This window comes from Aythya marila (genome assembly GCF_965140915.1).
Source record: "Aythya marila genome assembly, chromosome: 2".
Taxonomy (NCBI): domain Eukaryota; kingdom Metazoa; phylum Chordata; class Aves; order Anseriformes; family Anatidae; genus Aythya; species Aythya marila.
This window is the reverse complement of record NC_139043.1, coordinates 129,780,601-129,852,689: the sequence shown is the minus strand read 5'-3', so window position 1 is coordinate 129,852,689 and position 72,089 is coordinate 129,780,601. Positions and strand designations below refer to the sequence as shown.

Genomic DNA, 72,089 nt, shown 5'->3' with positions numbered 1-72,089 from the left:
GAATTTTGGTTCCAACTCAGGCAGCCCGTGGACATGGGTATGGCAAATTTCATAGGTCACTCAGCAGTCACTGCTGCAGCTAGGACCTGATCAGCCTATCTACTCTATTACCATTATTGCCATTTACTGACAAACATTGTCAACAGCCTTAATTTATCCTGTTCAGTTCTTACACCAACAGATTTCTTTCCCTGTCCCAGTCCGGGGGCAAAATCTTTTTCCTGTATACAGCTGCATCATAAATACCATCTTATTAAAATACGATTACCAACTTATTTCAGAGAGTATTGCACTTAAATGGGAGTCTTTGTATTCGTACATTGCAAATGAGATATTTTATGTGATTTAGAAATTCAAAAAGGAGGTTGAAACATGATGTTTCATGTTTTCAGATACCTGTGAAATAAAAAACCTTAGAAGTCTCAAAGTTCTACTAAAGTATTTATGAGATGCTGTCCTTCTAAAAGCTTATTTATATGTTATCCTCTCCTTTCACTTACTGAGGAGTTTTCTTTCTTTGTTGGTACAAAGTCTAAGTCTTGTTGGTACAAAATCAGGCTTCTCTAAATTTCCACAAGGTGAAGAAACTGCTTTTCAGTTTCACAGTGGGCCTGGATGGATTCATTTCTCAAATTCACCAGTTTGCGTTTGTAGGAATAGAGCTAGAAAAAGTTACTGCACCATTATGGCAGATGCCATAAAAAGGCGCATGCCTATATCTAGGTGCATGCCTATATATTTATGCCAACATATATTGTAGCAAGTGCTTCCAGAACCTTTACTCTGGTCTCAAGAGTCCACCTGCATGGATTCAAACAAGTACCCAAGTCCCAGCATGGTCAGTTTTGCAATAGTACTGTCTCACATCAGCTATCTGCTGTTCTCAACATCTCACAACTCTAAACAGAGCTGTCCTGGAAGTGCACCAACATTTCAACGGAGAAGTCATATTCGGTTGCCAGAATCCTAAACAGTGCAAGTAGGGGGATGGCTCAGTGGCATGGAGTTGCAAAGAGGTCATGCAACGGCACCTGAAGAACAAGCAAAGGAGAACTTAATACAGAAGCAACCACAGAAACATTATCTCCCATTAGCTTAATTTATAGATCCAAGTTAATTAGACCTCATTAAATTATAACCACCATCAAAATATAATCACCCTCTCAGTTACTATGCACTGTGAAATGCATTGCATTCTGGCTGTAGCAGATGTAGCCATTATGGAACAGCCTCTCTGTGTTTAGGCAAGTCCTATACTTTCCTCCTTATTTATCCTTTGGATACATGAATGTTTGAACAGAGAGCTAAATCCAGGAGATCTTCCTTTTGATCCCCATGCACTGAACAGAGAATATACAATGAGATCATTACTGTATTAAACAGGAAGCCGCTCAGTTCGTAAGTAGTTCATCACGAGTGTTCTTTGAAGAACTGGCCATAAGCATAAGAACCAGGATTAGGAATGATATAACTCCTGCTGTAGCCACTAAATCACACTATTTAGCAGATCTACTGTAGGCTTCCTAGCAAAGCTCTTGCAAAGCATTTCATTTCTGACCTCAGACGTTCCTTGGCTTTAGTTCACTGGTTCAGAGCCTATCTTGAACGGCATTTGACAAACACATAATTTTGTACCCTCTAGCCTCATTAATATAGCTTCGCATTTCTGTATATATTCATAGCCAGTAAAAGAGGTGGATTATGAAGTTCTCAGGACATCATGATTTAAAAAATACTCCTGTGTCAAATACTCAAGGAAAGATATTTATTTGACCTTGGACAAACATCAGAGACAAGCTTTTTTGGCCAGCTGGTTTTTTTCACAGAGTCAATACAGGTGGGAGCTATTTAGTGTATGCTTAGTATATACATTATTGACACAAAAAGCAAAGGGTGCCATATTAAAAGGAGGGAAAACTATACATTTTTAACAGGAATTTAGTCATCTGCAATTTGGAATCTGTTGACTTTTATAGGGTCATTCGAACAACTGGATACTTGCTGTTTATCTTGCACATTAATGCATGCTTGTATTATTGGGCTTCAGACTATGAAGGACTTGGCAGCACTAGATGGGTGTATGATGGCCAAGGAAACATGTAAGTCCTTTTCTCTCACAATTAGTTTTCATTGATTTTGCTCCTCCCTTCATCCCTCTCCCTTTCCCATGACTTTGTTTGCAGGTTATGCCCTTACTTTACAAGTGCATAGCTGTTAGCTTGGATAGCTAATTTTTAGAACCATGACTGTTGATTAGCAGCTTTCATTACTAGCACATATTTGGGGAGGCAGGTGCAGTGAATAATTGTTTTAGTACTTTTAGCTTTTATAGGCGTATGAGTCAGTACTAAGCACTAACTTAATTAAACATTTAGAAAGCAACAAAGATCATAAATTAAACTCACTGATTACTTATGCACATGGGAACTGTTAGAAGGATGACAGAACAATACCTCAAAGGAATCAGAGGCACCAATCTTTTTCTGCCACACAGCACTGTCATTAAAATGCAACATTTTATTCCCACTTAGCACCGTTGTGATTGGTCTAAAAAAAATCTACTGACTTTCTCTGATCTTTGGAAAAGGACTTGCTTAACCAGGTGCCAAGGGGTGTCCCCAATAGGAAGGAGTGGATATTGGCACACTTCTCACAAACTCCTTATGACAGAAAAAGTCTAGATGCCATCATTAAGATGAGGGAGAGGAAGCAACAGAAAAGCAGTATTCTGGGTGTAGTTATATAAAAACATATCTAGTATGATCAGATGTATGAAAGAATTTACATTTTTTCAAAGACCACAAAATAGTTAAAGCCCAGAAGCATAATTTGTTCATTAATTGTGTTATTTGCAAAACTGCGTATAATATACTGCTGCTAACATAAAACACCCTTTAAACAACTTTTCACGCTTCTCTTTTAATAGTTTGGAGATGTGCTCTTCTTTTTTGTAATTTTGTCAGACTTCAGAAGTTTGATGTGAAAACACTGTTTTGAAGGGTAAGAAAATAACCTTTAGAGTAAAACACACTTCGTATAAAGTAGCATTGATTTTTAATAGCTAAGGTTCTCTCTCAAAAAAATAAAATAAAATAACATGGCTGAAGTTTTCACACACCACTAAAATACGCAGCTGGAATATTATACCCAGACATGCAAGCAGGCTCATGGAGCTCAGTGGGACCACTTATGTAAGAAAATTGTACACAGGTATTTATTCACAGGATCAAGTATTCTAGAAATCTGTCAAGAAAAATGCATAATGAATTTCTTTTATAGCAATTTCAGTTAATGTTATTCTTGGGAATACTTGTCTTGTAATTAAAAAACAAGTTAACTAAGACTAAGCACCTGAAGGCTCTGAGAATAAAGAGCAGGAAAAAAATATATATATATATTGAAAAGCCTTCCTGTTTTTCACAGGCAAAATTCAAAATTATTTTACTTTGCATTTATGCAAAAAATTGGTAGAAATTATTTTCTGGCTTGACCACAGACAATACAGTTGTGCCCAGAGGCAATGGTCATGTTTTTTAATGTTTTGTGGTACCTTTTCTGTGAAGAAGCAAAAACATTTTGAAAACGATGTCACACTAGTATCAAATGGGATTTATGGCAGAATTTATTATTAATAGTAATAATAAACTGATAACTTAAGTCATTACACTGAGATGTTGAAATAAAACACGCATAAGAATATATTCATGTATGCTTCTTTAATCCGTTAATCTACCTCATCTGACATTAGTATGCAATTATTCTTTTGCTTCTACCTAATTTATACTATATAAGATCCCAGGTACATGGAAACTCAAGATGTATCCCAAGTTGAGCTGCATCTCATAAAGTATAACCTGTTATCCTTCTAACAGTAAATGGCTTTTGTATAGGATAGTCATCAAATCAAAGACTAAGGCAAGACATACCTATTTGTCAAATATTTGGAAATTTTTGACAGAGTCATAGTATGAACAACAGTTATTATTGGAGATGCAGTTTGAAATTAAACATGTCAGAAAATACACTTCAAGGTATATATTTTTCTTTGTTCTTGGTTGTTCCTGTTTTCCAATCTGAGAAAAATATATCAGAATAAGTGACCAGAACTGAAGCATATATTATGGTAGAGCAATAATTTCCTTTCACACAGCAGTCAGAGGGGCAGATATTTGAAGTAAAATATTCCATTGTTCTCATCTAGAATGGGAATGTGTTCAGAAAGAAGATAAAACAAACATGGCTTCTTAACTAATTAAAAAAAGTCAGACAGCATTTTGACATATGAAACAAAACTGTAGCAGTCTCCGATTACACTGACTCAAAGCAAGTGAACTGGCATTGATTTAGTGGCATTAAGGTTTTATGTAGAATCCCTGCTGTGTCCATAAAATATTGCTAGTGATGTCCAAACCAAGTTCTTAAAAATGTCAACACTTTAGGATCATGTTTTTCCCTTTCCCAGGCTAAAAAGAACACACAGACGAGAGTTTCCCTCATCGGTTTGATTATACGTATTCCTGAGCAAGAATACAAACTAGTGAGGTCCAATTTATAACAGCTGTAGCACAGCATTAAAACCACAAGTAAAATTATCAAAGCAGCAATTCTTCCAAACTTCTGCTAGATGTATTCTTTTCCAGTCTGTGTCCAGACTCCAAAATGTTAGCTCCAGTCCAAATAAAAAAAAAAAAAAAGAGAGAGAGATATTTTGCATGGCAGCCTACAATGAAAGCCTTCAACCCGAGCTACAAAGGGCAGTCAGGTTTACCCACACTGCAACACACCCGAATTATCCACCCAAGGTGTTCCCAGCATTAAAACTGCTCTTGATGAACTTCCCATAATTATGTAGATAGACTTCAGTCCCTCCTAATGCAGGAGGGTAGCATCACAGATGCAAAACCATAGCGCAGAGCTTATGTGACCAGAGCAGCAGGATATTGAGAAGGTCTCTTAATTCTAGCTAAGTGAACAATTTGAACCATATGTGTTTATTTTCAGTCTAGTTTAACTACGTAAGTAAGAGGTTGGTTTAATTCCTTGAGAAAATGGACAAATCCTCTAGAAAGTGATTAAAGGCAGGAACCTAGTGTCATGGTTTTGAATCGTCCCCTGGAAGTATCCACCTCACTGCCTATAAGGGAAAGTAAGCCTAAGGAGCTAAAATTCTCATGCAGCCCCCCAGTTCAACAATAAAGTTGGGCAAAAAAATTGTTCCACTTATCTCATGGTATATCTTTCCTGCTGTTTGCAAGCCGTCTACAGGTAGGCTGAAAAATTCTCTAGCATATTTACTAATCAAAACATCCATTTGTATCCTAATGAATTTTCTCTATGGCTTGCTGCCTTCCTGCTCTGGGTACAGACGTAGTGGATATTTGGAAATCCCAGAAAATGATCACTGTATGTGTCTAGAACAATTCAATTTCATTGGTTTACAACGACCAATATGCAGTAAGAATGGCATATCTTTAAAGATGTTGCATATGTGCATATCACCTATATGCTGTACTTCCAAATAGGTCTGATGTGTCACACCCACAGAGCTTGCTACAGAGGCAGTTTTGTGCCTCCAAACAAACTGAATACACAGTTGTGGTGGTCTCACCATGATGGGCAGCTGAACTCCACAGCCACTCTCATGCTCCTCCTTCTCAAAGGGAAATGGGGAGAAAATACAATGGAAAGGGCACAAGGGAGGGATGAGATAAGGACAGGGAGATCACTCACCAGTTATCATCATGGGAAAAACAGACAGCATAATGTTATTTATTACCTCCTGTTCCTCTTCCTTACTCTCTCCCCCTGCTCGATGTAGGGTCCCTCCCATGGACGCCAGCCTTCCTGAACTGATCCTGCATGGTTTTCCCACAGGCAGCAGCTCTTCAAGAACTGCTCCCACATGGCTCCGTACCATGGGGTCCATCCCCCCAGAGCAAACTGCTCCAGCACGGGGTCTGTACCACAGGCAGCAGCTCCCCACAGACCCCGTGCTCCTGCGTGGGCTCCTCTCCACGGGCTGCAGCTCCGGCCCAGGGCCTGCTCCTGTGGGGGCTCTCCATGGGCTGCAGCCTCCTCCAGGCCACATCCACCTGCTCCACCAGGGGTCCTCCATGGGCTGCAGCCATGTGGGATCTGCTCCATGTGGGCTGCAGGGGGACAGCCTGCTCCACCAGGGGCCTCTCCACAGGCCACAGGGGAACTTCTGCTCCGTGCCTGGAGCACCTTCTGCCCTCCTTCTGCACTTCTTGGGGTCTGCAGGGCTGGTTCTTATTTCGTGCTCTCCCAGCTGCTGTTGTGCAGCACATTTTTTCCCCCCCCTTCTTAAATCTGCTCTCACATAGGTGCAAACAACATTGCTTAGTGGCTCAGCTCTGGCCAGCAGCAGGTCCAGGAGCTGGCTGGAGCTGGCTCTGATCTGACATGGGGCAGCTGCTGACCTCTGCTCACAGAGCCCACCCCTGCAGACCCCCACTACCAAAACCTTGCCATGTGAACGCAGCAGCCCAACCCATACATATGTCAGACCTAATGCTTTGAGACTTGCTACTTGTAGCCTTATTTTTGATATAAATCATTGTCATTTACACCTTACTCTCTGAGCACATCACACCCACAGTCATTTGATGAATAAGTCATTCAAGAAGGAAAGGTACCAAGGAGGACATCATTAGAATGCCTGTTTATAAAAGCCTCTTCTTTATTCCACTTCAAACCTGTGCTGGTTGTAATCAGAGATTAAAAATGTGACAGCCCTGAAATACAGCTTCACTGGGCTGTGTGAATACCGCCTTAAAATCTGACAGCCATATGCACAAAGATTTGATTTAATTGTATTAACCAAAACCATGTAGGAACTTCAGCATATTCTGAAGTGGACTTTTATAAAAATATATTTTTATTGTCATAACATTACAAGGTGTCTTATATGTTTTTGTTTGTTTGTTTGTTTGTTTGTTTCTGAATGTTTTCATACATAGGACTTATTTCAGGGAAAAATCTAATAGTCTGATTGCCTGAAGGATACACTTACAGTCTATGCTCTGCAGAGTGAAAATCTCTTTCTTGTCTCATGTTGTTTGCTCCAACAGTAATTTTATAGCAGGCTAGTAAGCCATATGGTAAGCACTGATGTTTTCCAGACACTCTAGCTAGTAGGAAGCAGAGCTGCTAATGCCATTGAAACTGTAGTCTGTTTTTTTCTGGCTTTCCATAAACAAAATTTACAATCTCATTTCTTAGGAAAAACATTCCCTTATATTTCAACACTGTAACGTTTATGTCAGATTAAAACAAAACTAATAAAGTAAAGTAAAAAGAGAAAATATAAAATCTGTGCCTAAGAGACAGTGAATATCATTGTGACTTTATCTGTAGAAAATTTCCTCTGAAGTAAAATTAAAAAAAAAAAAAAAAAAAAAAAAAAAAAAAAAAACCACTGTATTAACTACATCTTCAGAAAGGGATGGGCAGTTCTGAAAACAAACAAACAAACAAAAAAACACCTCAGGAGTGTATGTATTCTTCAAAGAAACATGTTAAGGATCCCTAAAGTCCTTTCAGGAATTGCTTTCATGCTTCACAGATTCTCTCCCAGAATGGAGATTATATCATGGTGGATTTAACAGTCTTGGCAACTGAGGTCATTGGGAGTGAGGGAGTTTGTTAATTTGTTTCATTTGCTACAGTAATTAAGCACAGAAGTACTGCTAATTTCTTTACATTTTCATAGTCATGAATTCTACATGTTTCAAGCTCTACAGCATTCACACATAACAAATGAATACAATATCAATATGCTTCGTATGACAAATCTTCTTAGACAAGCTAGAGACATCACTTTATGTTTAAATCTGCAATTCCTCCAACAGGTATGTGAGGCTTGTTCTTGCTTTTTCTTTGAGCTACAGAACTCTTGAGTGAAAGCTGCCACTTATGCATACTTTGCTGCAAGTGTGAATAGGTGATGGTGGGTTTTTTTTGAACCTGAGTGAAAATATTGTATTGGTGTAATCCAACTGTTCATTTTGCATCCCTAACAAGGAAAAATGACAGGATGACACATATGCAATTAATTTTTGATTTAAGGACTCTGAATGAAAACTGGCAGTTCTGGCTGTTTAAAACCAGAAAACCAGGGTAAAAGTGATCATCGCTACTGCGTTTCATTAATTTGAAAGCAAGAGAAATGTGACTTTGTAGTGAAAACCAAAAATTGATTGCATGGGAAATCCTGACATTTTAGGTGAAAAGATTTGGAAACACTGTCAAGTTATTTAAAATGGAACATTCTTCACTGGAAGTGGTTGATATTGTCAGTTCACTTTCTTATATTTGAACAAAACTGACCTTCTCATAGTATTGTTACACAAACCATTTATTAATAGGAGTGGAGTTCATATCTTAATAATTAAAAAAAAAAAAAAAAAAAAGATTTAATTTAAAGTGGGGGCCACCAAACTAAAATGTACTCCTGAAGTTTGCAGGCCAATCAGGTTGGCCTCAAATTCAGTGCAGGCATGAGAAGATATATGCTAGACTGTCTATTTCAAAGAAACATCTCCAAAAGCATTTCTTCCGGTTTTGTTGCTGGGGGTTTTGTTGCTTTTTTAAATTTTATTTTATTTCAAACTCAATAAAATTCAAAAAATAGAATGAATCCTCATTGCTTTAGAAGCTATGGTCATTGTTGATATGAAATCTCACTGTACAATTAAGGAAAACTTACTTCTAATTATTAGAGAAGCTGAAATCTGATTGTATAGAGACTTATAAAGTCAAATTCTAATGATTAGGTGTCCTTTAGAAATATTCCTGGACCATTTATTTGTTAGCTCAGAAAAGAAAGAAACAATAGCACATTCATGGCAATGATTAGAACTAATTAATTGCAGCTGCACTTAATGGGGTACGCTGCATTACTAATGGTTTTCGAATGAAATTTTAAAAAGAATATTAGAGATGCCAAGGCACTTTACATACATAAGTATAGAGTTAGTATGGCTATCCTCACAAAATAAAAAAGAATTCTGTACAGGTCCCTTGTTGTTTTTATAAACTCGTGTTATCAACTAGTGGAAATACAGTGATTGAATGGAATGGATTCAGTCATGCACAGGGCTGTACAAAAAGGACTGTACAAATAGAAAAAAAAGCCTTTGGCCAAAGAGCTCACACTTAAACATGGGAAGAGAGAGACAGCAAATGGATACAGGGAAGGAGGCAATGTAAGCCATATGTTGCAATAGTCTTAGTGACTGACTATTGCTAACTGCTATATTCGCCCTCCAGACCAGGAGAGTTCTGAGAAAAGCCTGAAGGGTGTTCACATGGACAGCTCTTCCCAGGCATGGGGGAAAGTAGTGAAGGCAAGAAAGTGTTTGTTAAGGTGATAAAAAGTGTAGTCAATGACATAAGTAGCTCCAGTCAATAGCAAAAATTCTGTCTGTATCCACAGGTACCTGAGGTGTTACTACTGGGCAGTTCGTACATTAATCACCATCGGTGGCCTTCCAGAACCACAAACCCTGTTTGAGATAGTTTTTCAACTGCTGAATTTTTTCTTGGGTGTCTTTGTCTTCTCCAGCTTAATTGGTCAGGTACATCAAGAAATCAGTAACTACGTATATTCAATGTACTGTAATGTAGCAATGATATATTCAATTTTATTCTGTTTAGTTCCAGGAAAAAGTTTACCTATAACATGGATGTCCCTCTTTTTCACTGTCATCCACTCTTCTGACTGCTGCATGCATTTAATCAGTTCCTGGTTTTGTAAGCCTTTCACACACAAGTTGATTTAAAGCCAAGTCTGTGCATGACACAGATTATTCTTAAATCTATGTACAATTCCCTTTTTCTTCATCACAGCCAAGGAGGCAGTTCCTTAACATTCACACTCTACTGTTAAATCTGATATGAAAGTTACAATTGCAAGTATAATTATATTAATATGTACAAATTATCAAATAAATCATACTTAATATTACTGAGAATACAAATCGCAAGCTTTCTGTCAAACCAGAATTGAGATATCTTCCATAAGTTACAAAATATTTGTTGATTTGAAAATTGACTATTTTCTATTTCTCTTGATTTTCATATGGCAAGAGGGAAAAAAAAAAAAAAAAAAGCCTACAGCAAAGCAAATCAGTTATACTTCCAAACAAATGGAACCCAGCATGGACTATTTCCAGCTTGTAGCTTGTTAACTATTAAATTTGGGCTTTAGGTCCACAGGTTTTAAAATACCTTGCCTACAGAAAAATAGAATGATTCTTATGTCAGGCTGTGTCTTGCATTGGATTCCTTTAGAAGTGATTCCAGGGCTTTTGATTTGTACATGTCTGTTACTGGGAGAATTAATATGAAAAAAATAAAGATATTGGTGATTTTTTCTTTATGAGTTCAGAATGTGAAAAAAAGTTCAGCCAAAGTTAAAAAAATATATACGCCTCTCACAATTTAGAAGTGTGAGATACCCAATTATCATAGAACATTCTTTCCTATCAAATTTCAAATTCATCCACAAACAAGTATTACCAAAAATAAAACCAAAAATTACCAAAAACTGATTATTCATATAAAAGCTCTCTTCCCCAAATAGATCTGAGATTATCTTTTGGAACTAGAGTAGTCAATTGTGGAATCAAAACTTATTAATACACGAGCAGCTTCATTACATATTGTTATAATTCCTGTTTACAAAAATATTTTAAACTTACTGAGTTATTCCCAATTTAGCATAGCTGCCTAAAAATTGTTATTCCTCCAATCAATTGCCTTTCTGTAATAAGAAATAGAATTTACCTCAGTAGCATACTAATCCTTGGCCACTGCAGTGTGAAGCTGTTCTACTAAAAACAAATTACATTTGTGTTGAAATTTTAAATGATGTTCCTGCACTAAAGTCTTCAAGGTCAACTTTCAGCCCAAAGTGGATTTTTAGGACTGATCTAGCTTCAATTTAAACAGTGTCAGGATCTTAGCTCTATTGGTGCCAGCTGATGTTATTACAGAAATTTAGCCTGGTTTGCTTCATTTCTGACTTGCATAGCACAGCAAATGCACAGTAGCTTTATTATAGATGTTTACAAAAGCATTATCTGTATTTTTCATGCAACTACAGAAATAAAAGACAGAAGAGCAAGCTGAAAAACACAAATGATTCCTTTAAAAATAAAAAATATAGACTGTTTCTTACACAGTTAAGTTTTATCTTTAATGTTTCTGAAAAAGCAGATGAAGGAACTATTCAAAACATGGAGTCGAATGCATAATTAATCAGCAATTTTGTAAACAAAAGTTTTATCCTTTTTTTTTTTTTATTAATGTCATTGACAAGATACTCAAATCATGACTATTTTTGCTGAAATGTGTAGTAATATCAACTGATGTTTGCAGATGAGAGATGTAATCGGAGCAGCTACAGCAGGACAGAACTACTACCGATCCTGTATGGACAACACTGTCTCCTATATGAACACTTACTCCATTCCAAAAGTGGTTCAAAATCGTGTTCGAACCTGGTATGAATACACATGGGACTCTCAGGGAATGCTGGGTAAGGCTTTCCAATTCCAGTTACACAGAAGCTCAAAAAGAGAATGTTCTGTACAGATATAGCTATAAGGTGAAATGCACATTTCTTCTTTTCTGAATTTCATAGGAGAGAGCAAGAGGAGAGTATTCCATTTCCGTTAGAAAAGCAAAAAACCCCAAAGCAATACAACGCTTCACAATTTCTATTAATTTATGTAAAGTTCTGGTTATATCTTTAGACAAGATATGCAACTTAAAAGACAATTTCTTCTGGTTAGCATATTAGCATCTTCCTCATTTGAACTAATAAATGCTAGAATTACTCCACTAAGTTGTTTTTCTATGCAATGCTCATTTTTATAGACTTTCTTTCATTATTCCTTTATAGTTTCCAACTAATCAGGTTTTCTTTTTTTTTTTTTTTTTTAATTTCTGTTACAGATGAATCAGAATTACTGGAGCAGATGCCAACCAAAATGCAATTAGCCATTGCAATTGATGTGAACTTTGCAATTGTCAATAAAGTTGACTTATTCAAAGCAAGTACCTTTACAGAAGAATGCAGCAATGATGTGTGGTATTTGTGAGACAGAAACCTTTTTTTTGTGCATCTTGCCACACTTAAGAACGTATTTGTTAATATTCAAGGCAAAATAAGTCTAAGAAATATCTAAGTCAGTGGGGACAAGTCAGGACAAAGACAAGTACCTGCCTTTTTTGTGTTAAATCAGAGATTAAAAAAAAAAAAAAAAAGTGAATGAGATTAAGAAACAGTCCTGTTATACCGACATATTAAAGCTGATGGTCAGACTGTCAGATTCTAGAGTATAACTAATCTCTAGAGCCAAATTTAGAAGAATGTAATTTTTAGTACAGATCACCTTGCTGTCTACGGCCTAGCACTGCCTGAGAGATCACGGTTACTATTTGTTCTGGGAACACAGCTTTGATGTAGTGAATGTTATTTTTAGTAGCTTTTTGTTCAAAGGAGCTTTCTTATCATTATCATGGTAGGTTTCAAGAGAGATTATTTAAATGTGGTATTTAAGATTGGACATTTTACATCAAAAATGGGGAGACATTGCATTTTTAGAAGTAGTCGTGAAATACATTGAGCTTAACCATTTTTTAGGACAGTTGCAAGAAATCAGGGTGTCTGTGTTTAAACATTACATAGTTCCAATGTTTCTGCAACATTTGCTGAAGACTTGGAATTCATAGATTCATAAAAAGAATTTGACCTGCTTTTTTTCCCCTGGGTCAGTATAAAAATCACCTAAAAGACATATAAAACACAGGAAAAAAGCACTGAATGTTGTAGATGTACAGAAGCTCACTCCATTAAAAAAAAAAATATTAAAAAATTGCTCAACCCAAAGAGAATATTATAAGTATCTGAAATGACATTTCCTTCAATAATTTCTCTCTTTTAAAAGCTGTCCCTTACTATGTTTTCATTTTTCATTCCACTTATGAACCCCTGGATCACTCTTGTATTAACTTGCTGCCCAGTGTAAGCACTAATAATCACTTGTGTTACTAAATCAATACAGAACAATTCTACTTAATTTTAACAGGGCTGTGATACTCAGATGATATATGACATGCTGCTAAGGTTGAAATCCATTGTGTATTTACCTGGTGACTTTGTCTGCAAAAAGGTGAGCATTTCTGTCTCTTTCAAACAATAAATATAATACATATTTTAGAAAAAAAAAGAAAAAAGAAAAAAGAAAAAAGAAAAAGAGTTCAGACATAGGTCAATAGTATTCTTTAAATAAAATTAATCCTGAGTGAATTAGATAGCGTAAAAATAATTAAGGTATTCTATGTAATAACAACAAATTTGCTCTCATGTTTCAACACAGAACAAGACAATATGGGTTTTATTACTTATATTAGCCAACAAAATTATAATAGTATGGGAAAGTATTTAATGTAAATATGGCTTATCTAGGTACACATCATGAAGTTTGAATATTTAAAATGGAGCAAGCTTAATTTTTTATACACATATACATACAAACTTACCCTACAGATCTCAATCCATGATGCTTTGCATATGTTTCATTTGTGTATTCAGAAATACTGAAGTAGAATTACTCAGGAATTTAAATAACCCATATTGCTCCTTACAGCAGGATCTGATCTTGCTTTGCCTTCACTCTGAGCCTGGAACCATCTCCAGACTTAAGCTCAATGCTGACACACTGTCCCTTAGCTATGAAGTGTCTTCTCTTTGCGTTTTAGCTCAAACTTGGTCTTAACAGCAGCACAAGTCTATTTTCAAAGGTTTGTTACCATACTCATAGGCTCTACTGGATGTAATTAAAGCATGGGGGTAAAGTAGCAGTGCTGTTAGTGTTCTTTTAAATAACCCACACTTCACAGCACAGACCATCAGAACTCCTTAACTTAGCTTTAGCCGCTCTGGTCTAGTTCTGGTCACAAAGGTCCTGCTCCCTCAAGGAGCTGAGGAAGGTGGAAGGTGTGGGAGGTGTCCCTGCCCGTGCAGGGGAGTTGAATTAGATGATCTTTCAGGTCCCTTCCAACCCAAACCATTCGGTGATTCCATGATTCTATGCTGTGAACCTCTTTCTGAATGCTGAGTTAGTTCCACCAGTTCCACAATGCAGGAAGTTAAACATTTGTGAATGCACTGAAGGATCAGGTGTGTCCCTTGAAAGACCAATCCCAGAATTACTGATTGCTAGGCAGGGTGGGAGAGTTATTTGCTTGCACAATGCACAGCATTAGAGGATCTTGGAATGTGGCTGGGACTCTACCACAGCAGGTATGACAGTAATGACAGTAACAGGTTCTAGGTCTTGATCCTGCAGTCAGATAAAAACAGTTCTAAACAAGGATGGGTTACAAAAAATGGGAGTATCATTTTATTCCAGCCAGATTTAGAGCACAGAGGACACTCATTTATATAAATCTACAATGTGGCCAACAACCATGGTAGTCCCACTAACACTGTATTTTTTAGCAAGGAATAAAACCCTGTTGGAACCTGAGAACTGGGAGTACCTCCTACCTGGGTGTGCCTCATCATACCTTACCAAAGAGGCTCCAGCATGCAGGTTTTGAAAACCAGATTAAGGGAAAGGAAGTACAAACCCTAAATTTTGAATCCTAGCTTTGTTGCTGCTGCATTTTTGCTTTTAAAATGAAATGGTTGTTTTTCTTCAGTTAGTCCAACAGCACAAATGGAAAAATATTTATTTTCCCATTACTGAGATGTTGTGAGGACAGTTATTATCATGTTTGTGAAGTCCCTTCTATTATTCCAGTTTGCCTGCTTTTCATCCTATATACTGATATCATGCCTTTTAATCTCATGAGATCTTGTGGAGGATAAATAAGTGAACTAATAATCTCAAGCTATCCAGCGATTACATAAAAGTAGACAAAGTTTTGAGTGATTTTTTATTCTTATTTTCTTTGTAAATTAGATAAGTGAAGATTAGAATTAATGGAGTGAAAACTGAAACTTTTTAAACCATGGAGCACAGGGGTTTTCACACTTCTGCTATTGAATGTTCTGCTGAATTACTTTAGTTTCTACCTGGATAGTTGATGGAAATGACTGATATAATCTTGTTTATTATCTAGTCTTCATTTTTCAAGCTGGCCTGGATAGTCTTAATTCTACTCAAATATTAACTCACATCACAATTAGATCTGCCAAAGTCAGTCCTTGCACGTGTGTTCAGTGCTAGAAAAAGTGGGACAAAAATTAGTTTCTCTATAATAATGGCAAAACAGTGTATAAGAACAATGAAATTTATTTAAATGGAAGTTTTTCAGATTATTCTATGTTAAAAAATTAGATTGTTATATGTTTCTGTGTCCAGGGAGAGATTGGCAGAGAGATGTACATCATCAAACAAGGTGAAGTTCAAGTCCTTGGAGGTCCTGATGGTACAAAAGTCCTGGTTACACTAAGAGCAGGAGCTGTATTTGGGGAGATCAGGTAGGTCCATCACTATTTTTAACACTTCCCTTAGAACTGGTCAAATAATCAATGTTTTATAATAAATAATTAACTGGTTAAATAATTAATTTAACTTCTCTTGTAAGCATTGGGAGGCTGGAAAGTTGGGTAAGATCAGCCAAGAAGACAGTGAGCATAGAGATATAGGTAAGTGAAGGAAAAACTAAGTAAATGAAAACTTGGAGACTAATCTGGCAAGATCTGAGCCTTCTAAACAACAAATAATGTATAATCAGTGTTTTGGGAAATGTTCATAGGGATTTACAGATGGACTTCTCCTTCAGCATTTAAAAGATTTAATGCATCTTCCTGTTGCAAGGTCTGCAATAGGGCAGGACTAAATGTATTTTATTGTCTGTATAGTGCGACTAAGTGTACTTACAGAGCAGATAGTAAAAATGATAATTTCCAACAAAGGAGATAAAAAATCTGAAATCGCAAACCAGAGTGGTTCTTGAGGCGCTAAAGTAGGGATTAAGTTGCCAAAAGTCATCATCTGCATTTTAAAACATATTTGTTTAAGAGCATGCATAAGAGAAAAAGGCTGACAGATCAGGTTTTGGGGTCTAAGTTTCGCCATAAAAGAAAATTTTTCTCAGATGGCTACAAATGTTTTTTATATTCTCCACATAGCTGCTATGTGGAGAGTTGCAATCCATTAACTCTTATGTGTCTTGTTCACCAATTAACCAACCAAGTGCTAGATTTTAGGCATTGCATCCCCTGCTGAGGTTGGCTTGAAGAAAAGTAATAAAATGCATGTGCTCCTGCATGTGATAAACTGGATTCTTGATTTCTTCCAGCTGCCTTCCTGTTATTGTTAATCCTCTTGCTGGTAGCTTCAATCTGTCTTTTGAGAAGTGGCAATTAGCTCTATGCTAGGTTTACATTTATCTTCTACTGCGTCTCCCTTTGTGGCAGTGGAAACATTCCCATTTATTCAGTGATGGGTGTAGAGGACTGGCTGAGACCTGCACCTGAAAAACACCTGATATATCCCACAGATACAGGCGTTTCTCATTGAGTGGGAAAGTGAGATTGTATCAGCTCTTCACATGAAGGTTATTTTAAAGGTATTTCTCTGTGTGGCAATACAATACCAAAACAAAGCCTCAAAACAAACTGCTGGAAAGACCGAGAACACACTGATTTTCAGGAAGGGCTAGATACTGAAAAGATAAAGGAAAAAAGCTGCAGCAGCCCAGATATGTAACTCTCACCTAGTTTTTCAATTATTTATTAGTTTTGCATTTGGAGCAAGGACTTTTTTTTTTTTTTAAACTGAAAAATGTTAGTCATTGGTTTGAAAACAAGGAAAGGATTTTCAACGTTTTGATCTAATAAAAGTGAGTACTCATTTCCATATGAGAACTACACAGCTGCCTTTAAAGATGCATTTCCTGATATATTTTACTTTTCATGTAATTGCCAGCAAAACCCTCAGCAATGCGCTAACCCTACACTCCTGGTCTTGTTTTATTCATTATTGACCTACTGCGTTGGTGGAGACAGCACACCGGTACAGACACAGCTACTTTGCATATAAATGACAGGCAGTGGATAAACTCAAGGAGAAAATATATAGGAACTGGCAGACATCTCCAAAATTGGAAAGCAAAGACATGAAGCACTAAGTATATCACCAGAGATTTATCCGTTTCCTTGCGGTGATGTGTTAGAAAATAATGAGTTTGTAGAGCACCCCTCTTTGTAAGTTTTGTCAAGGTCTTCTGAGTATTGTATAGCCAAAGAAAACGGAAGAAAAAAAAAGTATTTAATAGATGAGGTATTGCTTCATTTAGCACAACCACACTATGAATGCTGAGGGGAATACTTGTTTAGCACATGGTATTGGACCGTCACGGCTTTCCTTCTGATGTTTGGATCAAGATTTGTTTAGAGAATTGTGTCAGCTTCATAAGATACTTGCAATTTAACCTTACTGTTCAAAATGCATATAAAGCGTGCTTATAAAGCCTCCTTGGTCAAAGGAGTTGAAGAAAACAAAGAATGTTCATTCATTTCAAAAAAAAAAAAAAAAAAATCCTGAATTATACTAGGAGGTCAATCGAATGCAAGACTAATGTTCAAGCCAGTCCTTTGCCAATTCCATCCTCCAAAATTGTTACAGAAACAGATTAAGTAATAGGAGCTACCTTCCAATTAACATCTTACCCTCATTACTACTTTCCTGTATAGATAATATCAGTTTGGGGAAACAAAATAATCTCAGAAACAGAGGCAAACATTTTTTTTTTGCCTTGCTGACTTAATGAGAGCCTGTCTGTACAGGCAATTGAGAGAGAGAAATTCAAGACAGGGAAACTATAACACAACACTTCATTAGCCCAGACAAGTTTACACTTTAAGCCAGATGTCCTCATTCATTCATTTAATGTTATTTCACTAGAACAATTTCCTATCAGAAAATGGTAATTCTGGAAAAACTAAAGCATTTTTGACAGGAAGAGCTCTAAATGTTTGGTCTCATCTTTAGCGTTTCAGTGGTTTTTGTAACTTAAATTTTTAAAATAAAAGTCAAAGCTAAAAAGAATATTTAGCTTTGTGAAAGTTTAAATTTTCTGCTTTGGCCCAGCAGCAGCTGCTGCTTTTCAGTGAGCTCTGCCATTTGGTGTTTGACATTTTTCTCAGAAGCCAGATCCAGACCCTTTCCTAACTTACCAGTTCTTTCCATATGCAGGCTGAGGAGCCATCACCCTGCAATGGTGATATGCACACCATTCCCTGGATCAATTTGCTCATTTCAATGAATGGCAGCTTGCTATTGAGATCAGCTATAAAAGAGGAGTAGATAAGCTGAGTCATCACTTTGACAACTTCATAACTCTAAATTAAATTTGCTATCATAAGAATTCAGAAGTTATCTCATACAAGTATAAAAGCATTTCAGGCTAACTGCAGTAAAAAATGCAAGGTAAAAATGCAATTTTCTTTATTATTATAGATATTATAGCATCAAGAGCCATTGTAAGGCAAATGCCAGTTATCTTTAAAGATTTACCCTATCAAATAACTCTTAGCACACTAGCCACAAAAGGTTGAGTCATGAAGCCCATAATGCTGCCTTTAGTCAAAGATGATTCTGTTTGAGCCTCCCCTGTAAAATTCACCTCGCATCATCACCATAATGAAAAAGCCGATCTCTTTAGTCCTAGTCTGCCTCAATAAAATGAGGTTGTTGTTAGGAAAGCCTGAAAATGATTGTTCAATGACTTGTTGAGATGCAATTCATCAGAACTCAAAAGCTGTTTGCAATTTTCTTCAGCTGCTTTTCTTATTGTGCAAATACTTTTTTTCCTACAAAATAGTACAGAATTGTTTAAAAAGACAATATACTGCATTTTCAGCTTGACTTCATATATTGATTGTTATCTTGGATCAAAGAAAAACTGTGAATATGTATGTAAAAATAGCCTTGTACACACAGTTACAAATAAAGAATCACAAGACCTCTGCATAATCTAGTATTTATAAATGCTACATACATATCCTCTATACTTAGAAACTATTAATATATCCCAATTAATATCGAGGATAAAGTATTAGTTCACCCTTGATAGGGTCCCAATTAGCCTTTAATAATGACCTTTAAATTTAGATATTATTATTCTTCATAAATAGTAACTCACAGGGAAACATTTAAGGGACAAATTTCTAGGGTGAATCTCCTCAAATATTGATAAAGCAATTTTAGTATTGAGAGCAAAATGCAGCTTCCCTTGCTTATCACCACAGCTGAGAAATGAATTCTTTTAATCTGAGAAATGAATTATTTTAATTTTGTAACACCTTACTTTCAAAACAAAATAGCCGCCTTTTTCAGGCAGACACATCTGTAACTGTCAGCCTGAAAGACCTTCCTAATCCTTTTCAACATCCAACATCCAAACTTGCCAACATCCAAATGTGAGATGTGATATGTGGGACAAAACAGAGACCAACAGAAGTTATTCACTCAGGAAAATTATAATTCTTAGAGTCATTTATTGTAAATAATGCTTTGAGTAGTAATGGACTTGTTCTGCTCTCCTTATGGTGTTAAATCACTTCCAGCAATAAAAATGAGGAAATGCCAAGTTCGCACACAGACTAAAACAAATTCAGTCCTTGCAGTAGTGTCTCCTGGGTGTCTACCCAGCAAGACTTTTCTCAGTCCTTAGGACCAGCACAATACCAACCAGAAGTGACAACTTGCCTTCTTGCAGCATCAGCCAGAACAGTTGGGTACATAAGTGAGCTTTGCAGTGGAGAGCCACCAGCAAAGATATTCCTGACTAGGGCAAGTAATGAAGTAACTGACAATATTTATTTTCATTGCAGCCTATTAGCTGCAGGCGGAGGAAATCGAAGGACTGCCAACGTAGTGGCTCATGGCTTTGCCAACCTTTTCATTCTAGACAAGAAAACACTCAACGAAATCCTGGTACACTATCCTGACTCAGAAAAACTTCTGATGAAGAAAGCAAAGTATGTCCTAATAACAGTTTCTAAATCACATTGTTTAGCTGCAGAACAGACAGTTGTGGCTCTAGATGCATTTGCATTTCTTGGAAGAACAACAAATATATGCATGTTTGTACTTAGGGGTCAGATTTGTCTGGTAATACTTAACAGAAGTCATAGTCTTGGCAGGTAATCCAAGAGTTATGGGAACATGGTAAATAGAATAAAGTCTTGAACACAGCTGAATTCTCCCTTGTACTTAAGGTAACAAAATAGGAGATAACAGATGAACATCAGGACTCCTTAGGTAGCCAAGGCAAACAGATTGCAAGACAGATGCCAGTTAAGCCGTAGGTTTTCAAGGGTACAACTGAAGATCTGCAATTAATTCTAAAGAGATATGCTTCAATGCACCCACAGTCATATGCCTTTCCAAAGTCTCAAAGAGCAGTTAGAAATGGATTTAACGTAAGGCCTGAAAAGATGAAAGATAATCACACAGATTTGAAAGGTGTGCATTTTGTGCAAATGGATTCTGAAATGGGATTTTGAACAGAAACTGCTTCTCATCTTGCTTTGGCTGTAGCTTGCTAGGATCAGTTTATCCTAGCTTTGACAGGGCAAAATGTGGTCATATTTTGTCATAAGACTATAGAAGTGAGTACCTTGTATCAGGTTGAAGTGCATAAATCAGTTTGTCTTTACCAGTAGACTTCAGCACTCGTATTGTTCTTAGCTGTTGCCTTGCATTGGCATCAAAGTTTGGAAGAACGATCCCAGACTTAAAATTCCACCAGAGAATGCTAGCATAGGCATGACATTTTGCTCATGAAAGTGCTAGCAAATGATTGCATTCAGCTTGTTTCAGCAACTCTGGTTATCAAATGACAGCACCTTGCGAATCATTACATCCCTGAGGAACACGGGACCTAATGCAGAATGGGCCATCTGAAAAGCATAAGTGTCAAATCTGCAGGAAATTTCCCCAAATGGTCTGTTGAACTCTTGTCCATGGCACTCCCAGCTCATAAGGTAGAACAAGAATAAAAGGAAACCTGAATCTGAACATTTATATTGGACAGTATAAAAAGTTTACTAGCCAAAAACATTGAACAGTTTAAATTCTATCTAAGTCAAGCAGGATGTGCCAGCCAGTCACTGGGGACAGCCTGTGACAGTAATGAATGTTGAAAAAAGCAAAAGTCTCTCGACAGCTCTGGAATCCAGATTTACTGAAGACCAGCAGCATACATACTTGGCTTCCAGACTCAGTGATGGACCCCTGAATAGTACGATGTGATGCCCATGGCACCAAACAATGCAGACACACAGATCTTGCTCACCTGTTTTCACATCTGGAATCTTCAGAGAGGCCAGTTGTCAAAACCAACACTAGAAGGTAGAAAGGCAGAACAAATCCACTGACTGATGGTCACCAGCAATCACCTTTCTGACTTCCATCATCTTTCTAAATAATGGTACAAGCATCAAAACTTATTTCTGATTCTCTGTCCTACACTACTTTCTCCTGCTTTCTTGCCCACCCTAACCTAATCTGTGAGAGATGTGCCACACTGAAAGGCTGGTTAACTATTACTTACACAAGCATCAGCTAAACTCCAAATAGAGAAATAAATGCTCTTGATTTGCATCTAGAAGGTCAGGTAGGAGACTTCCACCCCCCTCAACTATTTCTCACCTTACTAAGCTCTCATCTGCTTTGTGACACCTTAATTTGAGCCTGCACTAGTTTAGACTACAGCAAATAGAAAAAGAACTCCAAATTAGAATAGCAGCCTGCAGTTTACTAAGTGATGCCAAAGCCAGTAAAACCCTTACCCTTATCAGTTTTGCTCTTGCCACTGCATCTGGGATTAAAAAAAAAAAAAAAAAAGAGGCTAGAAAAGGTGTCAGGTTTTCATCCATGAATGTGGCATTTTGGTTTTGCAGGAACTTTTCTAGGTTTCACTGCAGTGCTGTGTGTTCTCATTCTTTCCTGTCTCCAGGGTGCTGCTGAAGGAGAAGGGGAAACCTGCTCCTGGACCACCAGTGCAACAGCCACGGGGCTTGGCTGGTCTGTTTGGGCAGAAACAGGAAACTCCAAAATTGTTTAAAGCGATGCTTGGAGGTAAAGGAAAAGCAGGTCTTGCCAAGCTGCTGCAGCTGAAGAGAGAACGAGACATTCAGGTAACACCACAGAAAACAGAATAGATTCTTTTAGGTGCTGAAGAGAGAAATGTGAAATATTCTGGGAGGGCTTGGGCAAACAGAATAAATAAAAATATAGTTTTACTGCAATCAACAGCAGAAATTCCCAGTAGCTGAGATATAATCATGGTACTTAATCTCTGTAAACGCTGATTCTAAAATTTGGCTCAAATCTTCCTGGATCTGGACTCTATGCAGAATAGAGAAAAACAAAAGCAAAGCAAAGAAAGCAAACAAAGATCCTCTAGGAAAGTAAGGATAAAATAGACCTTACAAAGACACTAAAAGCATCCGATCTTCTAATCTTATGTAAAGAACAGTAAATGTAGGCATATCCTAACACAGTAATCTGCTCCAGCTGACTCAAGCACACAGCAAACTTTCCAATTCAAAGTCAGAACTTTGCTTATAACAAATACTGAGGACAAAATTTCAAGTTAAGACCACACAGCTAAATCTGATTAAATATGTAATATAGTACACTTATGAGAAAATTTGTTTCAGTTGATTAAAAGTAATTCCCACATTATACTCTCTTCTGAGAAACATTCCTATTAGTAAGAACCTGCTCAGTTCTAAATTCTTGCCCAGAGGTGGCAGAATCTTTTTCTGGCTTTTATGGTTGAGCTGGATATCTTTATACTTTCCTTCTTATAAGTGAAATGAAGAACTTGCTTAAATTAATTATAACAATACCATGATTGAAGCAGAAAATTCACTAAATTTAATGTGTATTTATGAACTTTAAAGCAAATAGGCTTGGACAAGGAATTGGGGCACTGGGGAATATGTTGAGATTTACATAACACATTTTCTTTCTATACTAGTATAAGTACATAAAGCAAGGTAAAATTTGAGGAAAGGTGGTGTGCCCCGGAATGTGCCTGTTTCGTCCTGCAGTATTCATGAGAAGCAGATACTATCAGTACCCACAAGCTTTTCCTGGGTTTTATTGTTGACATTCTGATCTTGAAATAGCATTTTCCACAAAATTTTTGGTTGCTGAATGCAGGCTTACATACATTGCATGCCATTAATTACAACATCCCTGCTGTGCCTTACCACTGCATATACAGAACTACTTCCCATTTTTTTTCTGCAGCACTAGAAAACATTTGATTTCTTGATTCTAGGAAAATGAAGCTGAAACAGAGAAACCTGAAGAAGAAGAGAAGAAACCCGAACCAGAGAAGAAACCTGAACAAGAGAAGAAACCCCCTGAGCCTGCAGCCTCATCTGCACCCCCTGCACAAAAGGAAGAGCCGAATGCAGATGCTAAGCCTAAACCACCCGCAGTTATGCACAGAGGAACCACTAATGAGTCTCTGATCATTAGTATGTCTCCATCACCTACAGCAGGAGAAGGAGAGATCCTTAAAGTTGAAGCTAAAGAGAAGAAAAGGAAATAGATGGTGCTTTGGGCTGTGTTTTTGCTGAATTCGGAGGGCTAGTGTGACTTGGCTTTTGGGTACAAAATATAAAAGTAGAGGCTACTCAAGAAAGAACCTATCCCAGCTCCTCTTCTTCCTTCTGTCCTCTCCTGAGGCAACTGGGCAGATTTGCATACCTACCTCTGAACCTTGAGCCTGAAGAGAGAACTCCTGCTGTAATAGGAATTAGAGATCCAACTGGGTTTCAGTACAGCTTGTTTCTTGGTTGATCCATGCTCTCCATTCTCTCTTATTCTGTCTTGTTCCTGCTTCTCCTTTTCCCTCTCCTGTTTATTCTTTCTTTCTTATTGTTTTTCATGGTTGCCAGTTTGTTCTTAATTTTCATGTCTGTTCTTTTCTATTTTCTTTTCTGGTTTCCCATAGTTGTCCTTTTTCTTGTTACTGCACTACTGTTGCTGAGGTTACTTATGTTTCTGTCAATCTTTCTCTCTCCTCCCCTTATACTTCTGATCAGTGACATGCTTTTGTGATCAGTATGGCTGAGTGCAGAAAGCTATGACGTTGCATGTTCAGATGCCATTAAAAATTGTTTAGAAAAAAAAAAAAGTAAAATAAAAAATATTCACAACATACACAATGGGGAAGCAGATCACATAAATACTGCCAACTTGTGAAAGCAAAAGCATTTGTTCTAGCTGTCTTTATCGATTCTGGTGAATAAAAATAGAGAAGATATTTTCCCTTAAGAGTGACCTTTAACTTTTGGTTGCTGATTTACACATTTCATCTTCTCAAGGGATTGGGCATTAATCTCTCTCTCTAAAAAGCAAGCAGTTGCTACAGGCATACTTTAGAAAAATGTCCTACTTGGACATTTCAATGGCCACTTCAGAAACAAAGGTATTTTACAAAAAGCAGGATTTACGTTTCTGGCTCTGGCTCTTTTTCTCCAACCAACAGGTTGGCTGCTCCAGTTTTTCACTTCCATCAGAGCCTGATGATACCAAGCAAACTACATGCCTTACAGGGGCTGAGCTTCATCATACCTATGAACTAAAGTAAATCCTTTATCCAGTGCAGCACTTGAGAGGGCTACAGCTTTTTTTTTTTTTTTTTTTTTTTAACAAGGAGCTGCCACAGTCAATCTTCTGCATCAGCTCAACACACAGTGGGATGCAGTATTAAATAAAAACCCAATACACACAAATACCTTAAAAACAAAACACAGTTCCTCAGCTGACCAGCCAGTCAAGATATAAGAAAAATATCATGCCAAAATGAGGCCTTTTGAACCCTTTGCAGGCTATATACGTTCCTGTAGGCTACACGTTCTGTTAGGCCTGCCCTATAATGCCTTTGAACTTCTCCAATCATAGGCAAATCTGGCAGCCCAACCAGAATCTGCAGGAGCTTTGCCCGGGTGACTCGATGACTTGTTCCATATGCTGCATATTCCAAACATTCTGTGACACAGCTGATAGCCACATATCTCTCAAAAAGAAAGTTCCATCATTAACAGTGAGGTCAAAGGCTCACTGCCATATGGGAAGAACCATCCTTATTTGTGTATCACTTTCTATTTGATACGTAAGAAAAAAAAATGCATCTTACCTCTTTCTGCTGCATGACATCATAAATGTCATCAAAATCGTTTGTCTATTGCACATCCAGGAGTATCTCTGTACAATATCAAAGTTAGAAATACTGCTAAACTACTCCACAACTAAGGCCTTCTGTGAATAGTCAAAGATCTACAAATTCATTACAATACATGGTTCTTCTTACATCACTTTTTGAAGGACAGTTTTCAAAACATTATGGAAGGGGGGGAAAGCACATAAGCCCCCATATTTTAACATGTTGGTATGGATGAGTAAAGTTCTCACTGCAGAAGATCTAACCCTCTTCTGCCTACACAAATGCTGTCACATCTTCAAAACAAATATTTCCACTGTTGGCATACTGAAGTTCATCAATCACATACTTACAAATATTATAAAAGTAAGGTCTGAAACTTCAGCAGTAAGTGTTACACTGCAGCAACAGAGCATCTCTCACGTTGCTGCTTTACTACAGTTCTTCACAGCTTAGGATTGCAAGGGAAGCTTGTCAGTTCTGGCTTCAAAATTATCCAGTCATGCAAAGCCCTTGAGTTCCTTAGATCCAAAATGAAACAAAAAAGGGTTAGTGCATAAGGTCAAGATTTTGTTAAGTGACAGACATCTGGGTCTTCTCTGAGATCTTTCTTCTCTGTTGTTGAATCCCTTCCCAGAACCCCTCCATTTTGGAGAGTGGCGAGGGGCCAAATCTCAACTATTTGTAGGGTTTTCACCAGAAGGAACAACACGCAGCACAAGAAACCTCAAGACATGCTCCTTGTGTAAAATGCATTACTTTCAGAACCTGATTTTACCCTGTGGATTCTTAATTTGTGGAGAAATCGAATGAACTGCTCTAGAGCACCTACATGATGCATCTTTCAGCAAAGCTCATCCAGGTTCTGTATGGCATACCAAACACACCATGCAATGTCTCTAGTATGTCTCAGTTTCCCAATAAAGCATCTCAGACTTGACTACACCTTAAGAAACCATTAAGGGTAAAGGGATGAAATATAAAATAAATCTTCATGCCTTTCTACTTAAAATGCACATTTCCTGTAAAGAAAAAAAAAAACACGCCCTGGAAAAACTGATGACAAGTATATGGAATAGCATCAATAGGGGAACTCTAACACAGCAAAGAGGATGAAAGACTCACTGCTAAAACCATCCAATTTCAAAATATCTTGATAAAAGCCAGTATGTTATGCTTTATGAAATACACTGTGCACATTCACAACCACTGAGTAAAAAGGCATTTTTCCCTCTAATCTGATAATACTTGTTATATATCTAAGCTGCTTAGCCTGTGGAACCATCATCATAGTAACTGCAAAAGCAGTGTTCATTGTTTCATGGAAAATGCTGAATACAAAAACATGACAGAAGAGCAGTGTACTGAAATTACAGTTTTAATGCATAGGCATTGTAAATCAGTTAACTTCCAAACTGAAATACATACAGAAAGTACTTTTTTAAAAAAACAAAAACAAAACTCTGGTCACGGGTTATTTCACTGCTGTACATGTATATATATTAAGACATTACATTGCAAAAAGCTCGATTATGAAGACTGCTATACATCATTTCTGTCACAAGGTGGTGCAAGTGACCTACAAGCACATTCACTTGACAATATTTTGCTTGACACGCTCAAGCTGGTAAGGCATTTTTTGCATGTAAAAATAAAAAATGGCAAAACAAACTGACTTCCCCTTGACTCACAATTTGGTACATACCTTGACTCAGAATACTGCTTCAGCCTAACATGGAAGCTTCTAAATATTTCAACATGCTGTTAGCTGTATGCCTCTAAAAGAAGTTATATGTGGAAAATGATTCTTGCCACTGTCCAGTCTGAAGCATTTTTTCTTCTACATAGTATAGAGCACATTGAGAAGTAGGTATCATTGATATGCTATTTAATTCCCTAAGCTTGAGAAATACAGGAGCATTTTTGCAACAAGAGAATGCATTCTCTGCTCCAGAAATTGAATTTATGTTAAGATTATCAAAAACCAAAAAAGTTTTAGATATTCTATATGCAGCAGATGTTTAGCACAATTACGCTTATTAACATACTTGAAAGCATTTATATGCACTTCCACCACAACATAAGAAAGAATTTGTAATGTAACTCGGAGGCAGCATCATATTTTTGGAAGAGGAATTTCAGTAGTATCCTGAATTCCCATCAGTAGTATGCGTCCACTTAACTAGATACAGTATTAACGCTTTGTCTATATTCATTTATCTGTCTACATGGACCACTTGGCTGTGAAACATTTTACTGGTGCAAAAATCATACTTTATCCGTTTACAGCAGCGTGATTTAGGTTCGGTATAAGCATCCACTTCCTTGATCGTAGCATTTTATATTGCAGATCTTGTATGACAATTTATTACATATTATGTATCAAGTACTAATACACTTGCATATCAATGAAGAGATGATTCTGTATTTCTATACAATCAAAGAAAAGAATTTGTTTTTAAAATACAGATCATGGCTTAACATGAAACAAAATCTTTCTTACTATTTCACTCCTATAACTATTTAGGACCCTTTTCCACCAAGGAAAAGGCAGCGTAGAATACTGTATTAATTCATAACTGGTAACTAGTCAACTACTACAAAACATTTGGTATGTTTTACAGGATGTGTAAGACAATCTCAATACTCATCCATTAGCGTTAATATGAATTCAGATTTTTGGCAGAATTATAGAAGTGTGGAAAGAGAGCAGAGCAGCTCCAGCAACTAGAACAAGCATATCCACTATGATCTGGTGCCATCTTAGGTGCCTGAGAATGCTAAATTTAGTGTTAGTCCATTTTGTTGTACATGCTACATGCTACAGCTAGACCAACTAAAATCAGATCAAGCAGATGTCTAACTCTAAACCACTTCAAATGTGAAACTGCGAAGTTAATGTTTAGGACAGGCATTTTGAAATGATAAATGGGACCTTTACATCTACATACACTGATAGGATCAGAACAGATCCTCATCAAGCACTACGCAGCTGGGAGACAAGAAAGCTTTGTCTGTCCACTACACACATACAGCATGATTTACACTTTAAAGTCTATTGCAAAGAAAAGATGGTGAAGAAAAAACTCAAGCCAACAAAATATAACAAATTGTCTGCCCTAGAAAAGCAGTATGATTATAGGATTTGAGCTTAGAGACTTTCTTCATCTTTCCTCTTCCTTCCCAGTAGGAAGACATGATTTCTGCAGGCACTGTTCACTTGTGAGCTCATCAGAAAGATTCATGATTTTAAATATAACAAAAACAATATAAATAGGTAGGACTTCCAAAAAACATCTTTGTTTGATAATGTGCAGTTATTAAACAGAACTTTTCCAATTAAAAAGTGAATTCCTGCTTCACAATAAGCCCTTGCTCTTTAAAGATCAATAGTCACATATATGACTTTTACTTAAAACACCTGAAGTTCCTGTTTTCCAGTACAGATCACACTCTAAACATATCGTACAACCTCTATGGCTGTAGCTTCATAGGCCAACAGTATTTTTTCTGAGATGTTAGAGATTTCCCTCATATTCATACAGCCTTGGATGGCAGGCACTGGCCAAAGGCACTAAAGTAGCAAATGTCAAGTATGCATACAAGGAAGGCTTTTACATTTTGTTCTAGCACTCATGTAACTGTATCACTACTGTGACAAAATTTTCTTACAGTGGCTTACATAGACACAGAACCCTGAAGTATTCCAAATTTGTTGAAGCACATACAAACTTTTATCTGCTTGGTGGGTATATGCCCTCTTTCCACATCTGGCTGGTTTTATGATCACTGAGAAACCGCAGCACTTGGTGTTGATCCCTGCTGAAGTAACTGAACACTCTCACTAGCTGTATTTATCAAACAGGCAGCTGTTCATCATCATTCTCCTCATCCTCCCTGCGTATTGAATTTTTCCCCTGTTACTTTTCAAAATGAAACACACCCACAGAAGCCCTATCCCACAAATCAATGCTGAATATTAAAACGATTACAATTTTGGCCCTCAAAAGGCAGACTCGGTAAACTCTCACAGACAAAAGCTAACAGGCATTATCACAGAGGTATGCATATACATGTATATAGAAGCATGTCAAGAACAAAGTCGGTAGGTACACCAAGTAAAGAAGGCACAGGGTCTCAGCTCGCCTGCTCAACCCATTCACTTTGCAGCAGGATTCTTAGGAGGTTGCAGTTTGTAGGTGCTGAAGTAGTTCACCACCTGCTGAGGGACTTCTGCCAGGACACACTGCGCCAGAGCTTCTTTTGGAGACTTAGAAAAAATAAAAGAACACCAAGTATCAGTCTCCACCAACTGTTAAATTAGATCTTAAGACGAGTAATAAGCATCTCTTATACTAGGAGAATTTAAAGTCTGACACTTTACAGATGAATTTACAGTGCCCTTACAGGACAGATGGAAGCTTCCCTGTTCTACTGCTTTTACTCCAAGGCAAAATATCCATTAAAAAAAAAAAAAATGCTCCTTTTTCTAGCAGCTGAAAGTATTTGAATAGTTTTATACTGAATATTGAACCTAACTAATCTACATCCAAGTACATTATTCAATAAACATACTCGATATTGATATAGTTGCACTAAAATTAAACAAAGAGCTCTCATAAAAAAAATAAAAATACAAAGAGATCTTCCCCACCATGAGGAATTTCCCCACTGTGAAGAATTTTTTTTTATTATTTTTTTTTTAAATCTACTTCTTCCAGAGATATGACTTTCATAGCAAACTGCAAAGTCTGTGCATATTTTTTTACATGCAAAGCCTGTGCGTATATTTTTTTTTGGTTGTACAAGACTCCATTCTTCCACATCTCAGTCTTTTTTGACCACTGCTGTGGCCACACACAATTTCTAATGAAGACCACCTTTTCCAACTTAGCTTTGAATTTTAACACCATACTAAAATGTGACAGTAACCCACATTTACAAATGGACACATCTACAACAAAAAAAAAAAACACTTTTCCAAATGAAAAAAGTAACTTCTTCCTCCCAAATGAAAAACACATCCATTTGTTTAATCAAGTCTGAGGGAGATTTACACAGGTCATTCTCCTACAGCAACTTGTTAGAAATGCAGTGCTCAAACCACCAGTGAAGTTTTTTAAACATGAATAAGCTTACCTAATAGAAATTCTACAGATACTGAAGTCAAGGCTTTTTGAGCATTTGATAAGTATGTATCTCAGACTCCAGAGTTCCTTTCAAGGACACCGCAAAGGCTAAGGACTGTATATAACCCAGCAAACCCAGCATACTTCTATAGTATTTAATTAGAACATCATTCAGATTACTTACATTTTGGAACTTTCTAAAAGGCACAAACTGGACAATGTCTCTGACAGCTGGTTCTCCTGATGAAGACCTAAGAACTCCATTGTCACCATCAAGAAACTCCATAGCATCAAAGTCTGCTCCTCCAACACCAACAATGATAATGGACATAGGCAGTTTTGAAGCATTAACTATGGCAGTTCGAGTTTGGTCAAGGTCCGTTATCACGCCATCCGTTATGATCAGAAGAATAAAGTATTGCTGTCAAATCAATAAACACTGTGTTATGACAGAAAAATAGACAACATGTAGGTACGTATGCTTAGAAAATGCACGCAGCCTATATACTGTTCTGACTTTAAACATGCTCGTTGTACTTACTCAAGTGTACAAACATCTGTGTTTTGCTTCTTTTGTACAGTCCAAAGATATTTACATGGACAGCAAAATCTTTTAATAGTAGTAATCTTTCAACAACCCTCCACCCAAAAAATAATGTTGTCCTCCTTCCTTTACTCTCAAAATCCTCGGACAAACTAACAGCTAACCTATTTTCCAAGTATTTGTGCTGGTATAGAAGGCAGTTTGCTGATGTTTTGGACAGGATATATTTGTGAAACTTGCTTTTGTTTCCTTTCTGGTCTACTGACAGCTTTATAAAATGCTACCCGTTGCTTCATCCAGGTAAGAATAGAAAAACAAGAGTGATACCAAGAAAAATAGAACAGCCGCTCATTTACTCAGTATATTCCTAAAATCTATAGATTAAAACAATTTGTTTTTTCTTCTGAAAAGCAACGCGATAATTTTTAAATTCCTTTAACTGTCTTCTAGCTGCTTTCTGAATTTTATTAGCTAGGCATCTGGGACCACCTTGACTAAATTACCAGAGGTAAATTAGTCAAGTATCACTTGAATTGCTTCCATGATACTGCCAGGACCTTTAGAAGTTGGCTTCCTACCTTCTGTCTCAGATTGAAGCACCATGAACAAACTAGAACTACAAAGTTTGGAAAACATCAAATACTTTTTGAACGTGCAGTCTTCTTTCATTTGGTTTATTTCAGACGATTACTGGACAGCATGAATTCCAGTTTCAAAGGTACTCCCCGTATTCTTATTAATCTCTCTTCAGTATTTGGATTTCTATCTTTCTTTAGATGCCTCTAAAATAATTGATATTCCCTTTTCTCCTCTGTTCAAGTACCATCTTTTGTCATTGCTTCAACCCATTCTATTCTTCCCCACTCCAGCAAGAATGCCTACAAAACAACCATGATCAGAAGGCTATGACCAAAAGCACGATAGTACCTATCACTGGATTTATTTCTCTCTCCTTATGCTTCTCTCATTCTAGGGAAAAAAAATCTGCATTAAATGCATTAAATGGCAAGGCAGCAAAAATTCCTCAATACATCCTTTCACGTAGAAAAAGAAAGAAATTGCTAGGCATATTGCACTCAAAAAAAGGTCCAGAAGTTTCTAAATACTTTCCTAATTCATGTACTGATGATAGTTGCTACTGAAAGACCATCAAGGAAAAAGCTTCCAAATTTCTTTGTATATGAAAATCCACAGCTCTTTTCCAAACTGGTTTCCACAGGTACATTTATATGCAAAAATAGCTAACTTTATTTTCTGATTTTCTATGACATCTGAGAGAAGTATTTACTATGATCAATGAGTTCAGATATACATAGCTTCAGACTGGCTGAACTTGTATGGAGTATTATCTAAAGGATTTGATACTTAAGACTTGTTCTTCAGATTTCCTAATTCAACATCTCACATGTGATATGTAAGAGGGAGCAAGGTGGATAGTGCATACAGCACCTAAAATTTTATAGTAAGGACAGTTCATCGCTTAGGTTGGTACCTACATGCCAGGAGGTATACCTACCATTTTCTGACTGAGTTGATTTGCTCTCTCAGCTATCTGATGTGAACCAAGGTCTAGTTTATTTTCTTCACTAAGTAACTCTAATACATGACTTGTGTCATAACAACCCGATACAGCACTATAGTCTTGGGGAAGAGTGGCTGGAAAGTTGCCTGGCAGAAAAGGACTTGGAGGCGCTGATCAACAGCCAGCTGAATGTGAGCCAGCAGTGTGCTCAAGTGGCCAAGAAGGCCAATGGCATCCTTGCCTGTATCAGAAATAGCGTGGCCAGCAGGACTAGGGAAGTGATTGTCCCCTTATATGCAGCACTAGTGAGACCGCACCTCAAATACAGTATTCAGTTTTGGGCCTCTCAATGCAAGATATTAAGTTGCTCAAGTGGGTGTAGAAATATGAGCTGGTGAAGGAACCAGGTAATTAGACTCATGAGGAGAGCTGATGGAACGGGGGTCATTTTGTTTACAGGGATGCCGTCCAGATGTGCAGGGATGGGATCAGGAAAGGCAAGGCACAGATGGAACTGAACTTAGCAAGGGACGCAAAAAATAACAAGAAGGTTATTGGTCAATAACAAGAAGTACATTGGTCAGAAAAAGACCAAGGAGAGTTTATCTCCTCTGATAAATGAGAAGGGAGAATTCGTAATGACAAACATGGAGAAGGCTGAGATACTCTAAAACTTCTTTGCCTCAGCCTTTGCTGCCCGTCAGGCTTCCTACATCCCTCAAGACCCCAAACCTGTAGGTGAGGGCTGGGGGAGCAAAGTCCCTCCCACTATAAGCAAAGAGCAGATTCCAGACCACCTGATGAAACTCATCAGGTACAAGTCTAAATGTACAAATACATCGAGCATACAAGTACATGCATGTCCAATGACACACATCCTGAGGTTCTGAGGGAACAGGCTGATGGAGCTGCCAAGTCTCTCTCCATCATATTTGAAGTCATGGTTGTAGGGCAAAGTCCCCCTGGTGACTGGAAAAAGGAAAACATCACTGCTATTTTTTACAAATGATAGAAATTAAAATACAGGAAACTACAGACTCGTGAGCCTCAACTCTGTGCCTGGCAAGATCATCAAACAGATCCTCCTGGAAGCAATGTCAAGGCACATGCAAGACAAGGATGTGATCCAGGACAGCCAGCATGGCTTCACCAAGGGCAAATTGTGCCTGACCAGTCTGGGGCCTTCTATGATTGAGTTACTGCATCAGTTGACATGGGAAGACCAGTTGATGTTGTCTGACTGGACTCCCATAAGGCCTTTAACGTGGTCCCACAAGACACTCTGATCTCCAAATTGGACAGAAATGGATTTGAAGGGTGGACCATTCAGTGGATAAGGAACTGGTGTGAAGGCTGTACCCAGGGAGTGGTGGTCAATGGCTCTACACCAGGCAGAGGCCAGTGATGAGTGTTGTCCCTCAAGGGTCTGCCTTGGGACCAACATTGTTTATAACCTTTATCAATGACATGGACAGTGGGATTGAGTGCAACCTCAACAAGTTTGCAGATGACACCAAGCTGAGTGGTGCAGCTGATACAACAGAAGGAAGGAATGCCATCCAAAGGGATCTGGACAAGCTTGAGAAGTGGGCTCATGTAAACCTAATGAAATTCAACAAGGACAAGTACGAGGTGCTGTATCTGGGTCAGGGAAGTCCCAGACAGGAGTATGGACTGGGAGAAGAACTCATTGAGAACAGCCCTGCATAAAAGGACTTTGGGTGTTCTGGTGGATGAAAGGCTCGACATGAGCCAGCAGTGCACTTGCAGCCCAGAAGGCCAACTGCATCAAACAAGGAGTGACCAGCAGGTCAAGGGAGGTGATTGTCCCCCTCTGCTCTGCCCTTGTGAGGCTGCACTTGCTGGGGCCTCCAAAACAAGAAGGATGTGGGGCTGTTAGAGCAGGTCCAGAGAAGAACTATGAAGAAAGATCGCGACAGGGCTGGAGCAGTGAAAGGCTAAGAAGAAATGCTGAAAGAACTAGGGATGTTCAGCCCGAACAAGAGAAGACTCCAGGGTGAGTTCATTGCAGCTTTTCAATACTTAAAGAGGGCTTAAAAAAGATGGAGAGCAACTTTTTACTCAGACAGGTAATGACAGGACAAGGGGGAATGATTTTAAACTAAAAGAGGGGAGATTCAGATTAAATGTTGAAAGAAAATTCTTCAGAGTTTGGTGAGGCACTGGAACTGATTGGACGGAGAAGCTGTGGATGCCCCATCCCTGAAGGTGTTCAAGACCAGGTTGGACAAGGACCTGTGCAACCTGATCTGGTTGTCAGCACTCCTGTCCATGGTAGGGGGCTTGGAACTAGATGGTCTTTATGGTCCCTTCCAACCCAAGCCATTCTATGATTCTACAGCTGTTTAGTCTTGAGGACAAGACTCTGATGAGGAAACCTCATCACTCTCCACAACTACCTGAAAGGAGGTCGCAGCAAGGAGGCTGTCATTCTCTTTTCTCCAAGTGATAGTGTGATAGGATGCAGAGAAACAGTTTCAAGTTGCACCATGGGAGGTTTAGACTGGGCATTAAGAAGAATTCTTGACAGAGCAGGTGTTTGAGGATTTAAAGTGTCTGACCAGGGTAGACCTTGAATCCCTGTCCCTGGAGGTATTTAAGAGACAAGGGAAGTAGCACTAAGGGGCATGGCTTAGTAATGGGACTTGGTAGAGGTTGATGGTGGGAACTAGTGATGTTGAAGGTGTTTTCCAGCTTAAATGATTTTATGATTCTATATATTCAAATGCTTTAATTAGACTTTAATAACAGCATAACACAGCAAGGGCATTTAGCAGAAGATGCCATAAAGATGCCACACATTTTTAAGCTAGTATTTCAACTCTGATGAGTTCATTCTGTTAATTTATGAGAGAATCTTTGTGCACAATCTGCAAGAATAAGTTAGCTTTTATCCAGCTTCAAAAGATATCAAGTACCAAATCACCAGGTAAATGGCCAGCTGTCAAAACAGGTACACTTACAAGCTTGAAAGAAAAACAGTATAAGCCAAAATGGAAAGCAAAAAAATATGCACACTATGGTAAAGAACTTACAGATGCTGTTTGCTGCTGTGTAGCTGCAGCAGCAAATCTTGCCACATGATTTATAATTGGAGAAAAATTGGTTGGCCCATATAACTTCACTTGAGGAAGACAAGCCCGATATGCATCAACAATGCCTTGGATTCCTAGAGAACATAAATAGTTTCAACCTAATGTTTGCGTATTAGAATTAGGATATTTTGATGCACTCAATCTTCCTAAAAACACTATGTATCAGTTATTTAAAATAATGGTGCAAAGATTTAAAACCAACCACGATGATCCTTTGATTCCTATGATGAAAACATAAACGATTTATAACCAATGGAGGCCTTCAGCTTCAACAATGCTTAACATGCTTTGCCTTACATCAAGAATAGAAAGGCCAAATACTGTACAGAAGTGCATGTAACTGAATTGCAACAGCTCTCCAGCTGGCAACTGGCGGTAGTTAAGAACATGATCAGAGAGGCCATGTTGAACAGGCTCTAGCAGCATCATACTCAAGCTAGACATTCTATCTTACTGCTGATTTGAAGTTGCATGACAAGGTGAGAGAACTGTTCCCAGTTTACCTGTACTGGGCCCTAGTTGTTAAAATCTGTTTTCCCAGGTAATTTCAGAAGAGAGACCAAATGTTACTTTTAATAACTAAGATACACGTTATGAAATTGTTTTCTGCTACATGACTAATCTTGCCTACTTAATTGGAGCAACATGCTTCACAGCCCACATTTCAAATGACTTTTTTTATCTTTAAAATCATGTAAGATATTTTATTCTCTAAGTCTGATGTTACTTTGGACTTACCATTACAGAATGGGTTTGATGGGTTAAAATTTAATGGGAACTCATGTGACACCTGTTAATACACAAAAGGCAACGTCAGAACAGTATATACAATCCTCTCCTGAAGTAAATGTTTTTAATTGTTTTATGTACTAGAATTACATGTTCTATTACCTGAAAGGAAGGAGGAATCTGTGCACCAAATCCAAAGGCTGGAAACATCTTATCTCTAAAAGAGCAATTTTCAAGAAAATGAAGCAAGTGCTTTCCTTTAAAAGCTATCATAGTTCACTAAGTTTAGTTAATCAGTGCTGCTTTTGATTATTAAATATACTTTTGATCATTAAGAGCTACGAGGCAAAATTAGGTGGAACTTCCTCCTGCAACTGTTTCTAGGACCAAAACCATTTTTAACATCAAATTGGCAAAAAATTGAGCATTTATTTAAATTAATGCTGCTCTTTACATCACAGATAAAAAGCCTTACTTATCTTGCTGTAAACACAAGATTCTGCTTGTGATTACACAGTGATTGCAAAGTCTTTTTTTAGCTCTACATTCAGCTCAGAACTTTCATTTTTATTTATGTTAGTATCTTCAATACTGGCTACAACAAAAATCTATAAATACTTTAAAAGTATTTAAATAAAAAATTAAAACTTACGTATCATAATCCTGAATGACCATCCCTACAGACCAAATGGCTGTTAGGTATTCATTAACTCCATTAGGGCTGAGGTAATGAAGGGAGTCTGGAGAGCGCGGGTCTCCATTTGAGCCTGTAAAATCTATCCCCACCTGTCAAGCAGAGTATTTACAAACTGCTGTTAGAGGTGAAATTATGCTTCTAATCTCTGACAAAGCTAAAGTGAAAACCACAGAGGAGTTATAAACTGTTGTTAAAAAAAAATTTCTAACAGGCACAATACTTAAGATCCAAGTTTCTTGGAATCTTAGCCCTCTTAAATCAATGCCACCACAAGACCAGCAGAAGCTCTGTATTTCTTGGAAGCACTGAAATTACTTCCATCTGTCAGGTTTTGCCTGTATTTACTGTAAGTTACTATTCACAACAGCTCTTCAACAGTTGTGAAAATTAACTCCTGTTTCTTGTCATACACATCTTTCTTCTCAGACATACAACTAGGCAGACCCAACAGATGCCTAGAAATAGTTCTCTCTCTGACCTCAAGAGGTCAAGATCTTCTCTGTATTGGTGATGAGATATGTTACTAGGGTGAAGACATTTTACTGCTATTTGTGCAGCATTTAGGTTTATGAATTATACAACTTGGAAGCCAGACACAACATGAAAGCTTCTCATGACATTTATTATGAAAAAATAAACAAACAAGCAAACAAGCAAAGAAAAACACCATGAATTAAATCTGAACAGCACAGAACTGTAAATTTCTCCTTGGTCTCCTTCCACACAGCTCTGTCAGTTCCTACTGAAAATAACCACAGGTTCAGACCTTTGTACCAGGAGTAAAGAAGATTTTTCCTAAAAAAAAATAGTTAAAACTCTGGCAAAATGGCTTCCCCCCTTGCATTTGGTTTGCATGGCAAGGTCTTTGCAGCAGCAGGAGCTGCAGGGTTGGCAGTTGTTTTTTTAAAATTTGTTTATCACTATCCTACTGTATTTTCAGTAGGCAATAATTAAACAAACCTTCCTCAAGTCAAGTTTGTTTTACCCATGACTGTAATCAGTGAGCTCTCTCTCCATCTTTAGCTTGACCCACAAACTTTTCCATCTTATTTTCTCCCCCTGCCCTCCTAAGGAGGGGAGTGAGATTGTGGCCTGATGGCCAGACAAGATTTAACCCTCCACACCAAAGAACAAAATAAAAACACAATAATCAAATAAAGAGCACAGGCAATCAATGATAAAGTTCAGTTTGCTCCAAAAATTCAAATTTTATATAAATGATTTAACTTACTGTGAAATTCAGCTGACATCCACCCATGATGTAATCCAGGAATGTGCATTCTATTATGATCTAAAAATAAAAGTCAAAGATGGAAATTAACTTTTTTTTTTTTTTAGAAAGGGAGAACGATAAATATTACTGAAGCAACTTTTGATGTTCCAGATTTATCTTTACCCATGAAAATCACTACTTTTACTCTATCGATGTGTCTCCCACTGCAGCGACAATACTTACAGTGCATACTACCAGCTACTCTTTGCATCAGAATCATAGCTCTTACAAAATAACAGGCAGACAACACAGCAGCTCCAAAAGCACCATTAACTTAATACGTCGTTTTATAAATAAACTTACCAGACTGTGATTCACCATAAAATAGTAAGTTAGGAACCACAGTGTTTCAGGAACAGCCTTACAAATTGGTAAAGCAACCTTTTCCATACAGACGACTTCTAGAGGGTTGGGGGGGGGCAGTCAAGGACAGGTGTGATTTACATGTAAATCTCTCTCCTTATATGAATCAGAATATTTAAATATTTATTATGTCTATCAATTTTGGTTATTGTGAAGTTTCTTACAGCTTGAGGATGAAAGCATTACTAGGAGAGAGTTATGGCTAAACACTTAAAAGCAAAGTCATACTATAACATATTACTGACCTCACAGTGCTTAACGCTCACAATGCCAGAGTTTTTATAGCTTTTCTTCTTCTGTCTTTTCTTTTCATTGATGCACTCAAATTCAACCTGCATGGATGCAAAAGAAAACAAAACATCATAAATGTAATTTATGGGACACATTCAAAAGTTTTCATTCTCAGACCTATACTTTTGGGTTGTATTAAAAATGCATTTATTTTACTATCAAACCAAAGTAAACCCAGCCTGCCAAATTCAGGGAGAAAAATCCCATCATCCTCCCATCAAGAAGCTGATAATCCTCTCTTACACAGAAGACTACAAAAAAGTTTGTTTACGCAACTCTGTATATTTTTCTCTCTGAGGATCTTACCAACAACGTTTTTAGTAAAGGCACAGAAATTCAGGCAAATCATCACTTTTCCCAGCAGCAGTGGCAGTAACATAATGAAATAGAAAGTATATTTTTAAGCTTTCCAAAAATCATTTCTTCAGGCTTCATTAACTAAATCAATACCTTAACTGCAAAGCAGGATCAGCAGTTGGCTTAGCTAGGTTAAGCAGGTAGTGCCATCATGCAGTCACTATGACACAATCCAGCGTGTTTGGTGCATAAGTAAGTCTGAGGTATTCCAGCCATGCCTTCAGACTCTCTGCCAGAAACAAGTTCCACTGCTTTTTTTTTTTTTTTTAAGTTAAAGTGATCTTGCAATTAATATCAAGTGAAAAAAGGGACAGAATGCATTAACAATGTTAGCACCTGAGAAGTCTATATGCCTCTTCTTTACATCTCTTAGAAAAAAAATCTACAAAGACAACTGATGTCAAAATTGTGGGAATAGCTAAAGAACACACAAAGCCAAATGCAGAATCACAGAATCACAGAATTTTCTAGGTTGGAAGAGACCTCAAGGTCATCGAGTCCAACCTCCAACCTAACACTAACAGCCCTCCACTAAACCATATCCCTAAGCTCTACATCTAAGCGTCTTTTGAAGACTTCCAGGGATGGTGACTCCACCACTTCCCTGGGCAGCCTGTTCCAGTATATGCCAACATATACTGGAAATATTTTACAGACCTTATCAAATAAATCAGATCACATGGGATTACAGATTAGATCCTTTTAAAAGTCGAAGGATCCTTCAGCTCATTACTTGTATTATCTTGTATCTTTGCTCCACCTTACTGACACAGAGCTAAGTTACTATGAACAGGCACAGCCATAGTTCTCATGAAAACAACTGTCCAAAAGCATTTCCAAAAACAGCACAGGAGGATTATCACTGAAAATATATTTTCTTTAAATTCAAAATAAACTTCACCTATTATGCTACTAGGGAAAAATTAATTTTTGTATTCTCAGAGAGCCTCCACATAACCATGCTTCATACTGCTTGGGAAATCACTATCACAGTTCTTTCCAAAAACACATGCTTGAATATGTGAATGTGCAGAATCCTTCTAGGTGTGTTCAATTTATGATCCTGCTTTCTAAGAAAAGTGCAAGTCAAATCATTAAAAGCATGGAAAGCAAAACTGACACCATCTGGCTCCTGAAAATCTAGAAAGAAGTGAAAAAAAACACTTAAGAGTTCCAAGTAGCCAACAAATGCAGGATGTGTCTAATAAACAGTAACCAAAATTCCTTGCAAGCAATACAAGCCATTAATAGGCATTAAACTAAACCCTCTAATTAAAAATGAATTCAGGAACAGACATCAACAACAAAAAAAAAAAACATGGCAAGGCTTGAAGCAAAAAGCAAAAAACAAAAAACCCTACAGTTAAAGGCTCTACATCAACAGCTCTGAAGAATTTAGTAGAAATACAACACTCAAGATGTCAAAAAAGTGTAAGCAGGCACTCAATATATCTATCTCATCTTCAATTCAGGAGCAATTCTGCAGGTTTTCAGAATTAAAGGAAAAATAGTAAAATATTTTGGCAACATACATGTCCATAAAAGCAAAGGCTTAATGTTAAGGTTACCAATGATTTCTTTCACTTTTTCAAGTGGATACTGTTTATTACAAGGTCTGCAAGTTGTTACTGCTTGTCAGAACACAAAAAGTAATTTCACTTCAAAGACAAGCCAGCTATTGCAACATATCAAGTGCAGTTCTGTGCAGTAATATAAATACTGAAGTTTTTCCATATTCACTGAAGTGCCATACTTCATTTAAATTGTTTGATTTCTGTTCTTTGTTGTTTTTTGTTTGGTTTGTTTGGCTTTTATGATTAATTAAATTCATTTGTGATGATGGTTGGTATTTAGATACATAACATTTATAAAAATACTAACCAAGATAGGAAAGCGGATTCACATTGTAAAGACTGAGTCAGCCTCAACTACAGTAATATTGTTAAGCTGTAGCCTAACACAACTTAGGTACCAGAAAATTGAGTGATGTAAACTTTGTTCCAAAATGACTAAAACAGCTTATCAAAAACATACAAGCAGCTTAGACTATGTAACACTTACAGGTGAGGATCGAGATGCTTCCTTCAGTTTTGACATCGTGGTCTGAAAACTTCCTATGAGATCATGAGACCCATCACCATCATAGTCATAGCACTCAACCTAAAATGAAGCATTATTCAGCGTTAGCAGCAGAAATTGGCCTACCAAAGCAATAAGCACCACAGTGACATTTTTACATAAACCTGAATGTCCAAAACATTCCTGGAACTCTTACATCATGGAGTTTTTTCTTGTGCTGCAGTCTTAGGGTTGCATAAGCATTTAACCATTACGATTGGGTAAAGGAATTTACCCAGCAGATCTTCCACTGAAGTGGAAGACAGATGAGAACACTAAATAGTGTCAGGTCTCAGATCAGTATGTAACACAAATTATATCAAACTACATTTTGAGAGGAAGGGAAGAGTAGGAAAATGATCTATAGGCCTTTTACTGTCATCAAGGATTATGTTTGGTTTTGTGAAGGTCTTAACCAAATCACTGAGCATCTACCTAAAAATTCACCAAATCTATTCACAATCAGGAGAGTTTTATTAATACTTGAATATTACTTGAATATTAAACTCCACGATAGCTTAGAATTTATAAGTATATGAAGCTTCAGTCCAAAATCTAGAAAGGACTTGAATTTTCCTTAATTTTAGAAAACAGTCTTCATGATACACACTTCACGGATCAGAATGTCAACTAAAAATAAACGTTCTCGCCTGGTTTAATGGTAAGACTTTACCATTCAATTTGAGCAATTCATTTTTCAACATCCAATCCAACCAAGGAAGGCAGAACAAGGGAAAAACAGGCAGTTCTTCTGTTTGAGAATCTATCAGCTTAAGTGAGCATTATTTTATCACCATTACTTTCATCATAACGTACTCAGTTTTTGAAAGCTCAAGCTTCAAATGTTCTTCAATTGTCTAAGTAAAAACCCACATATTTAACTATAATTGCATAGGTTTTTAATAATTGTACATGCCATTCATTTCTGATATTTTATTTCAGTTTTACAACACAGGCATGCTAGTTAACTTTAATTAATCAAATAATATTAAAAAATCAATTAAAACAAATTAAAATACTAAAAAAACAATAGTCCAAGAAAAAACTTCCTGTTATTTGGAATCAAAACATAAACCTCAAGAATTTTTTTCCTGAATAAACATGTATATGTAAATAATATATATGTGTATATATGTGGCTTAAACTGACGTACTGTTTCCACATCTCTCTTTCAACACTGAAAAAAAGTTTTGTTATATTTGAAACACAGTTTAATTGCATTGGTCACTTCATTTAGGAATAACAAAGAAAAACAAACAGCTTTAACATATATTTGAGCTTCTGAGAAAAATTAACTTTCCAGAAACAAGCAGTAATGTTGAAGTATAAAATATGATGTGTACATAGCATATTCTACACTGTGGAGAGCATGCCTCTACATTGTTGTCTGTACTACTCCTACAACACTTCAAATGCACCAATAAATAAAATGCATGCGCATGCACTGAATAGCAACTTAAATCTCATTCACAGTACCAACAGATATCAATCATGGCAGATGATGTGTAAACTCTTTTGAACACCATAAATAAGCCAATCAAATACTCAGCCAAGCGCTTCGGTAACTGAAATTTAAAACTGAAGTCATTTCTTGAGCCAAAAGTTGCAGTACTTGTTCACAGTTGGAGAAGTTCTCTCTTTTTCTTTTTAAAGGGATTAAAGTTTGTCTTACTTGATATATTTGATCGATCTAACCCAATTTTCAAAATTTAGTACAGGCAAGACAGAAACGTTCCTTGTGTTCCACATATGCTCTCTTGGACACATGATAAAACCAGGGAACCATGTGGTAAAATTGCATATAAATTTTCCCTAGCAGAGCTAGGCATTCTTGCTCCAGTTGAAAGGCTCATATTTTCAGCACAGAAAGGCTTCAGTGACTGCAAACACACACACAAAGTATGCAGGAATAAATTCAGAAGACAAATAATCAACATGGTTTGTGTATTGCTGGGAATACACAAACTAAGCCATTAAATGCATAAAAAGCCACTCATTAGGGAAAAGTCAGTGTTTTTACTTACTATGACCAATAGCCCATTACGTATGCAACTGTGCATGTATAAAAGTGTTAAAGCATTGTTTAATTCTTCATTAATATTATGATACAATTCCGTTTGCATTTTAATGTTTGAAGTGATAGCTACTGGTTTTCTAAGTTAAGGCATACCAGAAGCTGCAATTCAGCCTACTGTCTGTCTGCGATCTGACAAGAACTCCCAACTAAATTTTATTTCCTCTGGAGATAAACCTACACTTATGAAGTAAGATTCCAGAGAACAGACTTTATTAAAACCATTATAGAGTTGAGAATAACTTCATCTTAAAATAATTATTTTAATAAATGGTCTTAGTTTTAGCAGGGCTGTTTACTGAAAAAGATAAGTATGTTTACAACAATATATGGCAAAGCAAGAGCTGTCACAGGTATTTCAGGGAAAAGGGAGAAAGAAAGGAACATAAAGAAAAAACACAGAAGCAGCAAGGAAAGCAGGTTCTGAGGTTCTGGGCTTGTGAAGTTCTTCATTAATCTGCTCTGTAATTACATATTTAAATCTATACAGGTGGTTGTAACACCCGCAACCCTGTGGCTGTTAAGCATTTTCAAGGACTGCCTCAAGCCATATAACTAATACCTGTCACATGCAGATCATGCTCTCATTTGCTTTTTCCCAGAGGAAGAACAGAAAGTATAGTGGTTTGTTGTTGCTTTTGCTTTTTTCCAAATACTAAAATATCACGTTTCTAACATGTTCATATTAGCTTATAAATAACATTTTGATTGGTTGCTTAGCTTCAATTCTATCCCTAAACTATGGAAATTCCTGAAGAAAAAACATTCAGAAGTTAAACACAGTTTACTCAAAGTAAGATTTGAAATGCAAGAGTTAAAGACCAGTCCCAGTAAAACTGACTACACAGATGTGGTTGACCTTCTGACAGAAAGTTCAGATTCATCTGAGGAGAAATGTAGGAGAAAATCTGGTATCTACAAGATATATCTGGTCCACATCTGTTATCTTCCGCTATTAAGAATTTCATCAGTGTTATTTATTGCACATAACAGAGTAAAGCATACTCTAACCTTTACCATGCAACTTTTACTATGTAGTATCTTCCCAGCACCAATATTGGTTGGTGCAATATTAAAACTGTACAATCTAAGTGAGAAACTGATCTGGACATTCCAAAGCCACTTCTGTTTAACTGGTTTCCCAGACTTTCAAAGACCAACATTTAGACTGAAACTGTAAGTTGTTTGTTTTTTTTCAAATCACCAATCCCCCCTTAAGTGTGCTTCTGTTACTTTCAAACAAATAATAATAAAAACTCTACCAATTCCCATTCAATCTGAAACAAAAAAAACTAACTAGAATAATACATCTCTTAATTTTATATATTTATTCAAATACATTAGTTCATATACACATTTCTTATACACCACCTTGATTGACTTATCCATGTCACTGTAGCACAGAGAATTGAGAGAGATTTTAAAGGGCCTCCAAACAGGATTCAAGTTGTTCTTAATAACCTGTAAGAATAAAAGACAGAATAGTACAGTTCACAAGAGAGGAAAGCAGGGATTCAAAATTGGTCATACCTTCACATCTTGATTGTTCTAAGCAAAACTGTTGACTAATGCTGCTGTCATTCACTTCCTGAAGCTCAAAGCCTAACACATAGGATATAAACAAAACATTCCCAAAATGCAATTTCATTGCCCAAAAGGTATCTTTCCAAAAGGAACTTCCAACTTTATTTTTCAGACTGCACAGTAATCTACTATACCATTCAGCTACCACCCTGCAAAAATTACCATTTCTTTATATCTACAAATATACTGACATTGTTCAAGTAATTTTAAAAATATAGTGTTTTTTGTTGTTTTTTTTTTTAAACACACGCAATTACCAAAAACAGGGGAAATGTTTACACTGGAATTTCTGAATACAGCAGTGTTCTGGAGATTACTTTTCTCTTCAGCCAGTGTTTATTCTGAAATGCCACTTATGGAAATATTCCCTCAAGAAATTCATGGTATAGTTAAGTAAAAATAGTGCATGATGATAAAAGAACACCTTACTGCACACAGTCTCTCAAGCTGAAAGCTAAACAAATATGCCACTGAAAGATCTTCAGAATTTGTCAACTGGAGAGTATCCATAATAGAAATACCCAATAGTGATTTTATAAAGCAAAAGAAATCAAACGCAACAAGTAATATCTATTAATATCTAATAATAGCAATATTTATGCTTCCAGCACTGGTGCATAGAGAAAAATACCTATTTTGAAAACAGTAGATAATACAAATAAACGAACATAAGTAAACAAACACACACATGGTTTTCAAACTCTAACAAAGAGCCAGTCCTAGGTTGGAACTGTAAATTCTGGATTCATTATTTATTCATTATTTAAATTGAAGATGAAAAAATCCTCACGGTAAAGATACTTCTCATGCAGCTGAAACACCCTGTGAGGGAAAATATTTTTATAAGTCTCACAAAAAAAAGACTTGTGCTTCTTCAGAATCTGTCTCTCAAAATGAAAATGAATGCACCCCTTCCAATGTGCATACCTCCTAAGTTTTGACTAGGGCCTGAGCTTACACAAAATGTTACAGTGGAACATTTTGAACCCGCTCCTGCCAGTTGCTGCCATGGAACCTGCCTACCTCCTGTCTGGAAGGCTGCTGCTGCTGCTTGAGTGCATTTTCCCCTCACTCTGCATTATCCTTGGCATGCCCTTGCTATGCAAGCATCCAGTATAATTGCTTTAATTAGTAAACAGTTCAGCTAGGTGACAATGACATAAAGGCAACACGGTCACAGGAATGCCTGAATTCTACCCTCAGAACAACAGTTAAATCTGTCTGCATTCAGTACCTTTTTAAAGCATTTGTCTTCTAGATTACAGAAAGTTATTTTTTTCTGTCATTTAAAATAGGATGGCATTAAAAACAAAACCAGAGTACAGTAATCTTTCTGTCATATAAGAAAGTCAAGCTGACATGATTGACATGATTAACCCACCTGCATGTCAGCTACCAGACCACTCTCTCTTCTGGTTGTAAGGTGCTGTACCTCTAATGCTGTGACATACTGGAAATCAAATTACCTCAGCCTCTAGGTTGTTGACAAAAAATATCCTACCTCTGTTCTGTGAACCATCACCCAGTTTCCATCTCCAGTTTGCTTGTGGAATTCCAGATAAGGATCTGACTTCCCAAAAAAATCCTGTATTTAAATAACATGTAATTATCCCAGAACAGCCTGTGGCATGAATGTGATTAAACACTAGTTAAAACGCACTTAGGTTAACAAAAGGTAAACTAAATATTCAGGGAACAAATACTTTAGATGAAGAAATGCACTTCTTATTATATTTATCAGATATAATTTATCATATTTTTTTATTACCACCTGTGAAAGAGAAATAACAGGGGATGCATTTCAATTTATCTAAGATAAAGTTCAAGAAAATTAATACTTACAGTAGTACTATGATATAAGTACATTAAGAATTTGATCCAATTCAAAAATATCATTAAATTGATGGATTAAAATTCAGTCAACATTAGCTTTACTGAATTAAAATAAAGTTTTAAATTACTTTTAATTTAAAAATAATTAATTTAAAAATAATTTTTATGCAGCTAAATATTAAAATTATATTAAATTTTTGTTTTAAGAAGTTTTTCTAAATACAATCATTTTAACCAAAATACTTAACATAACAGATTTATAGACTAAGTGTACTTATTCTTTTTTACCATTTTTAGAGCACTAACTGGTAAACAGTTACACAAATATTCAAGCCAATGAATATATCAGAACTCCATTATCTTTGCAATTAAACATAAAGACTTACAATTCAATGGAAGAGTGCTGTTTACAGAATATCCCTACTATATACTCATCTAATTTAGAAATGTATCAAAATTCATTTGAACATAGTCAATGAAGTTACTCTGAAGCTATCTTCCCTCAATTTTTTTTAGCATTTGCAAAATCTTAATGGATGTAATCACGTCAGCAAAAACTAAGACTGAGCATCTTGATGTTCTGTCTTCTGACAAAATTGATTCTGCTGCTTTACCAAAGAAACAGCAGTCAAATACCTTATTGTCCAGTTTTCTTGCTTCTACTTCAAATAGAACCACTCTGTTATCCTTCACTTCTTCTGCTGTAATCTAGGTTAAAAAAAAAAATACATATATGTTTTGTATTCAGAAATTATATTGTCTCATAGTGCTCACAATACTCCTATGACAGTTCCATTTCAAAAGGTCACATTTGCTCAGAAATGAGCCAGTAAAAAACGGGGGGCAAAGGGAGTGATAATTTGTTTAGATATCAGGATTAACCGCAATGATGACACTGACAGTTAAAGACACTGCCCTAACAGCAGTGCATCAGATGCTTTACTGTAGCCCGCATTATCTGAATGGATGCAGTGAGTCTTACAATCACAGAAGCTGGGCAACCCTCCTTTTGGATGACAAAAGAGTATTTCAGGAGAAGAAAATACTACACATTCTTCATAGAATTGTACATGAGACCCACTGTGTTAATGCTACAGAATAAATAAATAAAACAAAACAATACTTAAGTATAATTGCTGAAGTGCGTTACTGTCTTACCGTAATACTTCCTTTTCCAGCAGGTCTGCCATTTTTAAGTACTAATGGTTTTGTTATCGTCTTGCTAGAAACTATCTGCCAAGATAAAATTTGAGTGTCAAGGATTATTAGATCAATTTAATAGATTTTCAAATGAATGTAATGAAATAGTGAGGTATGTATGTTTTTCATAACCACCATTCAAGCACATGCGAGTCACACTTCACAGCTTCACTAAACAGATTTATGAACACAACGTGTTTGTCATGCAAACAAGCATCACTTCTTCCCCTATAGTGTTTCTAGTAGACTTTATTTTAGCCTTTTTGGGTAATGGTTTCTCAGAAGTGTTTCTATTCATTCTACTTGTATTTCTTTACTTTAAGAATGAATTATTAAATTGTTAATGAATTTCATTTCATAATGCTTGTCTTTATAATGAACTTGAAAAAAACGACACTTAGACAATTGGGCACAGGGAGATAAATCCCAAGAAGACTCTCTTGAAAAGAAATGCCTTTGAAGGATCTTTTAAGATTAAAAAAAAAACTTCCTAATTGCAGTAACATTAACAGTAAAATTTGAGAAGGAAATGGGAATGAAATCAATAATAAGTAGAACCAGAATCACTGTGTGCCTTAAATGAAGAGCAAATTAAGATTAATATGGCCTTTGTGTACACTCACATGTTGCTATACACCAATTCTCTTTTTCAGGGCATAAAAATATGAATTTGAGTATTATACTAAGTAATATAAATTACTACATTGGGCTCACTGATAGTCCACTTACTTTCAGATAGCAATCCAGTCATCATTCTAGAGCACATTTTAAGGCAGCATCTCAAAATCTTTTGCAAATAAAAGTATTACTGAACTGAGACTTGGGGGGAAAGAGAGGGAACTTATTAAACATGAGAGTAACCCAACTAAAAAAAGAACACAGTAATTAATAAATTTAAGATAAAAGTGGTTAATGGTTTGCTTTAATTTATATTTTCTTAATTATAAGGGAAATAATCTGCATACTTACTTGCCCCAGTGTACATTCAAATTCTCCTAGGAAGTCATCATCACTCAGATCAAAGGTTTTGTTATCAATGTCATATACTCCAAACTTAAGTTTCTGAACAAGCTCAAAATAGTAATCAATTAGGAATTTCTTTGAAAACTTTGGGCTCAAGGAATTCTTAATTCTTTCTGTGCGATCAACCTGCAGAGAGAAAGATACCACTTTACGCAAAATTTCACCAACCAACTACGAGAAGCACCAAAATCAAGTAACATTGCTAAGGGCTTTCAGAAGTGCTTCATAGTATAAAGTCGCATCTTTCAACAAACATTTCATCAAATACAACAAACAGCAATGGATTTTGTAATACACTGTGGTAAGTCAGATATACATAAAGTCCTGTTTTTCTTTGCTCCCTGTAAGGAGTATCTTATCTACTCGCAGAAAAGAACATAACATAATATAATATAAAAATTGCATATTGTCAAATCAAGGATGAGACCATAGTTTTGGAGTGCAGTATTTAAGCACTTGGAAGGGTTGTCTGTCTGTCTTGGCTGGGGAAAACAGTGGTAAAATAGACCAGGTAAGTATTTATTAGAAAGCAATTATTAGTGTGCTATTTGCACTCCTATTATAGACATAACCTAATGAGAAGTGTTCAAAGGTGCGAGCATATACTTAAAATATTTTAATGATGTTTTATGCTCCACTGTTTTAAAAGGTTCAACAAGCTAGACTGTTTTTAACAGATTCGTGAGAGCAATCATATTTTACCTCATACCACTGCTGACCACTTGTATTCTGGAGAAGCACACACAGAGGGTCTGACTTGGAACCAACATCTTTATCCAAGAGATTGGTGCATGCAATAGTCAGCTCCACCTTTGTCACACACTGCGCCGCCATTTGTTAAGCTAGAAAACAATAGAAATCATTATTTTTAAAATGGATTAAAAAGCAAATACTGTGATTGTCACAATGCATTAATTCTATGATTGATCATTAGAAACATTTGCTTGTCAGGAGCATAATTTAAGGCATTAAATACCATTTTAAAAATTTATGAGGTACCAAGATTACAGCATTACCACCATATTCTTGGCTTTGCCATACTGGGATAAAACTTCATTTCAAAGTCTGCAATAAGAAACAAGATTAAGTTTCTTAGAATGCTTGAGGAACCAAATGCAAAACAGGATATGCCACAAAGCACAGTGGTTTGGACTGCTGACAATAAAATTTCACATACTCTAAATCTCATCTTGTAAAACCCACATGAATGCCAGTATCTCATAATGTGGATACTAATAATAATTCAATGAATTAGAAAAAAAAATATTAAATACTCCCCCAAACAAATCTTTGTAACAACATGCTGAAGTGATAAGCACGGCAGGATTGGAAAAGGAGTTTAAACAGGGAACAAGAGCAAGCAATCTTGCTTAGCAGATCTTTAAGAACAACGACAACTTTAATAACAAGGATAGAAAATTTTGAAATCAAGTAACAACTAAGAATAAGGAGGAAGCATTCTTCCTGGAGGTTCAGTTAAAAAAAAAAAAATGAAAGCTTTCTCACGTTTCCGTTGAAGTTTCTCAATAATTCTCTACTGGAACTGCAAAAACTATATGAGCAGATACAAACAAACATCTTCATTACCAATTATGAAGCCCAATGTGGCCTAACAATAATTTGCAATCTAAACTAGGTCTGACCAACAGATATTGTCTATATTATGAAACTCTTGATTTTACTCTTCAAGAATTACAGTTCAACATTTCCAGCATCTCCCTGGAGGGTAAGCCTTGATTCAGAAACCAAAAATTCCCCCTCTGTCCACAATCAGATTGTCTTGGAAGTTCCTAAGCCTCTTTAGCTTCAGGTTTTTCTTTTGTACAGCAAGTCCACAGTCCAGACACGGCATCCCTCTGGGTTAACTTATCGTGAAAATGCACAGAATAAGGAAGGAAAAGCACCTGCTTCCATCTAGCCAGTTTACTTACATCATTTACAGTACAGTGCACCTGAAACTGTGCTCAGCCCTTTTCCTTTCACTACATTTATATGACTCTTAGTGAAAAAGAACTTATTTTTTTACATACAAAAAGGGAAACAATGATGATGGAAAAGAGGACCAATGAATTGAAAACGGGAGAAAGAAAACAATGTAGTCTGAGGGAGCTTTCCTGAGGCTTCTTGTGTTCCACTGGGGCACACTTTGTATATTGCCTCTCCATCTCTGCTTTGCTGCCTTAGAGATGGATGGACCCTTTAGGGATCACTACCAACTGAAGTAAACACATAAACTGTAAAGGAACCACTCAAACATTCACTCATATACACTACTTCTAAGAAGCACATCAGACTTATGGAAATCCTCCTGCACCCCCCAAACACCTACATGTGATTCCATCTGAGCAGCTCGAACTCCCAAGACTTTACCAAGTTTCAGACATTGTCCTTGAGGAAAAAAAAAAAAAAAAAAAGCAAAGCTCTGAGTTCCAAACATAGAGAACAGTTTTTAAATTGATGTTTCCTAGGCTTAGAAAGCATACTTTTAAAAAGCTGTCAGCCCCTTTTTTCCTGCTTCTTTTTATACTGTTATTTTCCATTCCCTATTGCTTTCCTGGCTGCCAGACAGAGCTCATTAACAGTTAGTGGCTTTGCCCAGTGCAAAGCAGAGCGTGACTCCTTACTGGCTGTTTCCAGAAAAACAATCTTCTGCTGACAGAACGATGCTCTAACACCCACTGATGCTACAGCAGCAGGTAGAAAGGGTTTTCATGAGATGTAACAGAATTCACACTTGAACTGAGACCTACTTCTAAAAAATTCACTATTTTCTTGCCATAACTTCACTGAGACTCCTTAACCTGGATTTTGGGAAAGGACCCTTAACTGAAGACATGTGGCTAAGTAATCTTTCCATAATCACTTGTAAATGGACAGCACTCGATCAACCTAAAAACCTGGTCAGATTTTTCTTCTTAGCCTGTGCACGCACGTCCCAGTTCTCTCGTGCCACAAGCACTTTCTCACATGAATACTTTGATTTTGTGACTTCCTTTCCTCCTCTGCATGTCACTGTCTCCCCACTATGCACATAGTGTGGGAACAGAACAGATTCAGCAAAAGAGGCAAGGTGCAAAAAGCATCCTTTAACATACAGAGAGGGTAAGGATTAAAATGCCTGCTTCCCTGTCCTGAAATATGTGTTCTTGTTCAAGACCTAGTAATTGTGTCCACAGTAGCTAAAAGACAGCTTCTAACAAGAATGTGCTTACCTGAGCAGAGGACACTCAACTCGAAACCTAGAAATAAAAACTTCCCAAATCCCGAGTTTTAGTCTTTTCGCTTCCCAGTTTCACAAGATGCAAAATGAAAATAACACAAGTCACTTTCCTCAGAGATTTTGAGAATATTAGAAATCATTATTTTTATAACTGAAGAGGTCTGTAACATTTTAACGTATTTCAAGAAATAATTCTGCTATTTGAAAAAGACAACATGATTGTCCATAATAATGTAAGGCTCATATATTTCATAGTAAATAGCTGTATACAACCTGATGTTTAGGTAACATTATAAACACTAAACGTTAATAATATACACACTGGTGAGGAAGAAGTCCTATCTCATTAACCCAAAACAGTATTTACACTAGTGAAAACATGCAGAAAATAAACAATTTCCTTGCAACACTGCAGTCAGTGCATAGCTTGCAAAGGGTACTCATGCTCTGCATGCCTACATGAACCAGAAGTCTTTTAACCAGTAGCAGCTGTTAGAGCTCTGCACACGCTGTGTGAATCCTCGTAATCCCGTGCTGCATAAAAGCAAGAATATCTCTGCTCCACCCAATTCTCCTCATGTCTGAAAGCCTGTGTTAGGTGAAAACTTCCAGAACAGGTTCGGGTGGGGGGATTCCCAAGAGGACAAATACCTTCGTGGAAGGGAGTCACTGCCACTTAAGCGCTGTCTTTTTGAAAACCTGTTGGGACACAGAGTCTGGCAAATTGCAGTCTCTTCAGGATGGTGGAAAGAAGGAATCACAGCTGCAGTAATGTATTATTACTTCTCAAAATGCCGTTCCACAACAAACTACCAGATCTAGTAGGCAAGCCAGATGCAAAATATTTCAAACACATGACTAGATTACTTGCAGATTTGGGATACTGGAATAACTTTACACAAAGTGGTGAAACTGTTTGGGATCTGGTAAGATGAGCCTTGACTGCCAGTAAGTTACATCACATAACAATACACTTATTTATGCAATTAGCTGTTATGAAAGTAACTCCCCATCAGCCAAATATAACCCAAACCTCAGCCTTTCTCAAACTATCAGCCATTTGTCCTCCAGGTAGGATATGGCATGAAACAAGATAAAAGCTTACTGGGATGGGGCCAGTTGACAGTGACAAGACAGTCCTTTCTATTGGCATAGATTTTGTGACCACAGGAGTGTAAGCAGGCTCTTAAAAACCACTGATAATGCTGGATGAGGGGAGACTGAACTACTAAACAATTCAGCAGAGCTTGCGACATCCAGACTCTGAACTGCAGCAGTGTACAGTCACAAGGGAGATGCTGATTCCTGACCCTACAAAAAGCCTAGGGCATTCAAGAGCATGATTAGCTCAACTAAATATATTGCAGGTATTTCTGCTTGGGCTGTCATTATCAAAGCAAAACAGCAAGTCAAGGACTAGCCTTGTCTTGCAGTTCCACTGATCATGATGTTCCCTGAATTCCCCCAGGGATTCTAATGAAGACGAGCGGTGTCCGCCAAATGACCCAGTTCCTTTTGAACAGGAACTGTAAGCAGGGCATTCCACCTGGAAAGCAACAGCTCTCTTATCAGGATCATCTTCTAACAGAGCACTTGGGTACTCTCAGACTGCAGCAATCACATCAATGCTGCAATACCTACCAGAGGAGAGCACAGACTTGCCCAAGTGCTACTTCCAGGGCAGGGCAGTGTTGAGGTGTGTTCCTTAGAGCACGTGCTATCCAATCTGATAAGCAGAAATACCTAACTACAGCAAGGCAAAAGGACTAATGAAGTGAGCACTGCTCTAGCTGGGTTTGGCTTTGCTGACTTTAGTCACAAGTCTCAAACCTGTTCTGATGTGAACAAGCTGTCGCTAGCAGAGCACTTCCTAGTTGCTGTGAACTACTAATGACAGCAGACTAAAGCTCTATATTTTGTTGCTACAGTGCCCAGACAGACACAGAAAAAAAAAAAAAAGGGGGAGACATTTCAGAACTTGCTAATAAAGCCTGTTCCTGTTCACTGACACTTCTAGGCACTACAACAGTTAAGCATTTTACATAAGCTGTGTGTTAGACTGAAAAACATCTTATGAAAGTAGTACTCTGATTCTCCTTGGATTATTAAGCATTTCCCATAAGCTTGGGCAGACAATAACATGGAAATTAATTATACAGGCATATTGTATAAATTAGTCTTGAATGAACCCTAATCTGAAATAATGAATATGTAGCTTTACTGCCCTGAACATGCAGTATATGCAATTATTCAGTCTCCGTACTTTCAGATAGGACTAGGATGCCATCTCCTGCAAATATATATATATATATATATATATATATATACATGTATTTTGTGGTGAAGATCCCTAGGCCTGTATTCCTTGGAACCTCTTCTATTGCATCTCTCACCAAGCAACAACAGCACTTCCTGCAACAGCCCTTCACAAGGAGGGTTCCAACAAAGAGGCAGCACAAAGATGAACAAAATAAGAATGCAATGAAAACAACCTGTGAGACAACATCTGCCTGAGAAAGGTAACCTTCTCAATCCATAATCAGAGTGGTCCTGACATCTTTTTGTAACTGTTGCATGTGCAAAGAACACAGAACAACAACATATTCCCAGAAAAAGCCACAACTGTTGCAAGAACCTGACAATGAAACTGTGACAAATACAGATGCTTTTACCCCCAGAGGGGGTCAACAGAATTATGATCTCCAATCATACTAGAACACATAATGCACAGATGTGTATTTCAAATAAAGTCAATTCAACTCTTCAATTCTTAAAGAAACAAACCACCTCGTGCCATTTCATAAAGTTAGAAAGGCTAAGACCATTTCATAACCTAATTTCAGCACTGCATTTGAAAATTTGAGGCTTCTCTAAAAATCGTACCACAAATCTGAATTTCCACTGCTGCTTTCTTTTCTTTACAGACAACACTGCTGATAAAACTCTTCTGCTGCATTAGTTGATGGTCTGACAAGTTGAATAATAGAAGCAGATCAAAAGAATCTCACCTCAACTTGAATCATTCACCAAGTATTCTAGGAGTCGCACAAAACCTTGAGTGTAAATTCTGTCTTCCTCACACACATCACTTCGGATGCACGGAGGAACCATCTCATTCTTAATTGAACAAATGAGATTATGCTGATAAAACCACAGTGACCACACTGCTCATTTAACTGGAGATTATGCAGAGAAAAAAATAAGAGCTAGTATTAAGGAATCTGAGGCATGAGTGAAATACTGTTTTCTCTATGAGCAATGAATCATCTATTTATAAAAGATTCATCATAATCAGGTAGCTCAAATATTTATCCACTGGATTGGTAGCACACTGGTGTAACAAGTCAGGCAACTATTTGTAGGTGGCTCCTAAATATAAAAATCTATCTTTAAGTTATATTCATCATGCTGCCTAAGGTTCTCTAAGAAAAATCAATAGAAACACTACACCACACTGGTTCAACACATCATTTACTATCTCAGTACAAGCAACAGCACTAACTTCAAACTGCCATTCAGAGAATTATACCTTACATGGTATATATTTCAAATCCTCCTGTGGGACAACCAACAGCTCTCTGGTCTTGTCTTTCAATTCTGTATCGTACCACCTACTTGCACTCTGTATTCATTATCCCTGGGAGGTATCACACATGCCTGCTCTGCATATTCCTAGGGAGTAGCTCTGAACACACTAAGACAGCAAATATACTGCTTCCTGGAACCATTAGATTACTGCACACATGCTACTCACCTACCATCAGGACGTGCTGATAACCCTCCTGGATGTGAGAAGTACCAGAAGACAGTTGCCACCAACCACAACTAGCAACTATTTCATCTTTCTCCTAACCATGCCTTGCACAGAGCAGTGAGTTCACACGTGCACCAGATCCAGCCACAGGATAAGAAGGATCTACAGCATATTCTTTCAACCACAGAAGAAAGTATGGTCTAAATCACTATTCCACTGTTATCACTATCCAAAAGACTGTTCTGTCAAGACTAACAGAAATTAAGACTCTGCAAGCCAGCACCAAAACCCCTACATTCAGAAATCTTCCAGTCGTCGAGGAACGTCACTCTTAAATCCCTGAGCAAAAGAATCACGTATAAAGTACAATTAAACACCAAATGAGGAAAGTAAACATACAACATGTAGATGAGAATTTAAAAAAAAAAAAAAAGTTCCTTTGATTGTTTTAACAAGCCATACCACAATGTCAAACGTGATGCTGGAAGTGGCTGTTAACCTTAGCCCAACTGACCAAGAGAAATAACTCTGTTGGGTTTAGAAGGAACTAATGCTCACTGATACTAACTTGATCATGTATTACTTATATTGGAAGTCATCCTGTGTCTAAAAAATTAACAAAATTAATAAGGAAAGGAAAAAAAAATATCTAAACATGTAACTTTTTCCTTAAATAATGGGTGTTTCTTAAAGGAAACTGTGGTAATGACAGCATTTACCTTTCTCTAGAGCAGAACCGAGAAAAAACTCCACCCCAGGTAACATTAAGCTAACTCAGCTGTGGAGTTGAGACTTAGCATTAGCTAAGTTATGCCACATTTACACCTAGAAGATGGGTCTTTGTGTTGTCTCTACTAAACAGCTACCATGGCTCACCTCTAGCCTTAAGGGCATTTGCCTTTAACAACTCAATTAAAAATAGTCTAACAGTCACATGTAACTGATTTGTACTGATTAATTCTTATATATTTAACACAAACATGCATACTGGAAAAACAGCATTCTCCCTAACATTAAAACAGGTAAATAGACTTCTGTTTGGTTCTTCTAGCTCCTTTACACATCTTTTTACTTTACTTTTTAGTCTTCCAATGAATAATGCTTATATGGAGCTCTGCCTACTCTGAAAAAAGAAGTTATCTCTGTGACTACGTAAACTGGGAAAATAAGATCTGTATGTGTGATTTAAGTTAACAATTTAAAACCTTAACTGAAAAAAAAAAAACAAAAACCTAGGAGTAAGTCTGACACCAATCACTTGCATTAAACACGCTTTGTTGTACGACCATTAAAATATCCTGAACTTTTTGAGGCATACAACTCCAAAGAAAATGAATGCAAGATGAAGTTTTGGAGGCAAGAGGGTGTATGTTAGCTTGAGGACTCTTAATGCCCTTTGACTATGTGACAGTAGCGGCAGAAGCAGAGAGTTTCATAGTTTAGTTTTGTCCTAATGTAGAAGTAAACCCACCAGCAGCACGCCTGCTAAGGCGAGCCTCACACGTCACGCAGCAGCAGGGCGGAAAAATAAGCCCCAAACACTTGAACAACAATAACTCTGCGGGAAGCGGACGCCTTGTTTGTAGCCATTTACTTCAAGGAAAGCCGATAACTCCTGCCAGTCTCCTCTCCGAGGGGCGAAGGCAGGTTTCTGAGCACCCCACATCAGCACCCAGCCCTCACAAGCTCAGGCGGGCGGCACCCGCGGGGCTCCGCTCTCCGGGACAGGCGGCTCAGCGCTCGCAGGAGGCTGCTCCGGGGCCGCTCTCCCGCGGCAGGAGCACAGCAGCAGCCACCCACGGGGCCGTTTCACAACAGCCCTCCGTTACCTGAACCACCGCCTGTGCCCGGGGAGCGGAGCCCTGCCCGGAGGGGCCCCACCCGGGCGGCAGCGCGGCGCCCGAGCCCGTTCCCTAGCGGAGCAGCCGCGACCCCCTCCCCGCCTCCAGCCACTCACCTGCGGCAGCGCACGGCGGCTCCCTCGCCCCGAGGCGGCTCCTCCACGCCCGCACCGAGCGGCCCCGCTCTGCCCTGAGGGTACCGAGGCAGAGCATGCGCGGCTTCCCCCGGCGGAACGAAACGAAACGGGCCGGCCTCGGCCTCGTCTCTCCCCGGCCGGCCCCGCCGCCAGCACCGCCCCCGCCGGCGGAGGTGCGAAATGGCGGCGGCCGCGGTCATGGCGGCGTGGCTGCTGCGGCCCCTCGGCCGCCCCTCCGCCCGCACGCTGCTACGGCGGGCGGGGGTCGCCACAGGCGGCCCGTGGGGCCGGGGACGGCTCGGCCGGAGCCAGGTAGCTGGGGGGCAGCGGGTCCTGCCTGTCCTCGTCCTCCCCGGGACACCCCCAGCTGGCGGGGAGGGTGTGGGCTGTGAATAGGAAATAAAACCGTCGTGCCAGAGATGAGCAAAAATAGTAATTCAGAGTAACGACGTTGATTAACGCACGTTTTATGGTCCCGTGCAGGTGCTTAGAAAAAGCCCTAAAAGGGGGGTTGCGCTCTCAGCGGGGTCCTTCTTGGTTTATGAAGCTTCCAAGCTGTTTTCTGGCTTTGCTGAGGTTCATGCAAGCTTCAAAGGTAATGTTTTCAAATGGGTTGTTCTAATGTGAAGCATAAGGTTTCTATTGCCAGGATTATATAGGAAAATGGTGTAATGTCTTTGAGGTTCTCCACTCAGGCTGTGTGCAGGACGTTTCACTGATAGGGTTTTGAATTAGTTCAGGGCTTGAAAGCGTGGTAACAGTTTAATTAGGAATTTATTGTTACTGAAACCAAATCTGGTGACGTAGACAGGATGAGATCAATGCACAAGGTGTGTGACACCTAGTTTGTCACCCAGGCTTTAAGTAACTCGCTGAGAAAGGTTAAGATTCACTTGGGAAGGCAGACCAAGCTCTGATCAATTTCTGGAATTCTAGTTCGTTGAGATTTTCTATATGAACACCGTGGAGTTCTCATTTAATGTAGTCAAGTAGCACTGAGATTGTGTTTCAAACAAAAATGAGAAAATGAGAAATATCCCATGTTTTTGCTACACTAAAAAGAAATAAAAGTCTTATAATTTACATAAATCACCTAGCTAGTAATTTGTTCAGAACGTTGAATTCTGAGCATTCAGTCATTAGACAGGACCATACTGACAGTGCTGTTCAGGATGTCTCAGGAAGCAAACGTAATTCACTGAGGTTACTTTAATGCTGCATATGTACTATGAGGCTTATCTTACACACTTAAATCCAAAGTCCATGTAGACCATTATTGTAGCTTTGAAATTGTTGATAGAAGGCATTTAGAGATGACAAGGTTAAAAAGGTTATCCAGAATGCTCTAATCTTCAGTGATTTATATTCTAGGAGCTTTTAAAGCTCAACATAAGACTTGTATTTAGTAGTCTTCAGTGCTTTTTTCTTTTATAAATAAAACTATGTTGTCGTGAAATATGACTACCATGTTCAGTAGATAACTTGAAAAATAAAGTTTATAAATGTAATTTTTACGAAGCGTGGATTGAGCTTATGTTTTCACATAAAAGTTTCATCACAGACCAAGGAGTAGCAATAAAGAGATGATAGTGTAGCTGCAAATTCTAAATGAAATTCGGTGGGACATTTTACTTAGTGTCATTTTTTCATGTTTTAATGTTGGTAGAAGAATAAACTCAAAGTTTTGCTGTTACACCTTTGTATACTTCAATAGAATGATCTACCTGCTTCAATTTGCTTTTTTTTTTTTTTTTTTCCTCCTAATTCTGTCTATTCTCATGCTAGAATCCTGTATTGTGAATTGTTTGATACGACTGTGGAATACTGTTTTGTGTACTACGTACATATATATTATATTACTACCTTATATTCATCCAGTTGTGGAAATCATATTCCTCCTTTTCTGTCGTCAGAGTTTTAAAATATTCTCTAGAAGAATTTAAATGCTCTAAGTACATCGAATACTTAGCTTATAAATTGATAAAAAGCCAACATTGATTTTTCAAATTTGAAGAGCTTCAGTCAGAAAAATCTTTGATCGATGTTTCATTTTGGCTTGGTAAGGTAATGAACCATACTTAATCTGTGGTTGTCTTTGGCAAAACTATGGAACTGTATTAAGAACCAAGAATAATTTAACAAAATTCTTTTTTTTTTTTTTTTTTTTTTTTTTTTTTTTTTTTTTTTAAGATTATTACATTTGAATTCCATACATGTACTAGAGAAGGTTCTTCATTATCCTTTTCTGGATATTTTTTGCAAAGAAAACAAATTGCTTCCAGTGTCTGATGCTTTAAGAAAGACGCTTTTGAATGTTAAATACATTAAGCATCCACAGGATGCTTTGTTGCTGAAGCCCACTCCCCAGTTCAATGAGAGAGGCACGTATTCAGCACTGTCTCTCTTCCTACTTGTTCATTATGAGTAGCTTAATCTGAGTCTGCTGTGCATGAAAGTTGTTTAGAACGATGGCCTAAAAATTAAGTAACTTGTTCTTTGTGTTTCAGTTAGACTGACTTGCTCTGAAACATTTTGCTTATACCCTAATATCCTAATTACATACAATTTGTTTTTCTGTTTCCACGATTCTCATTCTTTTTTTAGTGGCAGAAGTTATAGAGCAAGCAGACTACCTGTACGGGAGTGGAGAAACTGAAAAGCTGTATCGGTTGCTGGTTCAGCATAAAAATAGGTACTTGACTGAATTGAATATCTTCATATTAGTTTGTTGGTGTTTTGTTTTATTTTGTTTTTCAATGTGTTCTTTTATACCAGTTTTCAACTAATATTCTTGTTGTGGTATGCTGGAGAACCTTACTTTCATCTTTATTTAAGTAGGAAAGGATTCTTGATCTTTTTCTTCCCCATGGAAAAATGAATGACAAAGGTACTGATTTTTGGCAGAGTGCAGCTGTAGAAGCGGAGGGTTAACATTTAAGGTTTTCATTCCTGCAGGGAGGTTTTAGGTTTGTTTGGTTTAGTACTTTAATAATTCTTAAAAATACACATATGCATCGGAAAAGTCACAGCATGTCTACACATTACTGTAATGACCACAGTATCTAGAATTTAGGCATTGACAATTTTTGATATTTTTTTACATTGCTTACCAGCTGTTCTTTCTTTCTGTTTTCATTTATTTCCTGTTAGAATTTGAGTCCAAACAGAAAAAGTTTATTACTCATGTAGTTATGTCTTAACTACACAAAACATTTCAGATAAGTGAGTTGAAACAAACAGGCTGCTTAAGGAAAAAGCAGAAAATGCATAGATAAATTAAGAGTCCTTTCCTTTGGAAACAAGGCACTAGAACAAGGCCTAGAACACTTCTGGAGGAAGTTAACTATTCAGTTGTTTTTGGATGGCTTGCTTTTTTTTTTCTGTTTTTGCTTTTTGGTTCTTGACAGAGGCACACATACAAAGGGTGGGAAGTTAAAGGAAGGTCCTGGACTGCAAGGGACATGGTGCCATAAGCAAACTGTAATCTTGCTCCTAAGTGTATAACAGTGCTGCTTACTCTTTGAGAAGTAATGATCCCCTGTAGCTGTACTTAACATTCTTGTGATGTGGCTGAAAAATTAGTCTGCTAGTTCTGTGTTACTTCATTAATGACAGCAGGACTGTGCTATGCTGTGAGCATAACTCAGTTTGACTCCAGAAAAGAAAACCGGCTTTGATGGGTATTCTGAGTCTAACAGTGACTCAGGTATGTTTTCTAATATTTTTGGTTTCTGGTTGTTTAAATGGGAGTGGAATGTTTTATGACCAGACAGCAAAAACCTCTGAAATGCATTTCAGACAGTGTAAAATGGCAGGTTTTCATTTGTTGTTTGTTACCCTGAAGTTGTATATAGCGTAGAACGGCAGATGATATTGTCACCCCCTTGAGATGCATATTGGAAGACTGATCAGAGACCTTTACTAGCTTTGTTGCCATTGTTACTTTAAAACATTTGTGTTTCTGTTCATAACTAGTGAGGATGCAGAGTTACTGTGGCGGCTGGCAAGAGCATCACGAGATTTAGCTCAACTGAGTAGTACTTCTGCAGAGGAGAAAAGACAACTGGTGTATGAAGCCCTTGAGTATGCAAAAAAGGCACTTGAAAAAAATGAATCAAATTTTGCAGCGCACAAGGTGAGCCAAGCAAAATAACTCAACTGAAATCTTGTTCCTTGATTTCTGCCAGTGGAAACTGGAACAAATGTCATTGTGCTGTTTCAGCAAATGTCAGCGTAATTTAATTTTTCAGTTAAGAATGCATGATTCTCTAATTTTCACTCTTTTGCTTCTAATTCTCACTGATTTGTTTCTAAGATCATAGTCAGACTTTTGCAGCTAAATTTCCTGTACGCAGGAAACAGAAATTGGTTTAATGTGTGCAGGACTGTGGGAACAGGTGACAGATCACACAGATTACAGTTGATCTCCTCGTGCCACACATCCAGCATGCTGTCTCTGTGTGCAGTTGTAGCTCTATAGAGTTTCATTTGAAAGACTTTAGGCTCTGGCTTCATTCCACTATTTTTTTTGCTGTTTCTCTCAGGCAGAGAGGTAACAAAGTATAGTCAATTGTGTTGGCATCTCAGATAAGAGGTGGACACCGATTCCCTTATCTGTGCAGATTAGCAGGTTGCTCTGACACTGTTACAACTGTTCATGACAAATACTTTTTGCTTGGTGGGGGTGGTGGCTGTTCTGTATGTTTTTTTGTTTGTTTGTTTGTTTTAATTTACTAGTAATATAGTGCTTTATTAAATGTTTTATTTTTTACTTTGAATTACAGTGGTATGCCATTTGTATCAGTGATGTTGGTGATTACGAAGGAATCAAGGTTAAAATTGCAAATGCCTTTGTTATCAAAGAGCATTTTCAGGTAATGTAAATGGTTGTTTGGTTGTTTTTTTCTTTGCATATGATAGCCGTAATGTGTCCAATACATAGAGTTTTTGAGAGCTATGAACTGGCTGGTGATGAAAACTTGCAAATGTACTGCTGTTCAAATTTCCTGGTGACAATTTGATTTTGGGGGTTATTGTGACAGTCTGGGATTCCAAAGCAAAAAGGGATACAAATTAACTCCTGCTGTAAACTAAGTCTCTATAGAAGAGAGTCCTGAAATAGCTGAAGTGCTTTTGCTGTCCCTTAGGACTAGATAAAGTATAGCTGTGCTATTGAGAATGGGTGTGTGGCCATCCTTCTAAGTGTGGATTGTGTACCACTAAAGGACAAGTACTGGAGAAGATAAAGGACTGCTGACTAACTTTGTATCACCAGAAATTATATCAGAATCTGAACACGTCAAGTCTCATGTGAAACTCTTACTGACCTGTTAACCATGAGCGCTTAGAAATCTGTCAGTGTCTTCAATTTTTTGGAAGTGAGCAGATTCAGTTGTGCACTGAATAAGTACTGTGTCCCTGAAACTTTACACACAGTTAATGTAGTTTAATTAGTAATAGAACAAGTCAACATGTTTCTTAGTTGTTCAATGTATTTTAAGCCGGATGCAACAGAATAAACTTTTACATCTTTGTTTTGTTTGTTTTTTTTTTTTTCTCCCCTGCACTAGAGAGCCATTGAACTGAATCCAAAAGATGCAACGTCAATTCATCTTATGGGCATTTGGTAAGGTGCATTTTAAACAAAACTTAACACATGGTAAAGAGAAATGCTAGAATAGAAGTGGACTGTATGAATTGCAGAAATGCTTAGAATAATTCAGTGGCTTGTAATTAGTTGATTCAAACATGGAAACCTATTGAATGGCACAGGAGGTCATGCCTTGAAAGCATCTGGCTGTTAATTCTCACACATTTGAAAAAGATGAAAAAATACTTATTCGTTGAATTTCTTTGTTTCTCTGTATTGAACTATTACAAACTTGTTTTCCAGACCTTTATCTCCATAACACACAAGTCATTTTGTTCTGACTAGTGTGAATGGAGACAAAATTCAACACTGAACCTACATTGAATTTCACTGATGGCTGCAACTTAAGAGTCTGTGTATCATGAAAAGCAATCAAATGTGATGCCTGTTCATAAAATACTTCCTCTATTATCTGTTATGATACTGTATTTTAAAAGTTACATTGAAGTAAATGCAGCTTATGACTGCATGTGCATTATCAAAATCTTTGACATTGAATTTACTGCACAGTTAAATTTGCACTAAGAGTTACTGTTACAATGCAGGCAAAGGACTGGAAATACAGCTTTTCATACTAACAGCATTTTCTGTGGAAGCAAGTTGGTTGAACACAGTATCTTTTTCTTGTTATTGAGAGATTCCAGATAGCATTTCTGGTTATATAACGTATAGAGGCTTTGGTCTCTGCTAGATGTTTTACAGGAAATCTCTACTACGAGCCTGAGAGATTGAAAATAAAGGCAAAGGATTTGTAAAGAAATCCTAAAAAAATCACAGCTACTTTTTCTGTGCCTTTTCTGGACTGCTGAATATCAGAAGTCTTATTTCAAATTTTCAGTATCTCAGTGTTACTTATTCCCACAGGACCTAACCCCAGCAATAGTCCAGATGTTTAGGCAGATGTGTGTACTCCCAACTGAATGAGCCTTAGTGTCACTATTGTGATAGGAAGCCTGTTCTGGAAAAGTACTTTAAACATTGTTCCTAAGGAAAAACAGAAAGATAAGAAATTTGAGGATTGTTATTGTTTTGGGTACTAAAATTTCCTGATGTTGTATGATGACATATATTCATTACTGAGTCCCAGAGCATCTTCATCTGAAACTGGAATTTCATATTGGTTAATTCTTGAGTATGATTCTCATTTCTTTTCCTAGTATTTACTGGACCGAACCTGTCTTAGTGGCAATTCTGATAAGGCATGTCTGATGGCAAACTTTCAACGTAGTTTGTTTTCCATGCCCTGTTCCTTCCCTTGCTCCCAAACACCTCCATATCTCTACTCATTAATCTTTCACCTCCTCCTGCGTGTTCTGTTTTATGCAGTGAATAAAGCATTTTTATCATCACTGTGTGAGAGTAATAAAAGTGAATAGTGCTGTTTAATATTAGACCTAGAATGCTCTACGTATTTGAAATATGTAAATATTTAATCCTTTCACCGTCTCTGAGATAGGTGACTAATAACCTTTATTATTCAGTAGGTAGGAAAACAGTAGAATGGCATAGCCTAGAACACAGTAGTTTGATTCTTAGGCTTATTTTCATTCTTATAGATCAGAGTCTTTCAGGAATGTGCTGCACATCTGCTTTTGTGTATTAATAATTGAGGAAAAACAAGGTAATGTTGAGGTAAGGCAGTGATATTACTCAGTTGTGCTGTATTGTTTATATTTTAGAACAATATAAAATGCTCATTAATTGTTAAAATACTACAAGCTGAAAAGCTGTTTCATGTTTAATAACTGTCTCCAGCCTAATGTAATAAAAATTCCCAGCAGAAGACACACCAAAACCTCTTTAGCCAAACTTTGCAGCAATTGCAAACACCTTGCAATTGTGTTGTGGAGTTGTAAGAACTTGCTTATAGAACTTGCAGCGTGACTGTGGGTGTTGTGACTCTTGGCAACAACCAGTTACGATATCCAAGGTCTGAGAATGTTCGTTCAAGGAGAAAGGTGAACGGTGTTAATCAATGTTTCCTTTTGCTCCAGGTGTTACTCCTTTGCTGAAATGCCATGGTACCAACGAAAAATAGCTGCAATGCTATTTGCAACACCTCCAACTTCCACTTATCAAGAGGTACAAGAAGAAAATGTTTCCTAGATTATTATTTCCCCTGCAGAACTGTTGCTATACTTCTACTAATATAAATGCAAAATGTAACAGCTCGATTTATTACTTACTAACAAATACCTTTTTTCTCATCCTCTGGCAGCCATTGTAATCTTTGTTTTCTATTAGAACAACAATCCTGGCCCAAAATCTTTTGTTCTTTTAAGTTGTGAGGGGTGAGTGAGTCACTAGAAAGTAATTGCAGAAGGTTGCTTGCTGTTAACACAAAAAGCAGTTAAAGTTCTGTTTGAAAAAGAGAAAACTTTTTAATGAAATGTCAACCTTTTAACTTTTGCTGAAAATCACTTTTGGAAGAATACAGCGTGTCAGCTCGGATTTCAAATACTGCAGAATTTTACCAATCCCGCTATCAAGTTGTGTAGAGCGCTTAAAGCAGCTAAAGAAGCAGCCTTGTCCCAGAGTCTGTAGTTGAGCCATACTGATAAGACTTATGCAGTTTCAATACAAAAACTGCTTTGTAGATACATGCACACTTTAAATTCTCTGATAGTATTTTCCCTCCAGCTGGTAGCATTAGGAAGAGATAAGTGAAGTTTCTGAGGTGCAGTATGTGAAACTAGTTGAAAAATGTGTGTGTATTTCATAAAGGTTTATCTTCAAGTAGGAAGATACTGCCCGGTGTTCTGTGGGACTCAGTCCTCTCTGAAGTATTTGAAAGTATGATAAAACTTCACTATTAAATTTATACATGAGAACTGGCTTGGAGGGACTGTGGATACACTGGAAGGTAGAAATGAAATTAGAAATGGTTTTGACAAGTTGGAAATATGCCATCAAACTTGCTAGGGACAAACAGGAGGTACTATACCTACAGTGGAATAATAAACACTGATAGAGGCAGGCAGATAGCTGAATGAGTAGGTTTGTGGTAAAGAGGTTGAATCTGTTTGTACATTGAATGAGAACAATCTGTAACATGCTAAGTTAACAGAAATAAAATGATGGCTAGGAGGATATAGGTGTCCTTCAGCTGTGTTGAGCATGCATAGTACTTTAGCTTGACTGCTGTGTTCAGTTTACCATGGTCCATTTTAAGGAAGACAACCTTCTCTTTTGCAGGCTCTGCGTTACTTCCACATGGCAGAGGAAGGTAATTCTTGTAGCTTTTTGTAGGTAGAATGCTGTCATGTACTGCAGGTTGTCGTGCATAAACCTCTAGCTTCAGGAATTATCTGAATAGCCTGTGATAAACTTACCAGCTTTTGTGGTAGGTGACTGGACTGTTAGGGCAGAAGGCATCTCAGAGAAGCTCAGAGTGTGTCACACGCTTATTATCAGCACGGAAAACACCCTTATCGCGCTCCCTGGTGGTCTAGTGGTTAGGATTCGGCGCTCTCACCGCCGCGGCCCGGGTTCGATTCCCGGTCAGGGAAGAGTGCTAAAAATTACTAGTTTTGAGTCAGTGATGTGCCCTCTCCACTCAGAAGGCTGCTTATTGGGGTGGTGTCTGATAAAGTGCTGTCAGCCTGCAGGTCGAGGGAGATGTGATCCCTTCTGTACTCAGCCTTTGGCACTGCACTGCAAGAGAGACATGGGCATACTGGAGAGAGTCCAGAGGAGAGGGCCACCGAGATCTTGATCAAGGACCTGGAGGATCCTAGGGTCGAACAACATGGGGATGTTCAGAGGGGATCCGATCTCATCAATGTCTGTAAATACAGAAGGCAGGGTGAAATGAAGACAGAACCAGGCTTTTTGCAGTGGTGCCCAGTGCCAGGGCAAGAAAGAATGGGCGCAAACTGGAACAAAGGTTTCAATCTAAACATCAGGCAACACTTTAATTACTGTGCAGGTGGATGACTGAGCATGGCACAGGTTGCCTAGTGAGGTAGTACAGTCTCCCTTCTGGGAGACCTTCAGAAGCCACCTGGACAATGGTCTGGGGCTCTAGGTGTCCATATTTGAGAAGGAGTTGGACCAGATGACCTCCAGAGGTCCCTTCTAACCTCAGTCATTCTGTGAGTATATCTTTTTTCTTTTTTTTTTTCTTTTTTCATACTTTAAAAAAATATATATTATTTTTATTTTTTACCCTATTAGTAACAACTTATATTTCCCCAAGGGATTCATCTGTAATGTACTATTGCAGGGCAAAGAAGCAAGCAGAAGTGAGATTTCTATGTCAGTCTTTCAAGTTCCTTCTTAAAGTTTAAAACTCCCCTGTATTTTCAATAGGATGACAAAGAAAGCACATTTTTTGATTTCGGAAGCTATTTGGATCAGAGTACCTATCCAAATAGCAGTAAAACTGTCCTTTTGTAAAAGAAAATATGTAGCTATTATTTCCCCAAGAGGGAAATCCCAAGCAAAACTGGTAAGCTGAAAGATATGGGAAGACAGTGTTGTATAAATGAAGTTTGATGGAAAAGTTTATTGTGCATCTTTCCCTGTGTATCAAGTAGCGCATCTGCGAACAGGAATGGTAGAGTTGATCTCAAAATGTGCCTCCAAAACACCTCCATACATTTACTGGTATTTGACTTTTTTTTTTTTTTTACTTTTTTTTTTTTTTTGCAGTATTTCTGAAAGTATCGTTATAGCTTATGCTTGGATATTCACATACTATGTACATGTGAAATCATTCCATTTTTCTTTTTTAATAGAGTAGTATGCTAATCACAGGCAAAGCTAGAGCTTATTATTGAAGTTAATATATTCTACAGAGTGGGTCCACCTGCTAGAAGAAGAGATAGGAGCAGGCAGGATTGCTGCTGTCAGTCTCTGTCATTTTTACCAAACTACACTTTTTCCTTAGGGAGAGGAACTTACCTGCCTTTGTGTACTTTATTATTGCACAAAATGCACAAAAAATGGTTGTCAGCATTTTGCATCCTGACCTTAGATCCAAATGCAGAGGAAGCTTGTGCTGTAATGGGTGTTAATAGTACACAAGACTGGTCTTTAATAAAGGTTGATGGGCAAAGTATGTTTTATAAGAGCATCTTCTTAAATCTCTCCTTAAAAAAGGAAAAGTTAAACTTGGGTACAAACAATTTTAAGTTCTCTTCCTGTGTAGCAAAAGATACACTAAAATGATCTGTATGTACGTGGTCTAAAGCTAGGAAATGTGCCTGTTTATTTCCTTGCCTATATTTTCTAAGCTGGTTTCATTGCCTGTTGCATCTACTAGGTCCAGAAGAGCAAATTGCAAATTTGCAAATTGCAAAGCAAAGCTGTTTCTTATGCATACGCTTTGTGTATGCTCATTGTGAGGAATCTAGTTTCATTTAGCATATTAATTAATAAGCTGCTAGCTAACATTACTATAGGAGACCAAATTTTAGAAAGCAGAGTTGTTTTACATTGGGTTCCATCTGTTCTAAAGCCAAAAACTATTCATGTTTTCTGAAATAAGTATTTAAAGGAATGGCATTATATCATGGCTTTGACAGTATGCTGCTTGTTACCATTCAAAGCTTTTCTTCTGTCTCTATGCAGCTGACCCAAATTTCTACAGCAAAAATTTGCTCTTTTTGGGGAAGGCATACTTGAAGTTAAACAATAAAAAGATGGCTCTTCTGTGGTTAAGCAAAGCAAAGGATTATCCTGCACATACCGAAGAGGACAAACAGGTAAGAAGCTAAGGATTGAATAATGCAACCACACACAGTAACTAACATGTCAGTCACATCACGGCAATGGAATGGTTACCTCAGATGCCTAACTACAACTTGCTCTATATTCCAGGATCACACCCAGACACCAAAAAAATCTAGTATCTTGGTGACTGCCTCTGGATACAGTGGTCGGAATGTTCTGCTAATAAAGAACTATTCTTTCTTCTTCAAAATGTTTTTGTGGTGCTATTAGCCACCCATTCTTAACTGTGTTGCTCAGGTTAAGGCAGGCACCTGAGCTAAACTCAGTCTGCGTGAGCACAGAGTCACTTTTCATAGGCCTAAAACTGGACAGTTGGAAATCACATTTTGGAAGAGCTAAAAAACACCCCCTTAATGGAATCATGAGCAGGAGGAAGAGAAAAGCATGGATGCATCAGAAACATGCTAGATCTGTAAAGCTTGACAGTACAGGGAAAGATTCAGAGTGCATTAAATGAGTCAAATGGAAGCAATGTCTCTGACAGCAAATCTCCAGTGCTAGCAGGCAATAAATAGACACTTAATTACCCTTTTGAACTGCTCAGGATCCTAGTTTGGACAGGTTGCTGCCTACTTATATATATATAGTGTGCTTGCAGGAGGGTAGTTCGTTAGCCTTGTGCAGACCCAGCGCTGTATTCAATGTAAGCCACAGAAATTGCAGATGTCTTCGGTGAGCAAGTAATTCCGTTAGCATCAGGACTAATTTTTCTTATGGTTGATTGACCTAAAAGTCGTTTTGCATAAAGCTGCACTGTGAGATCATGCTTTAACTGTTACAGAAAATGTGTAAATGTGCTGTCATGTTCTGAATGTCCTAGCTGTAAGAAATACTTGGGAAGGATTTTGCATTTCACACCTCAGAAGAAACACTACTCAAGCTTTTCCTCTTCTGTGGATTCTCCAGTGAGGTTCAAACTGTTTCTCCCAGAAGGAGTGAGTTCCTTCAGCAATATCTTTCAGTAGAAATGAATAAAGGTTCTTCCATTTTTCTGCAGTTTTTATAGGAGCTCAATAGCCTAAAGGTGTAGTGGTCTCAGGTCTGTATGAAACTGTTCCATACTTAGCAGTTGCCAAACAAATTGGTGTCTGGAGGCAGACGTGAAACCAATGATGACAAAAGCTTTCCTGCCTTCAGAAGCCAGACAAAAAGAGCCAGTAGTGGTTTCTGTGCCATAGCCAACTTGTTAAACTACTCATCTGCTCATCTGGTGCAAAGATCTGTTTTCTTATCTATCTCCTAAAACGCTGCACAGCTGCTAAATTAAGGTTGTATTCTCTGCATTCTGTGGGTCATTGTGTAAAATGCAAAAATCACAGGTGTCACAAACATGGGAACTAGACAGTGTAGTCCAGCAAGAAGAAAAGTGGTCTGGGCAAAGAACTTGGAATTCTTGTTTCTGTGTATGACAGAGGTCAGCATAAGTCAGTATTCTGGGCTTTTCTCATCTCTGACTCTCCATAATATCTGGCTTGCATTGCCTGAATTGCTTGCTCTGTGAGGGCCAGAGGTTTTTTATTCTTTATTTAACACTGATGTTCGCAATCAACTTCAAAATTTATTAGACTTTACCCAGAGTCCCTAGATTAAGATACTTTTCACACTTCTTTAGCTGCCATTCAGAGTTTTGAAAACTCCAGGTTGGTTGGTTGGTTGGTTATGGCCAGGAATAGGATAACTCGGTACATGCTAAGGCTGTAGCAAATCAAGAGCTCATCTGCTGTATTCAACCCAAAGAAACTTACTGTTATAATTAACACATATGTTAATTACACTGAAGGGACTGGGTAAAGACGTTTTATTACCATTCGTGTTAAAAATGCAGAGCATCTTCAATAGGGGAAGGAAACTTACTAGTCTTAGGACAGTAACAAATCTACAGAACTGTGGTGAAACGTTCAGATGCTTGCATGACAAATTCTGCTAGAAAAGCCTGTAACTACACTGTATTGTTATATTTATGTATTTCAGGTACAGAAAGAAGCTTTGGAGTTGCTTAATTCTATATAACAAGATACTGGGAATTCAGTACCTCAGGTGTGAACGGCATAGGGAAAAGAACTTAAATACTACTATTACTCATTTGAAGCTGTTAATAAAATATATATTCTAAACTTGCTGTTTCCTTCAATTGTTTCAATTAAATTGTCAACTGGGAAATTGTTTTATTATGTGATTGTTTACTTATGTGAGAATAAATGTGTGAATAAAGGTCTTCAAGGTCAAAAGCAGGGTATATGGGGGGAAGCAAGTTTTTACACTTCAGCTGCAAGTGAGGGACTGGCATAACTTTTAGGGAAAGGAGATACAGGACCATGACACAATTTTAAGGCCACTGATTTTTTTTCTAGAGCATTCTTCTGTATGGTGAAATAGCCTTCAAGAGTAATAACATCATATGCTAACATTATTAGGTACGGATACAGTTTTCTGATTAAGGTTCATTACAGATTCTTCTACACAAGCAGCTTCAATGCCAATACATTGAAATGCTGATATTTGACTTTGCAAGAAGTGCTGTGGTTTTGTGAAGCAGGGAAAACTTAAAAATCCATTTATGATTGACTGTAGCATTTGCAGGGAAAAAAGTTCTATTAAATATGAATATTTGTTTGCATTTTGAGAGAGTGTGAATTCTGAAAATTCAGTGTCCAACACT

The 72,089-nt window shown here is 37.5% G+C and overlaps 3 protein-coding genes across 3 annotated transcripts in view; 2 read left to right on the top strand and 1 right to left on the bottom strand.

Moving 5' to 3' along the window:
• The window catches only part of CNGB3 (cyclic nucleotide gated channel subunit beta 3), a gene marked incomplete at its 5' end in the record, with an annotated part of 32,173 nt that extends 9,923 nt beyond the window's left edge, over positions 1 to 22,250 (top strand). Inside the window, 8 exons of the mRNA XM_082755394.1 lie at positions 1,977 to 2,099; positions 9,458 to 9,599; positions 11,404 to 11,563; positions 11,983 to 12,080; positions 13,119 to 13,202; positions 15,402 to 15,520; positions 19,883 to 20,029; positions 22,012 to 22,250. Of these exons, the coding sequence (XP_082611520.1) occupies positions 1,977 to 2,099; positions 9,458 to 9,599; positions 11,404 to 11,563; positions 11,983 to 12,080; positions 13,119 to 13,202; positions 15,402 to 15,520; positions 19,883 to 20,029; positions 22,012 to 22,216 (1,078 nt within the window). The 3' untranslated portion in view covers positions 22,217 to 22,250. The remainder of the gene's footprint in view (positions 1 to 1,976; positions 2,100 to 9,457; positions 9,600 to 11,403; positions 11,564 to 11,982; positions 12,081 to 13,118; positions 13,203 to 15,401; positions 15,521 to 19,882; positions 20,030 to 22,011) is intronic.
• Positions 22,251 to 26,601: 4,351 nt separating this feature from the next.
• Positions 26,602 to 58,168, bottom strand: CPNE3 (copine 3). The gene is made up of 16 exons (XM_082754070.1): positions 58,024 to 58,168; positions 49,795 to 49,934; positions 49,039 to 49,218; positions 48,028 to 48,102; positions 47,506 to 47,577; positions 46,538 to 46,621; positions 44,824 to 44,913; positions 41,322 to 41,420; positions 38,858 to 38,944; positions 38,208 to 38,267; positions 36,932 to 37,065; positions 36,442 to 36,496; positions 36,289 to 36,340; positions 35,491 to 35,624; positions 30,553 to 30,789; positions 26,602 to 29,509 (listed from the first exon to the last, which is right to left on the bottom strand). The coding sequence occupies exons 2-16, from the start codon at positions 49,924 to 49,926 to the stop codon at positions 29,399 to 29,401; spliced, it is 1,602 nt and encodes a 533-aa protein (XP_082610196.1). The 5' UTR covers positions 49,927 to 49,934; positions 58,024 to 58,168; the 3' UTR covers positions 26,602 to 29,398.
• RMDN1 (regulator of microtubule dynamics 1) lies at positions 58,166 to 71,558 on the top strand. Its single transcript, XM_082754071.1, has 10 exons — positions 58,166 to 58,356; positions 58,528 to 58,639; positions 60,649 to 60,736; positions 62,020 to 62,179; positions 62,829 to 62,918; positions 63,615 to 63,670; positions 65,689 to 65,776; positions 66,890 to 66,920; positions 69,269 to 69,402; positions 71,402 to 71,558. Exons 1-10 carry the CDS (start codon positions 58,225 to 58,227, stop codon positions 71,438 to 71,440), a joined length of 930 nt encoding a protein of 309 aa, XP_082610197.1. The 5' UTR covers positions 58,166 to 58,224; the 3' UTR covers positions 71,441 to 71,558.
• Positions 71,559 to 72,089: the final 531 nt, after the last annotated feature.

Coding starts and splice junctions, on each gene's coding strand:
- RMDN1 (XM_082754071.1), top strand. CDS start 58,225: ATGGCGGCGGCCGCGGTCATGGCGGCGTGGCTGCTGCGGCCCCTCGGC. Junction 60,737..62,019: donor CTGGTTCAGCATAAAAATAG/GTACTTGACTGA, acceptor GTTCATAACTAG/TGAGGATGCAGAGTTACTGT. Junction 66,921..69,268: donor CTTCCACATGGCAGAGGAAG/GTAATTCTTGTA, acceptor GTCTCTATGCAG/CTGACCCAAATTTCTACAGC.
- CPNE3 (XM_082754070.1), bottom strand. CDS start 49,926: ATGGCGGCGCAGTGTGTGACAAAGGTGGAGCTGACTATTGCATGCACC. Junction 46,622..47,505: donor CAAGAAAACTGGACAATAAG/GTATTTGACTGC, acceptor ATTTAAATACAG/GATTTTTTTGGGAAGTCAGA. Junction 37,066..38,207: donor GATGTCAGCTGAATTTCACA/GTAAGTTAAATC, acceptor TCTGCTTGACAG/GTGGGGATAGATTTTACAGG.